This window comes from Lissotriton helveticus, chromosome 4_1 (assembly GCF_964261635.1).
Source record: "Lissotriton helveticus chromosome 4_1, aLisHel1.1, whole genome shotgun sequence".
NCBI lineage: Eukaryota > Metazoa > Chordata > Amphibia > Caudata > Salamandridae > Lissotriton > Lissotriton helveticus.
In genome coordinates this window covers 1,626,260,232-1,626,332,320 of record NC_136063.1, presented here as the reverse complement: position 1 = coordinate 1,626,332,320, position 72,089 = coordinate 1,626,260,232, and positions in this window count along the sequence as shown.

Sequence of the window (72,089 nt, the reverse complement as noted above, 5' to 3'; positions counted from 1 at the left end):
CCCTCAGACTCGGCCTTTGTAGGGGCCCAGCAGGAGTCTGAAATAAGAGAGCCCTGTCCCTGCCTGCACGTTGTTGCCGATCGAAAGCAGATAACAACGTGCAGGGGCTGCTGGATGTGTTTTGGTGTTTGGAAATTACACCTGGGCGAATTCAGCATCTTTATCAGTGAGGCCCAACTTCTTAGCAGGGTGGACAACGTCCACCCTGTGAAAAAAGTGGGTGGACTCCATCGACCCGCGTTTACTCCCGACTCAAGGCCTGTAAGCAGCTATCTTTTATTGTGAAAAAATGTGTAATGTGGCGCAGATAGTGCCATATTTATGGCCAAGTACGCAGGGCAGCACAGAAAGTCACCTTGCTGCGCTGCATGAGGGAAAAGGCAGGGATGCATTGTATTTAAGTCAGTGAGGCGCATTCCTGTATTTAAGTCAGTGAGGCGCATTCCTGTATTTAAGTCAGTGAGGCACATTCCTGCCTTTTCCACTGCGCTAGCACCCTTTTGGCTGCTTGAGGCTAACGCAGGTACCCTTGCACCACAGTTAAAGAGTTCCTGTGTTGTAAGGATGATTTGTTTTCAAACACAATCCATGGAGGCTTTTTCCTCTTTCTCTGTGTGCTGCAGAAGGCAGAACACATCGAAAGAGGAAAAAAATGAGGAGAAATAAAGGTATTTCTCCTTGTCATGCCTCACCTGGGAAGGCAGAGGATTTTTGCACATTCCCAGGTCCACCACTTCTAGTACATCTGGGAATGAGTCAAAATCAATGGATGCATGAGAACACCCACGCAACACCCATGGAAATACCTCCCTGGAACATAGCAATGTTGCGCTAAGTTGCAATACTCAGGATTTATGAAGCCACTCAGGGCCACACAAAGTTGCCTTGTGTCGCTTCATAAATCTAATTTTGAAATTGTGTCACTCTTACAACACACTACATGGTGTAAGAGTGGCGCAAAGGAGCTTGTAAATATGCACCACAGTTTCTGCACTGCACAAAAGAAAGAGAGCAGAATAGTGGCATATTTATTAAGATAAGGTGCTGTTTTCCTCTCTCCCTGAGATGGCTCACTGTAAGCTGCCATGAGCCAACCCTCACACCCTTGCAGAGACATTTTTAAGATTCATTTTTAAAGGTAGCACATATTGAGCCACAAATGGAACTGGTGGGGCCACCTTCAAAAGGCAATTGTGAAAAGTGTGCATGTGTGCAAATGCACATTTGTATATGTAGGCATAAATATATAAATATTACCCCTCCAGTGTAGCAGAAATGTCAGAAAGCTTGTAAATAGAAGCAGTGACTGGTCATTCCAAGGTCTGGTGTCCTGGTTACCGAACATTTACTTTTCTCTTCGCATTTCTGAAAAAGTTGCCAACACACTCCCACATTTTGAATCGTTTTCCAATTATGCCAAAGAAAGCTTGACACTTTTCAAATACACTGTAGTTTTGTTCACAGCCTCTTTTCAAACTTCTGGGAAGGAAAGTGAATATACATCTATATCTATACTACTATTATAAAGGAAGAACTTTGCACCTTTGAGGCGGGTAAACTCGGGAACCACAGCGCCAATCCACACAACCGATACATCATTGTAATCGTCAGGGTGTGCAGATGGACACAGGCTATATAAAGTATAAAAATATGCGTTATTTAAAAAATTAACATTAAAAAAAAGTTGTCCCTTCGAAGTAGCGCCGGCCGCGACCTGCGTGCTGACGTCCGGAGCGCGGGGAGGAGCGGCGTCCAGGAACGTGAGGAGGAACGGTGGACATGGCGCGGGGGAGGAGCGGTGACGAATGGCAGAATAGCCGTGAGGACCGGCGGACAGGCGGGAGGAGCGGTAAGTGGCGAGGAGCGGCGGAAGGGTGAAATGAGGAGCGCAGGGGAGGAGCGGCGGCTGATGTAAGGCTCTGGGCAGGCAGGGGTCGGGGCAGGCGGGGGTCGGGGCAGGCGGGGACGGGGCGGGCGGGGGCCCGGGCTGCTTGACAATGTCAGGGCGGGCGGGGGGGCGGGCTGCTGCACAATGTGCGGTGAAATGAGGAGCGCGGGGGAGGAGCGGCGGCTGATGTAAGGCTCCAGGCAGGCGGGGACGGGGCGGGCGGGGGCCCGGGCTGTTTGACAATGTCGGGGCGTGCGGGGGGCTGGGCTGCTGCACAATGTCGGGGCGGGCGGGGGTCGGGGAAGCCTGATTGCTCCCAGACAAGGTCGGGACGGGCTGCTAGAAAATATATACACATGTTTGACTCAAGTCTTTAGCCTGTCTCAACGCAGCCGCAAGACTGCTAATAGGATCTAGAAAATTTGACCATATTACGCCACACCTGAAAGCGCTCAACTGGCTACCCTACGAAGCTAGAATTTACCTAAAGATAGCCTGCATCACACATAAAGCTTTACACCACAAAACTCCCCTATATCTCGCCCAGAAACATACTATATCTGGAGGTAACAGACACTCTGAGTTCTGACAATCTACTCCTGAAACCTTCATGCTTCAACAACAAAAAAAGCTTTTGACAGAGCATTCTCCGGAGCTGCACCAAGAATATGGAACTCACTCCCTCCGCGCATCAGAAAAATACTTCAGGGCCATTATTTAAAAGGGAAGCTAAAACAATCCAGATGAGCAAATTCCTCCCTTAACTCCTTACAATCCTCACCATCCAGGGCCCAATAAAATGCAACAGCTAACTCTCTGACTTGCCCCTTTCCGACTCCGACTGAAGCTCTACTCTCGATATCACTCCTGCTTGCATTGAACCAAATGACAACATATTAACTTGTATCTATACTGCTCATGATGACACCCTCGCTAATATGATTTGTTTTTAATTTAACTTGTTCCTCCTGCTCCGAACAAATCATCTCTACCTATATGTTCTTTCATGTTGTTCTCGGCCAAACCTCATATTTGCCACATATCTATATCTCGTACCCTACTAAAATGTTCTTGAACTTGTTTGTTCTGTATTGTGAAGCACTCTATACCCTACTCAGGGTCTTGTTCACGCTATAGAAAACACTAAAAATAAAATAAATTTGATTTTGCATTCATGTGTGTGCATATCGTAGACATAAGTTTACGCACACATGGATATGTAGTCTCATGTAGTGCCTCAAAGATTTGCTGCTTTGTAGCAAAAGGCAGTTGGGCATGTAAATGGGTGCTACAATATGTAGTGTTTGTTTTTCTCCCTGAGTAGCTACAAGCATGGGGTAGCAATGAACATCTTTGAAGGTGGGACACAAAGGGAGGTAAAAAAAAATGGAGCTGTGGCATGCCTCCCCTCCTCCCCCCTTTAACCCCTTCCGTGCTCATGACGAGCTGAGCTCGTCATGAGTTGCGCCGCTCGCATGCTCATGACGAGCTCAGCTCGTCATGTAACGCAGCTTTTTTTTAAATGCCGCACAGCGTGGAAATCGGCGCCGCACGGATGCGGTTAAGAGACGGCAGTGCACCCGTGCACTGTAGAGTAAGGGTGTGCACATTCCACCATCATAGGTTTTTTTGTTGGAAGGGTACCCTTCCATTACTAAATAAATGCCTGAATATTTGTCCCACTTTGTGTACGGTACAGTGCAGGACCCATGCAAGGTTGGAACAATTTAGAGAGTTTTGAAAATTATTCCACAGTTCTGCTTACCTCAAGGAGGCATACATTTTTGGAGTAAATTGCTGCCTATCAATGTTACCAGGGATTGTTGTCAAAATCTATGGATGATTGCACTAGAACGTCTCTATAACCCTCTCCCATGGTATGCAGCCATGACACAAAGTAGTGCATAGCACAGCTTTGAGTTACTATGCCCAACTTTTCAACGCAAAATCCCTATTTGTCTTGGAAAGTAAATACCCCAACAGCATTTTGTGCCCGGTTTATTTCACAAAAGTAACACAAAGAGGGCGCAAAGAGTTAGTAATTCTGGGCCATAATCTGGAGCCAGATATACGAAGCCTTTTAGTAGACAGAAAGCCTATATGATTTGCTAAATTACAGGATTTGCAATTCCTAAATGTTCTTTTAAGTATGGTCTGAACCTATTTTGCTATTTAAGTGCTTATCGTATCACAAAACAGGTTTAGAAAGGCACCCCAAATTTCAATTGGGAAGGGCTGTGTTTAGAATGTCCTTTCGATATTGCAATTCGTAATGCTATGTGTTAATGGCTTGCTATCAGAATTTCCGTGGCACATGATTTTGAATACTTTGAGGAGTCAAAGGGTTGGACCATCCCCTTTTTTTTTTCTAATATAAAAATTGGGGTGGAGGAAGTTTCGGTGGGGCGGAGAGGCGGGACGGGGGATGGGCAGGGTGGTGGGGTGCTAAAAACCGGAGTATGGATAATTAAAGGTAAGTAAACAATTTAATAAATAAAACAAATTATCCATACTCCGGTTTTTAGCAACCCCCACCCTGCCCCTCCCCCCCCAATCTGCCCCCCCGCCTCTCTGCCCCACCGAAACACCCTCCACGGGCCCCGGCTGGACAATGGTACCACAGAACACTGCCAACTCTTATACTTTTTTTTGTAATAACTTTTTTTAATGCAATCCCATTTCCTTTCATGGAAATGAACTGCACAAAAAAAACCTTTTTAAATGCAATCATTGGCATGGTGATTTTGCAGACCGAAAAATAGAACAGTCAGTTTGCATAATCAGAACTGATTGTAAAAAATCGGTAACAATTTGTGATCAGTTTTTTTAAATTGATCCTTTGTACATTTGGCCACTAATACTCTCGTAAAGCGCTCTAATGCCCTCGAGCCTGGTTTGTGCTATTCAACAGCTTTTTAAATATCTGCAAATGTTTAAATCTCTTTTGCATGGCTATCACCTTTAGTTTCCCTGAACTAAATTACAGGCAGATTGTCTACAGTACTATGAAGGAGTGGACGAAGCCTTTATTTCTGTGATTGCAAGTGGAAATCCTTGGATTGATTTGCCATTTTCAGTTTCTAAAAATATATCCAGGGACACAGAAAAATACCAGGCAAAGTCCTGCGATGGGAGATGAGCCACTGTCGAACACCTAGTGTCTGCCTGCATTCCACACCTGAACTGATGAGCAATAAGAAATAGCAGATGTAACACGCAAAGAAGGTGCCGCAGCTATACTCTTCCCTAACAGGTTGATGGAGGACAATTGGTAATCTATTTTATATTATAGTGAGAAATTCTTTCGACATTTTTAAGCAATGTGATTTTGTCAAATTCTTTATGCCAAAATTATCTTTTTTTCTCTCTGTTTTTAGTAAAATACTTTACAGGGAGAGTGGGACGTGACATTGCAAACATCTCCCCCACACTTAACACTGCTAATATGTTTATTAAAATAATATTGTCAACAACAGACAATAACAACAGCAACTGTAAAAAAAACATGACGACCTTGCAATACAACTATACCAAAATATTAGAAAACGTTTCTCCTTAAAGCTTGGGTGAGAAGGGTGAAGCATTGAATGAGAAGATTAGAGGCTAAGGTTTGTACAAAAATGAAGTTTGAACAGTACATTTTTCAGAGAATGTCCAGAGTAATCCATCTCAGCTAGATTATTCCACAAACGTGTACGATATGCATGCCAAAAAGTTAGGTACACACATTAAAATATTTCAGGATAACTTGTGTCTTTTTTTTAAGAGACATCTTCTTGCCACATTGTAGAGATAACAATGTTTTTCTATGAGGAAGAAGGCATGAGCAGGAGAGCTCTGAAAGCCTCTGCCTGTTAGGGTACAAAAGATGATTTTAGGGTTTCCTTTTATATTTTTGACTGATTTAATTTGATTGTCCAGGAATTTAGATTGCTATGTGGAAAGGGAAATGGCACAGGATCCTACTTTTCTAATCAGGGGCCATGGCCCACATGCATCATTGTTGGTATTTGCGATTCCTAAATTGCGAAAATTAAGGGATTGCAATTTAGAAATCGCAAATACCTATGCATTAAAAATTCACATATATTTTAGCGATTCCTTATTTTTCCTTATTTGCGATTCTCAATTTTGCGAATCGCAAATAAGGAATCCCTTTACATTGATTCCTATGGGCCTAGAGGCCCATAGAAATCAATGGGAAGGCATTCTCATTTTGCGATTCGCAATTAAGGAATCGCAAAATGAGAATGCAATTTCAAGGGTGCAGGGGGGTCCAAAGGATCCCCCCCTGCACCCCTGAAATGTAACCTACAGTCCATTTTTCACACATACATGCCCAAGGGCATGTGTGAGTGTAAAATGAAAGTGTCAAAAATGCACTTTTGTGCATTTTTGAAACTTTTCTAAAATTAGCATGAAGGTTGACTTCATGCTAATTTTACACTTCTAATGTGCGAATTCGCAATTTTTTTTAAATGATGCATTGCATTTAAGTAATTGCAAAATTGCGATTTCTTAAATGCAATCGCAATTTAAGAAATCGCAAAAAAATGCGATTTCTTAAATTGCGAAAAATAAAAAAACTTGATGCATCTCAAAAATTAGATTTGCATTCACAAACGGCCGAATTTTGTGATTCGCACCGTTTGCGAATGCAAAAACCAATGATGCATGTACCCCCAAATGCCTTACAGGGAATTCTGCTCCCAGAGGTCATGCATTGAGGTGTTCATATTATCTACTAGCCTCTGCTTCTTGAGATTGGCTGACTATCATGACAGGCCAATTGGGCACAAGAGGGTTATTAGAAATTGGGTTACTGGTTGACTGGGATATGAGCCGTGGTCAAGCAGCAACCACAATGCTAGTCAGGGTAACAGGAAGACCCTAAATTAATCTGTGCACACTCTCTGGTGTTTGGCACAGAGCAGTCAGGCTAAACTTACAGGCAATGTGTAAAGTATTTGTGCACCACTTCAAACAGTAAAAACACCACACATGAACATTTTACGCCAAGTTTAGAAAAATAGAGTGTTTTCTAATAAATAAAAGAAGACCAAACAGACAAAAATCCAATCGGGCAAACTGGAGAAATTTAATTTGAAAGTTTTATGTATGTATGCATGTATATTTATTTTTATAAAGCGCACATATCACCGTTCGGTCTCATAGCGCTGACAGAGGGTTTGGGAGATGCAGAAATAGGGGTATTACGCCATTGCCTTAAATAGTAGTGTTTTGAGTTCTCTCCGGAAGATTTTATGATTCTGGTTAGATCTTAAGGCCGTAGGCAGGGAGTTCCATGCCATAGGGCCAACCTTCGAGAAGCTCCTATCTCCATTTCTAACAGTTCGAACTCTTGGTATTCTTAGGAGATTTGTGTTTGAGGAGCGCAGTGTTCTTTCCAGGAAGTATCCCAGAAGTTTTTTTAGATATTTGGGGCCCTGTCCATTTATTGATTTGTGCACTAGGCAGCAGACCTTGAACCTTATGCGTTTTCTGACTGGGAGCCAGAGCAGTTTTTTCAGGCATGGGGCAGACGGAGTGCGTGGGGGCAGGTCGAGAGTCAGTCTAGCTGCTGCATTTTGGAGTGTCTGCAGTTTAGTTAGTATACCTTCATTCGCATCTGCCAAAAGTGCATTGCCATAATCAATGCGGCTGGTGATTAGGCCTTGTATCAGTGGTTTACGGTAAGGCAGGGGTAGCCATTTGAATATTTTCCTTAGGCTTCTCATAAGACCTATGCAGGTGTGGACTACTTTGTCTATGTGGGGTGCCATGGTCAGCTTGTCGTCTAGGGTGATGCCCAAGTTCCGAACTGTGCTTTTCGGAGATGGGCAAGGTCCGAGTTCCTGTGGCCACCACTCCTGAGACCAGATGGATTTAGCTGCGCCGAAAAGCATTATTTCGGATTTGCCTGCATGCAGCATCAGGAAATTATTGGTCATCCAGGCCTTTATCTCTAACATGCAATTCCTAAATCTCACTCTTGTCTCTGATGGCTCAGGGCCAAGGGTTACGAGGATTTGAGTGTCGTTGGCGTACGACACTGTGTCGAAGCCGAAGTCCCTGATTATTTTGGCCAGAGGTGATACGTAAATATTAAATAGAGTCGGGCTTAGAATTGAGCCCTGGGGCACTCCCTTATCGTTATCGATCGCCATTGATGAAAAAGGTCCTGATTTGACCCTGGAGCTTCGCCCCGCAAGATAGCTTTGGATCCAACCTAGGGCTTGGAATTCGACACCCATCCCCGCCAGTCGCTTTAATAGGACTCTGTGGGAAATGGTGTCGAAGGCCGCCTAGAGGTCTAGCAGGATGAGGATAGCCGAGTTTTAGGGTAAAATAGCAGCAAAAAGAACAAAGCTCTAACAAGGGATATCTGATTACACTGGAGCGGAACAAAGTCAAAAGTTCAGGCCGACCACGATGAAGCGCAGGCCAGCTACAGGGAACGTGTTAGGCCCACTAACCAAAGTACCTTAAATTCTGGTTGCAGAGCGTTGCATGAATCCGAGGCGAACAAGCGACGTGCAGCTGTAGCAATCTGTCACTTGTTCTGGGAAGCGGCGAGGCTGCGGTGCAAGGTCCTATTACACCACTGCCGCGTCTCCTATCAATGGGGCTTGTGATGTAAACTACAGGTGCCAAGGATGAGGCGCGCAGTTGGCGATGCGTCAGTTCCAAAAAGCTGCAAAGCGGCTACGAGGAGGCTGGTGTCGTCATCGAGCTTCCATCAAAGAGGCATGCAAGGACCTGAGCTACAGATTCATCAAATTGTTAGTGATGTGTCGGCTCCAAAGACTGCTAGGGCGATGCAGGCCTTATGCACTGGCTCCAATCCATGCAACAACGGCAATGCATTTGTTCTGTCAGGGATGCACTGCTCAGACAAGGAGATGTGTCGGTTCAGCTAGAGATGTGCCACTCAGCAGAGAAGATGCATTGGTTCCACTGGTAAGCACCTTCAGCCACTTCCAATGGTTCAGGACAGAGATGGCACCACATGGAATGGTAGACTCACAGATGGCAGAGTCCTGATGCAGATGCAAGATTGCTGGAAACCTATTATGTCCCAGAGGCTGCAGAGCAGCAAAGTAGCCCTTGGAGTCACTCTGGGTTCTGGGTTCAAAAGATGCAGTTCCAGTCCTTCTCACCCAAGCAAGGAGGGCAGCAGGCAGTAGGACAGCACAGCTGGGCACCAGTTCTTCCAGAGAAGTAGTTAAGCGTAGTGGAAGACCTTCAGCAGCACAGGAGTCCTTCTTCCTGGCAGAGTACCCCCAGGTCCAGAAGTTGTGGTGTCTGAGATACAGTACGTATACACACTAGTGACTTTGAGGGAGAAGAGACTTCAAAGACATGCTTTTGAAGTACACAGAGTCCTCCCTTCCTGCCCTGGCTCCAGGCTCACTACAGTTGTGTATGCATCCCTTTGTGTGTGGACAGGACACAGCCTATTCAGGTGTAAGTAAGACTGTGCCTAGCTCCTCCCTCCCATCCTGCCAGGTTGGCTAATCAAGTCACACCTAAACTCCCATTGTCAGTTGCTGTCTACTTCGAATACACAGGCCCATTGCTAACTTCACACTGTCATGGGATCAGAGACAGGCTGCAGGCACCTAATGGCTAAGGCAAGAAAATGTAACTGTACCACAAATGTCACTGAACACTTAAAACCTAAGTGAACAGCTGATGAATTTATCAAGGATTCTTCATAATGACTTCAAACAATAAAATAATAACCACCTTAACTATTCTTTTTCAATCCGTTATATTTAATTAAACAATTTATCAAATTGGTGACATTTGTTCATTGGTTTTAGAATGCATATCAATATTCTGTGTTTTTAATACATTTGCAGAAAATCTAAAAAATAGCCTATACGACAAACGAAAGTTGCATGTCCAATCACGTCTCTGTTGCCCAATGCATTTCTGGAACACATTCCCTTCTTCAGGGGTCACTGTAAAAAACATGAACACAACAGAGGGGGAAGAAATGTCACAAAACCATTTTGTACTGAGGAAACGAAATAACACTTATTCATGTCTTCTTATTAGTTGATTGGATAAATAGGAGTCTGTGAAGGACCTTAATGGCACTAATAATAGATGAAAACACCTGTGCTTTGGCAATTGAAGCTATAAATTCAAGTAAAGAACTGAGCCCAATGGGTTACCAATACAACTATGTAAACTTACAGCATCTCACACAGTGCCTCAGCTGCACAAGATGTACGGAGAGAGCAGGAGTCGTTGTATGCTACCCAGAGTTGAGAGACTTGCCTCAATTGTTGTAGTACATTAAGAGAGAAGAGCGGCGGACCAATGCACTTTTTACTGACCTATCTAATTGCTGAATGCAGAGGCTAAAATCCTTTCCAAACTGCTGGTCCTCCATCTCATCCTGATCATTTCCAGGCTGGTACATCAGACCAATCTGGATTCATGCTCGGTTCCAGTACTACTCTCAATTTGTGACGTCTCCATGGTGTCTTAGGACATACAAATGGAATCCTCGATGGAGCAGTGGTCTTGTCTCTCTATGCCTGCAAAGGCCTTTGACACGGTCGACTGGCCATATCTCTTTGCTGTACTCACACACCTGGGTTTCGGACCCCAATTACTGACCTGAATTCAACTTCAATATACCGAACCCCTGGCACAAGTGGTGGTGAATGGAAGGGTGTCCTCCTCCAGCGATGTACCAGGCAGGGCTGCCCCCTATCCCACTCCTATTTACATTAATGCTTGAACCGTTGACAGCCAGGATCTGAGGCAACCCACTGATCCTTGGCCTCTGCTAGACAGAGGACTGGGAAGACAGAATATCACTCTATTCTGATGGCATTCTGCTCTAAGTAGGGGCACCCCAATCCTCTGTTCCCAGAATTCTTAACATCTATGCTAACTATGGGAAATACACAATCATTTGGTCCAAATCGGTGGTATTCATCCTTCATGGACAGGCAGTGTGATTGCCAAATGATTGTAAGGGCCCAGATAGTGACGGAAGGATTCTGGTATCTAGGAATCTTTATCACAACCAGTCTTGACCTTTTTACTCTTAAAAAATCTGCAGTCCCCACCAATGTTCCTTCTAATTGTTTTCCTCTGCGTGCGGCAGTGGAGGGTCTCTGTGCGCTGCAACCATGGCTATGTGCGCCAGGAACCGAACCTTGCATGTCTGCGGCGCCAAATGCCACTCGTTTTTGGTGCCCTCCTGCCCTCTGCCCCACTCGTTTTTGGTGCCCTTCTGCCCTCTGCCCCACTCGTTTTTGGTGCCCTTCTGCCCTCTGCCCCACTCGCTTTTGGTGCCCTTCTGCCCTCTGCCCCACTCGCTTTTGGTGCCCTCCTGCCCTCTGTCCCACTCGTTTTTGGTGCCCTCCTCCCTTCTGTCCAACTCGCTTTTGGTGCCCTTCTGCCCTCTGCCCCACTCATTTTTGGTGTCCTTCTGTCCTCTGTCCCACTTGTTTTTGCTGATGTTTTTTTTTAGTTTTTGTGGTTGCTTTTACTCAGTGCGCCACTCAGCACGGGCAGCATTGTTTGGCAGAGCAGCACGCTCTTCACAGGCAGGCCCCTCCCTTTTAGTGCACTTCTTAGAGTTTCTTGTTGCTCAAATGGGTGTCATTTTTGATATTTATATGTTTCTCCATATGTTTCATGGTTGATTTTTGCTTCCGATAAAGTGTCACTCATAGTTGTTGAAATGTCACTCGAAATTACAATGAAATTATGAAAATGTGACACATAGCAATTTGTGGCGCTTGAGGCTATGAGGGAGGGCGGGGTAGACTCTGGCCTTTTGTTTAAGTATTGCTGTTAATCGGTGCCCCTTCACAGGCTCCGATTAACAGTAATACTTAAACAAAAGGCCAGAGTCTTCCCCGCGCTTTCTTAACAAAAGCGTAGGCAGTTTCCAAACACACCCATGCTTTGCCACATGGACATTGTGCTAAGGTCACCTGAAAATAGGAAAGATGTAAAAAAGCACACTGCATCACATGTTGGAACAATCCACAAGCAATAAGTTACCCAGACCAACTCCAACAGAAATCGTGCATGACCATTAAGTGGCTAAAAAGATTAATTGATGAAATATTCTTGATTTGGAAAAACAGTCAAACTAAAGTCTTGAACAGTGGAGTTGCCTTAAATACCAAAAACAAAAAAAAATCAAATTACTCGCAACATTAGTGATCCAAGCTTAGAAGTTCTTGATGTTTGGGCGGACAAGTCAACATTGAAAATCAACCCAAGAGTACACACCAAAACCATGTACCGTAATAATATCTTATTACATAAGAGATTTCATCCACATAAACTTATTGCTAATTTACCATACTTGCAGATGCTCAGAATAAAAGGAATATCTTCTACTACAGAAACACTCTCAGCTTAAGGAAAAAAACTGAAATTCATTGATAGGGAATATTCATTGAAATTATTCCAAGCTACAGAAAAAGGGTGGAAACAGTAAATCAGCAAAATACCAAAATCCACAGGACCAGCTTGTGCTTGTTTCCAAGTTTTCAACTAAATTGGTCACCATTAAGAAAATGATCAACAAACAATGGGAACCTTTGCAGAATGAACCAGAGTTTAGAGTATTGTTCACACATAACCCCTTTTTGCTTATACAAGGAAAAAGAACATCAAGGAATTATTGACCACACTCAAGATGTCAAATCAGAAACAAGGAGAAGGAACCAAAACATGTTACAACTGCATCCATTGCAATAATGTAATAAGTGGCAAAACTATTACACACCCTAGGACAGGCGAGGAAGTTAAATTTATACATTCATCAGATTGTATTTCAGCCAATGTCAATTATTGCATCAGAGGTCCATGTGGGCTCATGCACATTGGTAAAACAGAACATACGACTAATACTAGAATCAGAGCATATAAAAGTATGATCTGCAACAAAAATACTAACTCCAACCTTGTTGTTTATTGGCTAGAAAGCAGACACAACATTGCCCAATTAAGATTCTTAATATTGGAGACATTAACAGTAAGTCCTGACAAAGACAAATCCAAATGATTATCACAGAGAGAAACCTACTGGATTAAAATACTTAATACCATGACCCCATTGGGAATGAATAACAACATTTAAATGAGCTGTTTTATATGACTGTACCACTTTAACATGAAAGTAAATGCTTGGTAGCAGTTGAATCTAGGTCATGCAATTTGACACTTGAATTTTGTTATTTTCAGAAACTTTAGGTTTATTTTCTTAATGTGACCACAAGTATGGTGTTCAAGCTATTCACGTTATTTAATGGTTGACTGGTAGCATGAACAGAAGTTCTCATCAGTACACAACATTATGAACACACGTGGTCCTGGGTTCACACATCCGAGTTGGTCTACTATTCATTCACTTTACATTTATATAATTTTTTTAATTCTAGAAATCACTTGGGTCTTCATCACCTTTCCAATTACACATTGTCACACAAAATTACACAGAAGCTAGGAAAATCAACATGTATTTTGCGTATGGTTTTTCAGAATCGAGGTATTGTTGATGATACTTTGGTAGATAAATGCACGATGATCTGAATATTTGGTATTTAGATATACGATATCAATACCGACCAGCCCATGGCTTCAATCACGCAACCCTGGTCTGGTGGCTCAGTGAACTAATGCATCCATGCAGGGGCCTGTGTTGAACCTCATGGTCACAGGTTCAAATCCTGGAGGGTCCAATCAGCCTTTTATTCATCTGAGGTCGATACAATGAGTACCATTGAGTTGGGTAACAATAAGCATCTGTTATTCAGCGCCAAGATGCCTCCGGGTGAACGTGCCCTTTACCAATACACATGTTATGTTTATGTTATTATATCAGGTAGATCAATACAGCACTCACAAGGATATAATGGAGACCGGGTTAACTCAGGGACAACGTAGAGCACGTTAGTCCTGTTTCCATTTTTATCGCGAATGTCACCAACTGCATGCAGTTATTTGAAAGAGGTCTCAGGAGTGAGAATTATTCTGCGTTTGGATATTTTCGATTGAACGGACAGGGAACAAGTAAGTTCAGCAGATATGAGGTAAGCAAACTTTTGCACCCAGAGAGTTTGAACAGTCATGCAGCATCACTAAGGTTCAGAGTAGCAGTTGTTTTGAAATGGGTACTGTATTTTTGTTTTACAATGAAGTTTAGAATTCAGTTTAAGCTCAATTTATCTGATCTTGATTATCGTACTCTAAGAGTATTGATTGCAGGTATACATATATAAAGGCATGACACACAAGTTTCATTTAAGCATAAACCAGAGTCTTTGTTTCTGGGGGTTTTCTCACGGTTGTCCATTACTTTCAGAGTAAGTCAATATTGGGAGTGAGTTTGACAACGGCATTTAGAGGCAAGGAGTTGCATTTTATAACTAATCTGTGTTGTGAGTATCTATAAATCAAAAAATATTTTATTTCTTCAGCTGACTATTGTGGAAATTGGAAAACCTTTTAGTCACTTATCAGCCATGCACGATTTGTGTTGGAGATGATCGGGTGCCTTATTGCTTGTGGATTGTTTCTACTCATGATGTAGTGTGTCTTTTTATGACTTTCCCATTTTTGGGTAACCTCAGTACAATTTTTATGTTTCAAAGCATGGGTGTTTTCATGTATTATTTGTGCCATTACGGACTTTCAGAGACACCTATTTATCCAGTCAACTATTTAGAAGACATGAATAAATGTTATTCTGTTTCAATACAAAATGGTTTTGTGACATTCGATCCCTCTTTGTTGTGTTCATGTTTTTTACAGTGGCCCTTGAAGAAGGGTTTCTGAAATGCATTTGGCAGCAGACACGTGATTGGATATGCACCTTTTGTTGATCAAATAGGCTATTTTTTAGATTTGCAGCAAATGCATAACAAAAACAGAATATTGATGTGTATTCTGAAACCAGTGAACAAATGTCATCAATTTGATAAATTGTTTAATTAAATATAACAAACTGAAAAAGAATAGTGAGGGTGGTTGTAATGATATTGTTTGAAGTCTTGAGGAAGAATCCTTGATAAATTCATCAGCAGTGCACTCAGGTTTCAAGTGTTCAGTGGCACATCCTTGATCAGCACACCAAAGATTTAAAAAAATTGAGATGAAATTTGAGTATTCCCATAGTGAACTAGGTGTGCACAATACACATATTTCAATTCAATTCAAATTCAAAAAGACCTTTATTCGAATTTGATAAAATTCATAAAAGTACCGAACACAGCAAAACACACATGTACTTATAATACAAAACAATTATATAAATAACATTCCATAATAACAAGAAAGTTCATACAGTAATTAAGCAGTAAATTTCATTATCTAATAAAGTTATTGCAGTAGTATCATTATGACTGATTCTGATTTCAGGGACTTTCCATTGACTTGCGAGCACGTATGGCTGATCTTAAAAAAGAACTGGTACGAAAGGTCAGTTCATCAGTGTCCAGGGTAAGCAGCAACATATAGGATTCCTGAAGTGTGAGAGGTCTGACTTTTCTAAAATATGGGGTTAAAAACCATTTAATATATCTCATATAAAATTTGCAGAAAAACAGAAAATGCAAATCATCTTGAGTACTTATACCATCACAAGGGCAGGGGGTAAGATCTATACAATATTGGTACCCCAAAGGAAAAGACAGCAAAAATTTCACAGTTCCTGCCCTTAGACGAAATAATAAAGATCGCTCCCAGTTTGACATGGGAAGGGAGAGGTAGGGTGGCATAATTTGCATACAGAGACCATTTCCTATGTATTTCTTGACCCTCGATTTCTGAGATTCTCTTCCAAGCCGTTCATTACGATAAAAAGCATAAAGTGCCTTTTGGACCTCGAATTTATCCTTTAGTTCAATAGCCGTTGGGTCAGTGAACAAAATACCTCTACCAATTTCATTTAGTGTTTTAAAAACTTCTTTAAACCAGTTAATCTTCATGCCATTTTCACGATTTAAGCAATCCTTAATGATGTTTTGTGTAAGGACAGCAGCGTCGTTCCTCCAGATTCTGATCCAGAAGAGAACTGGTCTTGCTTTGATAAAATCACTTATGAAGGGGAGGTTAAGTTCATTATGGCAGATAAAATTAGAAGAGGAGATCGGTACACCCAGTAATTTTCTGCAGAAACGGTTTTCCTCTCTTTGGACACTGATACTGCTAACCGATCCCCAAACTTCGGCTCCATACGTGGCAACCGGAGAACATTGTAATTTAAAAATTTTAACAATGGCCTTTGTGGCGCCAATTTTCTTTGGGCGGGGGAGACTCAGGACAGAATTGTTGGCTTTCGAGAACTTGCTCGTGGCGTGGGCCACATGCCCACTCCACGAGCTGTTCGCAGCGAAAACCAACCCCAGATAAGGAAACTTATGGACAGATTCTAATTTATCTGTTCCAATTCGAATTGTGCTGAGTTTCCTTTTGCCCGGCCCACAGGACATAATAAAAGACTTTTTAAAATTTACTTTCAAATCCAGTCCCTCCATAAAATTTACAAAACTATGTACAAGCAGACGTAAAGCATTGGGTGTGCGTGCCATGAGGACAGCATCGTCTGCATATAAAAGCACGGGTAGTGGGTTGCCTAGAATTGTTGGGACATCAAGGGTAGCTTCCTTTAGACAATTGGACAAGCCATTAATATAAATAATAAACAGCAGGGGTGCTAAAACGCACCCTTGTCTCACCCCCCTCCCTATCTCAATGGCTCCTGATACCTCTCCGCCCATCCCGATACGTACCCGGGCTTTCAGGTCAGTATGGAGATAGGCTAAAAATCTAACAAGAGTGGCATCAAGACCGTTCGACAGGAGAATTAACCAAAGCTTAGATCTATTCACAAGATCGAAAGCAGATGAAAGATCCATAAAAGCTAGGTATACAGGGGATGAGCGGGCAATGCAATATTTGTCGATTATCAATTTTAAATTTAAACATTGCTCAACTGTTCCTACCCCGCTCCTGAACCCCATCTGACAAGGATCTAAAAAGTCAGTGTCAGACGCCCATTCCAGTACCCTATTATAAATTATACGTCCTAGTATTTTTAAAGTATTATCCAGGAGGGAAATAGGACGATAATTTGCTGGGTCTGATCTGTCTCCCTTTTTATAAATGGGAACGATGATACTAGTAGCCCAGGTGGCAGGCATGGTTACTTGTGGGAGACTGTTAAAGATGTTAACAAGTATTGGTGTCCAAAGCGCAGCATTATATTTGATAATATCAATAGGGAAGCCGTCCGGTCCAGGCGCCTTATTACCTAGACTTTCTTTTATGGCTTTCCTGACTTCTTGGTCCGAAATCTCTAAACCTTCCGTTTGGCCCATATTAGGGAGAAGTTGCTCGTCAGAGGGGGCGGCATAAATATTAGAAAAATGGGTCTCCCAGGCTGCACTGGTTATGTTGCAGCTAATTTGTATAAGCTCTTTGCCCATTTCCCTCGTTCTCCTAACAGCCGACCAAAAAGAGGCGCTGCTGCCCAGATTGGCACTGATGACCAGCTTATCCCAATGTTCGGAGAGCAAGATTGCCTTCCTTTCCGATATTTTGTCTTTGTAGTTTTTCCTGGCAGCTCGGACTACATCTTTACGTCTGGGTTTAGCAGAAAGGGCCTTTCTTAAGTCTCTATTGGCCACGGAGCAAGATGTATCAAACCACCGTGGCTCTTTGAGTTCAGTAGTGAGTGGGACTGACAGGAAGATTTTTATATTTGAGCATAAAGCTTCAAAGTCTGTGATCAATTTTTCATTGTTTGTGCTTGGGGAAGAGAGGCGTTTCAGCAGATCAGGATGTTCCTCCTGAATCATGTCTATGATGGCCCCACAATCAATTCCCCTCCATTTAAGGCGAAGGCCGTCAATTGAGGGTGTAATGTCCCTTGCCCCGTTTAAATTCATAAAAATTGGACTGGATACAAAATTAAAAATAGCTAACAATGGGTTGTGATCACTGAAAGACGTTTGCACCACAGAAGTTTTAATTAAACAATCTGTTAACAGAGGTGATGTAAATATGTAATCGATAATTGAACCGTTATCCCTGCCCTTAAACGTAGGAGCATAAGGAAAATTCATATCATACCCTACACTCATTACATCAACAAGATCAAAATCAGAAAGTATGCTGGTCAGTTCCAAACTCCTGCGGTCATTACAATGATCAAGGTTAGTAGATCCATAATTCTCTATAAGTTTCACGTTAAAATCACCCCCAATCAGAATGCCAGTCTTGGTATCTACTGACAGGGAACAATCAATCATGTTTAAAACCTTAGATAATGCAACAAAGTTTTTGTTCGGCACACCATAAAAATCATTATTATAAAAATTTATTAAATAAATTGTGGTCTTTGTTTTCAATTTATATTCCAGAATTTGAATATTGGAATTGGCAAGGTTATCCGGCTTCAGATCTCTAATTGTACCACCTGCCAGAATTCTGATCCCCATAAAAAGACCGCCTACTGCTCGGCCAAGGCTAGGTTTTACTGATGTCAAGCTGAAGCAGTGGTAGCCTTCAATATACAGATTTTCAACAGCCCAAGTTTCTTGGAACATAAGTATGTCTGCATCATTAGTTAATTCAATCCAAGCAGGGTCCGAGATCTTAGATTCTAAACCTGCAACATTCCAGCTTAGAATTGATAGGCCATGTTTGGTTCCATGTTTGACAAGAGTACTCCCAATATTCCCATTGTCATGATTGGGTGGTTCGTTGGAAATGGCCAGGATGCTATCCGACAATATAATTTCTGTAACAGCAGTTTTGACGTGGTGCAATACAGCTGGGGTTATGACCCCCTCAGAGTTACAGACTTTTGCATCGTTGCACATTTCTTTGTTGGGGGATATACTCAGTCAATCCTGTTCGTCTAGAGATGAAAAATAATCGAACCGATTATAAGTGGGGATATTATACATTGGCCTAACTTCAGTCGTCTGTGCAAACTGGAGCGGATTAGAGATTGGATAGGGCCTATCTCTATAGTTGCTCTGATGCATAATTGGGGCTTGAAAGAGCTGTGGAGGGTTGGGGGTTAGGATTGGCATTGGGGGTTGTGGGTGCCAGTTGCGGTTGTTGGAATGGGCGACATTAGAGTTCTGAATCTGGGCAAAAAAGGGTGATTTAATCCTTGCTCCAAAATTCGGATCCTGAAAAGAATTAGTGGGGAAATCAGTGGGGAAGTTAACCGTGGCTTGTTCGGGGGGTATCAGATGTCGGTAGAAATATCCTAAGGGAAGGAGTGTGGTGTTGAATTCCCTGGGCGATGGTAATGGGGCGTTGGCAAGGGTTTTCTCTGCCCATTGTGGATTTCTAAAGCTTATAGTGACACAATCGCCCTCAAATTTTTTCCTGAGTGGTCCAATCCAACCCACTCGCTGTGTGTTAATAATCTCCCTTGCACCATCAATAGGGTAATTGCAGTTAGCAATTAACCAGTGCAGGGTTTTATTTTTAAGTGATGTTGGGTTTTCCTCCTGATCCTTTCTTAATTTGGTGACATTTACTAACACTAATACATATGCGCCGCATTCCGGTGGGAGGTTGATTCGGGCAGGAACTTGTCTAGGTGTTTTTGAAATGGGTTGGGCCGAGGTAGGGTTGCTTGTTGAAGTTGCAGGGTGGCCTATGGGGGGTAAAGTATTAATGTTACTATTAGTACTAGGGTCCTTCCTTTTGTCTATGGGTGCGCTATTAGTGTGCGATGTTACAGCTTTTTGTTTAGTAGTTGGACCATTAGCCAATGCGGCAGGTGCAACTTTGTGTGCATTATTTGGGATAGTTGGAAGTGCTTGTGGAATATTTATTTTGGGGCTTGCTGTTTTAGTGATGTTGCTGTAATTTTCACTTTTTGCAGGACCTTCCTTTAGGAAGTTCTTAAGGGGGCTACTCAATTCGGCTAGTTGTTTTTCTATTCGAGTGAGCCTATTTTCGATGGGAGATAAATAGATACTTAGTAGCTCCCCCAATCTTTCCAGCATAGGGTCGTATGCCTTGTCTGGGTTATCATTAGTATCCATTGTTGTACCATGCTGAACCATTTCACTTTCATCCCCCTGAGATATTACCGTAACCCTGGTCGTGTTGGGGTTAGGGACAGAATTGGTATTTCTCACAGATTTCCTTTGTGCCCGGCCATATTTCCTGACCGTGGTGATCCGGGGCTTTGGTGCATGTAATTTCTGTTTTTGAACAGCACCCTCTCGTCTACCTCTCAGTTGTCTGGTGTTGTCAGCAGATTTTACTTTGGGAGAGGGATTTATGGGTAGATCAGGGGTTTTTTCCAAGTCTGTGCTGATATCGGTGACTGAATCTAACAGGGGAATGGAGGCTGAAAGGTTAACCTCGCTAGGGATGGTATGGATGTCAGCACATACGTCGAGTAGGGGTCTTATGTTATTAGGCATAGCATGTGCAGGTGTAGTGGCGGTGGCAATAAGGCCAAGTGAGGAGCGTTTGGCATGTGCCAGGTCTAGTGATACCCTGCGTTCTAAAAGGCTAATGCCCTGATTGATGGCATCATTGGCTTTCGTTATAAAAAGGTCAATGGGGCCGGTCACAGTGGCAGCTGTTTTGCTGCGGGTACCCCTTGGAGACATGCTGACAGTTGTTAGTCCTTAATCGGCGAAATGGGTTACTACACGGAACAACAGACACAATCGACAGTGACAGCTTGGAAAATAGCATTTAGTCCCAACAGTGTTTTCTGTGTCCACAGTTCCCAAATGGCAGTTACCCAATGGGTAAAAAGAAAGTACCTTAGATAAATGGCGATGAGTGGTGGCCCCGTCCCGTCCTCCTCGTGCCTCTGAGGGCCACAGAGGGCCCGCCCTTTGCCCGGGCTTCTCCCGGTTGCTCCCGCGCGCGACTCGCGGGGCGAGTCAGCCTTTTACAGGCGCCTCCGGGCGCTCCTCGCACGTCACGGGCGTGCTTCCGCCCCAGGGGCTGTTGGGGAGTGTAGTCTGCTGGTCTGGACTGCCTCCCGGCGTTGCGCTGTTTCTGCCGTTTCCCTCACGGCTCTGGCCCGATGGCGTGCCTCAGGTAAGTTTTCGGTGTTCCCCCCTGGGCTCCCGGGGGGTCAGCCTTTTACAGGCGCCTCCGGGCGCTCCTCGCACGTCACGGGCGTGCTTCCGCCCCAGGGGCTGTTGGGGAGTGTAGTCTGCTGGTCTGGACTGCCTCCCGGCGTTGCGCTGTTTCTGCCGTTTCCCTCACGGCTCTGGCCCGATGGCGTGCCTCAGGTAAGTTTTCGGTGTTCCCCCCTGGGCTCCCGGGGGGTCAGCCTTTTACAGGCGCCTCCGGGCGCTCCTCGCACGTCACGGGCGTGCTTCCGCCCCAGGGGCTGTTGGGGAGTGTAGTCTGCTGGTCTGGACTGCCTCCCGGCGTTGCGCTGTTTCTGCCGTTTCCCTCACGGCTCTGGCCCGATGGCGTGCCTCAGGTAAGTTTTCGGTGTTCCCACATATATTTTGATATGGCAAGAAAATGCCAACTTTCTAAAGTGGCTTTTTTAGAATTGTAATTTAAAAAATTTAACTTCACCATAAGTTAGTATTTAAAATTAGTATTCCACAACAAACATGAACCAGCTGCATCTTCCTATTTGGAAACTACGCCTATAAAATGTAATAAGGTAATCCCAATGTTATCCTAAGCAAGATATATGCCTTCCAATTTTGAAAAACGAATGATAGTTCTACTGCCAGGACATGTAAAATTTAAAAGTGTATGTCCTGCTTTTTAAATACATTGCACCCTGCCCTCTGGCTGTCCAGGGCATACCCTAGGTGTGACTTATCTGTATTAAAAAGGTTCAGGCCTGGCAGGAGATTTAATTTGCCAGGTCACCATTGCAGTTTAAACCTGCATGCTAAGGCAATTCTAAGGCAGGCCTGAGACATAGTTACAGGGCAACTTAAGTCAGTGCACAATCAGTGCTGCAGGGCCAGTAGCATAAAATTTTACAGGTCCCGGGCACCAGTAGTTCACTTTTCTAGGGACTTATAAGTAAATTAAATATGGCAATTGGATATATGAGTTAGTGTTACAATCTTTCAAGGAGAGATCACAAGCGCTTTAGCATTGGTAAAGTGCAGAGTGTTGTAAAGACAACAACAAGAGGGGAGGAGGAAGGCAAAACGTCTGGTGGTGACCCTGCAAAGAGGACCATTTCCAACATGGGTGGCTAGAATCCTGCACTAAAGGGGCATGTGGCGTTTGCAGGTCTTTTTCAAGTAGGGAATGGCTGTGCTACTTCTGGTCTCGTACATGCCCAGGGACTACATTTGTATGCCAACAATGAGTCTGAAGTGTACATGGTGAGGGCAAGACTTCCCAAGGATCATGTGGGCTACTTGCCAGTGCACTTTTTTCAGGCAGAGCAGTCAGGAGTCATCTGTCTTCCCATTCAGCTTCTGCTATCTTTTTATTCTTCCCTTCTATTTGACTTGATATCAAGTATCAAGATTTGCAGTGGATTATATTTGTTTGCCGTCATCTGCAAACATTTGTATTGAAAGAAACGTTTCATACAACATTATTATTAAATAAATCTGTTTCCCTGTGCACAGTTTCAACTGAACATCTGTTAAAAATACTGTACTCAGTCTTAAAGGGGAAAAAGATAGCAGGAGAGATGCATTATGTTGACACTGTGCCACGTGGAGTTGTACAGAATCCCTGTGATCATATTCCACTTTTCAACCAACCAGCTGAGTACGCCTCACTCTGGAGGAAACTACGTAGGCGCAGGAGTTTGAGGTGCTGCATAGATGTATACCATCAGCGGTCCATGTTCATCACAGAATCATCTATAGAACATTTAAGATAGCTGTCCCATATCCCTCTGATCAACCCCCACCAATAGAAAGCTCGCAGGTAGGACAGGTGATTCAGTGACTATTTCCATATTTTGAAGTAGACATCCTGGAATCCAATCATGGCTTCCTCATTTCGCCATATCATGTTAACCTGAGCAAGTGGCTTCTTCATTTTATCTGGTAAATAGGGTCATATAAGAAAGGTTATTATGACTAGACTAGATGGAGGGAGCAGTGCGAATTCCCATTTCATCTGAATAGGTACCCATTATGTTAGTGTGCAAAGCATTGAGATGAGCCAACCATTGTCCACATTAGGATCCTTCCTAACATTTAGACCATCAGTCTACAATTTACTGAGAGTGACTTCAAAGATAGCTGTGGGGGAGAGTAGGGGAGCACAAAGTTGTTGACTGTGGAGTTAAGGGGCATGAGTTCTAAGGAAGACACCTACACCTTGTCAAACTGTGTGATCCATTATAGATTTCCGTAGTATCACACCACCATGATTGCATTACTGAATATCAGTAACAGAAATATTGATGTATAGAAATGTCGAACACAAAATATCAAAACCCAAAATATCATCAACTGTTGACAGACTTATGGTGGTCTTCCCCCAAACGTTTTACCTTCGCCCACTTATTTCTAATGATCTCGTTTTTGCCAGCCTTAGCAGACTGTGTAGTTTACCACTGCTACGCAGTGCTGAAGTGCTTGTGCCCTCTCCCTAAAACATGGTAGAATTGGCTTATCCCCTATTGGCATATTTAATTTACTTGTAAATCTCTAAGAAAGGGGTACTAAATGTACCCAGGGCCTGAAAACTAAATGCTACTAGTGGCCTGCAGCATTTATTGTGACACCCACATAAGTAGCTCTTCATTGTCTTTAAATATGAAATGCTAATAAAAAATTATAACACAAATATGTCTCAGGGTCTAAGGGTTGCAGCATGTGTGTGCATTCTTAGACTTTGATTTTGCAATGTTCAACACTCCGTCCATCATTCCCTTTGGTTTTGCTTTGTTCACCCTAAGTTGGCAGGGTATGCCCAGATATGCCCTTGCTCACTTTGCCACTGGATTCAAGCTAGCCTGGCTGATGACGGCTGATTAGCCAGAAACCGGTCCCAGGATGCTTGTTTCCGGTCCAGGGAAGACATGGCTTGGCAGTTTGGGCTGGACTGTTCTCATGAGGCACAGGGTCAGACTGATTTGCATATGGCCATGTCGGAACTGGGGTGGCGGAGTGAGCTAAAGAATGATGATGGATTAAACACAGATCAGTTGACTGGGGGTGAGTGCTTGCAATGTTCAACACACCGTCCATCATCCCCTTTGGTTTTGCAGCATATTTAGACTGTCATTTCATCCTGGCAAAATGAACCTTTTGCCAGACCTAAACCTTCATTTTTAATACATGTATGTCACCCCTAGGGTAGCTTTGGACAGTCCAGAGAGCAGTGTGTAGTATATTTTCAAAAATGGAATACATACTTTTTTTTGTTTTACATCTCCTGGTAGTGAAAACTCTTAAATTCGTAGTTTTACTATTGCAAGGCCTACCTCTCCTATTGGGTAACATTGGCGTTCTCTTATCACATTTAAGAAGCTCTAACTTCCAAATGGGAACAGGTGACCAAGTCATGCTTGATGTCTTTAGAGTTGTATTGAAAAGTCCTTTCTTATGGTAAAGTCCGATTTTAAAATTGCAATTTTGAAAATGCTACTTTCAGAAAGTTGGCATTTTCCTGCCTTAGCCATTTAGTGCCTGAAGCCTGTCTCGGGGTCACATGATTGTGTGTAGGTGATTGTTGGGCTTTGTATTTCCCTCCAAGATAGCCATAAACAATAGAGCTTAAGTATACCTGGATGGGCCATCACTGGAAGCATGGGAGGGTGGAGCTGGGCACAGACCTACTTACACATGTATAGGCTGTGTCCTGCCTCCACACATAGGGCTGCATACCCCCTGTTGATTGTCTGGAGCCAGGACACAGAAGGCAAGATGCCTGAGGACTTCAAAGGGAAAACTCTAGAAGCTTCTCCCACTTCAAAGAAAGACCCAGGTATAAATATTAAACCCTAGACAGCTACTCTTTGGTACACTTCTGGACCTATGGATACTCTGCCACAAAGAACGATTACTGTGCTTCTGAAAGTCCTGCCACTCTGCTGAACTGCTGCTCTGAAGGAACTGCTGCCCTGTTGTGCTGCCCTGTTGCCTGCTGCCCTCGTGGCTGGGTTAGAAGGACTGGACTGGACCTGCATCTGTTGAGACCCAGGCCCCCAAATTGACTCTAAGAGCTAGTTGGCTGGCCTCCTGACTAGAGCCTCAGGGACAGAAGGCTCCGACAACCTCAACCCAGCCCCTGAATTCTGCCATCGGAACTAGCAGAAACAACACATCTCTGCTGGGAAACGCAATCCCGAACAGAGCTGACGCATCACCTCTGCTGCGAATGTTCTCCTGACTCAAAGACACGGCATCAACCCTGCCACCCACATCAGGCATGCCAACTGTTCGAAGCTTTCCCAACACAAGCCCACGCATCTCAAATCTCTAATGGATGGCAGCCTCGATGGCAACGCAGGTTCTTGTATTGCAGCCTCACAGCTCCTCTGAACTAATGCATCGACTCAACTTTGCACCGCATCCTCGATGCCGGACTTCACAATGCAAGCCCTCGTCACCGGGATCCTCGAGAATGATGCTGGATCTTGCATTGCAGTTCACAGCACCTTTGAAACAACACATCACCTCAGCTGACCTACACATCCTTCGGCCAGACCTCACAAAGCTATGGAACCAGGATTTAAGGTACTCTTGTTCCACGGGCCTAACTGAGTCCTTTTGGACGGCCCGTGCTCCATGGGGCTTGAACTTGTGACTTTCTCCCAGGCCGGAGCTTCCAGAGTTTCATAGTTAGAGCCAAAAAAGCACAAAGTGCCATTTTCATTTAAATCTTTAAAATTGCATATCTTTGAGTCTACTGACTGGATTTTTGCTGTTTTGGTCTTGTTTTACTTATTATAACCTACTCTATTCTGCTAGTCTGTGTGGAATTACTTTTGTGGTTTGTTTTAATTTGTATTACTGTTTGAACTGTTGCACATATACTTTACACATTGCCCCTAATTTAAGCCTGACTGCTCTATGCCAACCTACCAAAGGGATGAGAACGGGTTAATTTGGGATTTGCCTGTGCCTCACCCTGACAAGGACTGTGATTGCTGCTTGAGTAGGATTACATTCCCCTCAACCAGTATCCCAATTTCCTACACTGGTGGTTAGTGGTGAGGATTTGGACGTATGTTTGTGTAGTGCTACACAGCAATTTTGTGTTACACTACCATCCCATATAAATAATTCAAGATCAATAAGAGCCTTATAGTAAGTTCTCCCCAAGTTTGCAATTGACTATTTGACCTTTTTTCTAAACTTAAGTCCCCTACCACTTTGTCTTATACCCTGGAAGTGGAGAGGCTCAATGTGGATAACCTAAGCAGGGCTGAGCTGCAGAAACTCTGCAAGGTGAGGGAGCAAGGAAAGAAAGCTTCAGAGCTGGATCTTCAGATAGCCCTGTTTGCCTATGAGGAAGCCTAAGAATGAAGATAATAATGCAAAGGATTCTGATGAGGGGGAACTTGATTTGGGAATGGAGGATACCTGGCTATATGCCCTGAGGAGGAGCTGCCAGAGGAGGGTTTTCCTCTACCAACTGAGAGAGAGCCCAATGTCAGGGCAGGCAGCAGTGTCATCATAATTCAAGAGGGGAGACAGAAGCAGAAAAGGAGGTCACTTGGCTCCCAAAAAACATACAACGCAAACCAAAATAAGTAACCACACTGATCTTGATACCAGAGTCTCACAAGTGTTGTCCCCCAAACCCTCAACCACTAACTACCACCAGCGGTATATTTAATCTCCACTGGAGTGACATTGAAGCTAACGTCATTATTGGGCTCCGTACCTGGGTACTGGCTTCTCCAGGTGAGTAAGGCTTCCATTAGGAGGGAGAGTGTCTGGAAGAAGATAGTGGTGGGATCTGTGGAAAAGAGTAAAATGACCTCCTATACCTGTGAAAAGTGATTTCAGTGTGAAAAGCTGGATGGGGTAAGATTAATAATGAATGAAGTGATATTATTTGGACGTATTACCAATCCATAGCATCAAATAAATTGGTCAACATGTTTTGGCCATATGGGTCCGTTGGCCTTCATCAGGATCTTGTGTATCAGATCCCTGTTATCATTGTTTATCGGAGGTCTGCTCAGGTAAGTACATTAATTTACGGGTCTTTGTTATATGTGTATACCAGATCTTTGTTACAAGCAAGACTGTTGCCTGTGGGATACAAGAGGTCAGTCAATGGAAATGTTTACATGCAGTTTTCTTTAGCTTGTGGCAACCTTCATCATATTCCAATATGTGACTGAAATTGCTTGCGATTACACCCAGTACATGCAGGACATGTGTAAACTGCACTCCAAGCTTGTCTTTTCTTGGGAAAAATGTCAATCCCTTATTTAGAAACAGTTCAGCACAGTAGCTGAGACAACTGTGTGGTGGTTCTTGCAAATAGTAAGGTTTTGGAGAAATTAAAAACCTCTAACTTAAAAAGAGAGAGGGGCAGGAGGAAAATATTGTCTGTCTAAGAGGTCTTTTGTATAACCAGCAGATGTGTGGTGAAAAACAGCTTCTTACCGCTGTGTCGGCTCCAATTCTATCCCATCGTGTGCATGTAGATGGTTACTGTTCTAGCGTCTGATGAGTATTGTTTTTATTCACGTCTGCCCTGAAGATGTATTGTTGGTGGGAGTTGGTGATTTCGCTAGGAGATCGAGCTTCAGAGACTGTGGGTAGCTGTAGATTGTTAATGATGGGTTGTTGCATTTTCATTTGTCTCATGCTCCACAGAGGGTCATCTTTTATGGACCATATATACCTTTGCTTCTCGCAGTCATGAGGGTACACGAGATGCAGTTTGTGGCGCTGCTAGTAATTGCATCTTGTGACCAACAATACCATTGTGACCACAGGATATCATTCATAACTGGCTAACCGCGTCAGCGGATACTCTTACCCCGTTAACGAAGAATAAATCGAAGAACTATTGTTTTCCAGCCCCATGGTTCTCTGAGAAACTTCAAGCAGAAAAAACTAGATGTAAGGTGCTAGAGAGGCAATGGAGGAAACATTACGCACCGGCGGAAAGACTGTCTTACAAACAAGCTATTTAAGCCTACCAGTCATTATGTAAGGCGGCGCGGGCGGAATATACAAAAAATAATATTCTGGCTGCCCAGAATAACCCTAACCTTCTTTTTAAGGTGGTACAAGAATTATCGGGTGCAGCACACCAATCAGAACCCCCAAAATTATCGTAAACACAATGTGAACAACTAGCGAACTATTTTAATGATAAAATTGAGAAACTTTATGCCGAATTTAGTGCAAATGGAGAACAGTGCCCTGAAACTATGTGTCAGACTATCAAGAACTTCGGCTTACTACACAGGAACAGAGATGCCAGCTCCCAAATCCCTCCAAGCAGCAACCCAGAGCTTGAACCAACAAGTCTCCCAGTATGCTACTACGGGGGGAAGGGGGAAAGTGGATAAAATAACAAAAGAGAGAAGAGAGAGTTCTGGTGGGTTCCTCTCGTAGTCCGTCCCGCAGACTTCCATTGAAGAATTTCCTGAAATAATGCAATTATTTAATGACACTCCTACATTCTTCCTATACTACTTATCACTTAATCTATTCTCTTTCCCTACCATTGCTTTTTCCAGAACTCTGCTTCTCTTCTGATTATTTCTTTCTTCGCTAGATGGTTCTATGTTTATTGGCTCCAACTAGTTATTCTCTCTCCAAAACACAAACGCTCTTAGTATTGTACATCTTCTCTGACCCTGATCTCCCCCTGTTTAATATACTCTACTTACACTACTATTTCTTCTGTATGTTCTTAATCTCTTTGATGTCTGCGGTGTTCTTTTCTTTGCTGTTGCGTGTTTCCTTTTGACCTAAAATTAGACAGTCCTAAGGTTAGTCCTACCTTTCCTTCGACTAACTCCTAAATTAAAGTATGTGTCTCTTCGTAACTCACTCGATAAGGTGTCTGCTTGGTCGTGTATCTTTTCCTATGTTTTATATTGTCTTGCTGTCTTCACCTCTTCTTTTATATTTATTTTTCAGATGACAAGCACTTGATGAAGTCTCTCCTGCATCCTATGCACTAGCTCTATGCATAAGGTGAGTTCATTATCTGTTTCTTTATTTAGTTCAGTTTTTTGACATTGTACCTCAGAATTGTAATACAGTAATTGAACTTAGCTCTTTTGACGTGTTCTTTTCTCAGCTAGGTTCGTGTGGTGAACCGGTTCACTGGGTCTCTGGAAACTCTGACTGATAACTGCCTTCAGAGACGTCTTCTCCGACCGCCACTAGGATCACAAGAATGCCGTCTGACTGAAACGGCGAGAATTGTTACTAAACTCGGGAATTCGCTGCCTTACTAAAACTCGGGGGGAAACGGGGGAAGAGGGAGAAAGGAAATACTTCAAGGGAAGATACTAAAAGGGAATTAAGCGTGGAATAACTGAAAACTCGGGCCTAATTCACTCCGGTGACAAGAACGCTCTTCCTTCGGCTATGGCTCACGTGAAGTGCGCAGTTCTCCGTGCTTGCGCGCTTCACCAGCATTCTGCGATTACTGTAGCAATAAACTAGACCGCTGACCCCGCAGAGCGTCGACGGCCATTTTTAGGTTCCATTGACGTACTAGCTTAGTCCATAGGTTTCCCTGGGTATGGTTTTGGCTGCAGTTTCTACCAGACCGCATTAACACACCAGTCTGGAGTCTTGGGGTTCTGACAGTACCCTCCAACAAGGTAGATTCTCTCCTCCCTGGTTTTGTGGGGAAACGTTGGTGAAAAACCTTAACCAATCTTGCGGCGTGAACATCTTCACGCTCCCACGATCTTTCCTCTGGTCCATAACCTTTCCAATCCACTAGATAGTATAATAGACCCCTTTGCTCTTTTGAGTCTAATATCTCTTTGACCTCAAATTCGGTTCCTGTCTCTAGTTGAAGTAGTTTGGGGGGTAGTTTCACTCGTAATTTTTTGAGGGCCTTCTTCAACAAGGAGATATGAAAAACTGGGTGGACCTTCAGTTTGGGTGGCAGAGTAATTCGATAAGTTACTGGGTTGATATTTATCTTCCACTGGATATGGACCTATGAACCTTGGTTGAAACTTCAGATTGCCTTTTAATATCAAGTTCTTTGTGCTTAACCAGACATGATCTCCTATCTCCAAAAGGGGGCCTGCTCTTCTTTTTTTGTCTGCATACTTCTTGTACTTTTCCTTAGGTAATTCTAAGTTTTCTATTGCGCTTTGGTGTACCTGATCTAAATGGGAAAATATCTCCTCAACAGCTGGGACGGAAAGATCAGTTTGTCTAATGGTCGAGTTTGGATGTCTACCATAGTTCATGTAGAAGGGTGAAAACCCTGTGGAGACATTTTTGGCGTTATTGTGTGCAAACTCTGCTGCCCATAAGTAATCTGACCAATTCCCTTCCTGTTTGAGAAGAAACAATCTCAAATATTGTTCTAGCTCTTGGTTCACCCTCTCGGTTTGACCATCAGTTTCTGGGTGGTAGCTAGTGGAAAACCGAGCTTCGCTCCCCAACCCCTCCATAAAGGACTTCCAGAAATGAGAAATGAACTGTGGACCCCTATTGGATATTACTATTTTAGGGATTCCGTGCAACTTCACTATTTGACTGCTAAAATGAGCGGCCAACCGCTTTGCCGTCGGCACCCCCTTTAGCACCAAAAAGTGTGCCATTTTACTAAGGGAAGCAACCATCACCAGTACGGTGTTGTAAACCTGGCTTAGTGGCAAGTCAGTAATAAGATCTAAGATAACGGTGTGCCATGGGTACGGTGGAGTTGGTAAGGGCATGAGTAATCCCTTTGGTGCCTGCCGTTCTGATTTTCCCTGAGCGCAAATCTCACAGGTTTTCACATAGGCCTCAATGTCCTTAGACATATTTGGCCACTGTTAGACCTGTCCACCCTTTGAGTAGCCCTTCTGTTAATTATTTATTTTGTCCCCTTTTTGCCCCTCATATCCCTTAATTTTTATGTCCACTGGATTTTTGTGGTGTTGGCAGGGGTTAGATGCTCTTTTGCCCTCATAGTTTTTACCTGAGGCCTAGGTGCCTTTTCTGACATAACTGTCACCCCTGAGACCTGACCCATAGGATAGTATAGGGCATTCCAGAACCTTCTGGTCCCTTCTGGACCTCTGGGGGTCAGCCTATATAAGGCGGAAGGCTGGGCAGCCATTTTGAAGGGTGCCAGGTAGTGGGCATCTGTGAGAAGCTGTCTGGAGCACAGACTGCAGTGAATAGGGAAGGGAGATCTTGTCAGGGTTGATGGTCCACTTAGGTCTACTGCTCGTACAGAGAATCTGCCTCCCTTGCTGCTGATCTGACCCAGCTGAGAGAAACTTTCTGGTGGCAGATTCCATGGTTTTGAGCCAAGTGTGGACGGTAATGGTGGGAGCGTCATAGGAGCACTGCCTGATTGAGCGCCAGGAGAAGTAGCTGAGGTGACTTCCTCTACCGCCCCCACCACGTCTGAATTGTGAGGGAGACTGGAACACAGCAACCCTTCGCTTCACTTACCCACGTTCCCGGGTTCTGTTGAAGACCGGGAGGTTGACCCGACATTGAGCTGGGGAGCATTCGACTCCGGTGTCCCAGTTCCTCGAGAAGAATCGAATTGAAGAGATTTGGCCGGCTGCTGAGGTGTCCGGAGGAGTGAGCGCTGCCGAGGGAAGTGTTCCGTCGGCCGCGCATGACAGGAAGCGAGTGAGGCCTCTTTCCTGAAGAGGGCGGCGCGCTGCAGTGTACTGGCTGCCGCGCACACTCCGTGAGGCGGGGGCTGGTGAGAAGTGTCTCCTCGACGGCGCAGTACCGGAAGGGAACAGAGGCTCGGCTTTATTCAGCGGGAGTCACCCCCGGATCGAGGATCGCCGACCAGCATAAAGGATTACCCCCTCTCAGCTGAGCTCTCTGGAATTCCAGCGGAGGGGAGGGCTCATCGCTCCGGAAGCTGAACAAAGGCCTGTACCTTCCACAGGGGGGAAAAGTCTGTGGTAATATCGAGGACCACCCGGCGGCAAAAAGAGGTCATTGACAGTAGCCACACACCACAAGTAAGCTGGGGAAGTGGGGCTCGGGAGGGACACCACTGCAGCAAGGTGGTTGCCAAGTCAGCTGAGTAACCCAGGTGAAGAGGGAAGGACTGCCAGGGGTTCGTGGAGAGACCAAGACACTCTTTCTTAGAGGCAGGAGTCTGGCCAAGAGTAAGTCGGTCCTGGGAAGTTCAAATTAGCAACCAGGGAACCGCGTACTATTAGTATAGGGTCAGAGTCCTGGTAAAGACTAACCATCCTTTTGCTCCTCTAGCAGACCCTGGAATCCACTCTGACAGTAAAACTGCCTGAATATCACCTGCCAAAGAGGGCGTGTGAGTGTGAATTGTAAAGTTGAGCCCAAATACTAACTGGGTTCTATAGACAGGAGAAGGTTGAAGAATGCTGTAGAAAACTACAGGGTGTCTTTCCAGAAACGTTAGCACTGAGTGAGGTTGTTAGGATCAGTGCTAAGAAGTGGGAACCTATTATCCAGTACAATGCAATGCAATGTCAAGTGCTGAATTATTGATGTGATTAAACCAATGGAATAACCTAAGATGTAAAGAAAAAGAATTGACAAAAGATGTGTGAAAAAGTATTAAAGCTAACAAAGTATTTTTATAAAACAGCTCATATTTTTCCCAATTGGTGTAGTGTCCTTATTTTTGAGTGGTGGGTGTTTTGTTACTAAAGGGTGTGACGCAAACTTAACACATGTACCTTTGAGTTAGGCCTTCCCATTTAGTGCCAAGCTACCTTATGTGACTTGGAGGGCCCAGGTCCAACATAATTGGTATCCAGCGGTGGGATAAAAACTGTGTTTGCGTCTACTCTGAAGTAACAAAGCATACCCCACAGGCCTACACCTGGAGTTTTCTCCTGGCGGACTTCCTAATTACTGCTTTTGTTTTTTCTAAATTTATTCCTGGTGGTGGGTGGAGGTGACCCTCAGAGTTTCCTATCCTTGTAACCTACTTCGGGGTGGTTGTCCACACTTTTCACTGACAAGATGGGATTCGAAATGTCAGAGCTGGAGATCTATACTGTGGCACAGCTCAAGGATTTCTGTCAGGAAAGTGGAGTGTTCGTTAGGCGAGGGGCCAAAAGAGAGGAGCTCCGTACTAGTCTGCGAGCCTGGGTGGAAGCGCACACGGAGGGAACGGTAGAGGAGGAGGAGTCAGACAGAAGTACTGTCATCGAGAGGCTTGCAGAATGTCCCCCGGGGATGGGTGAAATGTCAATCAGCCCCAAGGTAGTCTCACGGGAGGGCAGCAGTCTGTCATCGAGAGGGTTGTCAGAGACCGAGTTAGCCGACAGGAGAGAGGAAAGACAGTTAAGGTGGGAGATGGCCAAACTGGAGATGGAAGGGAGGAGGATGGAACACGAGCTCAAGCTACGAGAGCTCGACCTCAAAGCCCTTAACATCACTCCAAATGGTGGCAGCGAAATCAAAGAATTAACCAGGGAATCCAGACCCTACCTACCTAAGACATAGTTGCCAGCTACAGCCAAGGGGATGACATAGCCAAGTGGTTGGCTGCCTATGAGGTCTCCTTAAGAGCCCATGGTATCCAGGAAAAACACTGGGGGGGTGGGTTGTACAAGTACATGCCTCCTACTGGGCGGGATACCTTGTTAGCCCTGAAACAGGAGGAGCAGACCCACTACCCCACCATGAAGGTAGCGTCAATCAAAAAGTTTGGGCTAACCCCGGAAAAGTATCGCCAAAAGTTCAGGGGAAGCCACAAGTTAAGCACCCAAAACTGGGTGGATTTCCTGGACTATGCGAGGAAGGCATTGGAGGGCTGGGTACAGGGCAGCGAGGTGAAGGACTATGAGGGGTTATATGACCTTTTTCTTAAAGAGCATCTACTCGAGAAATGTTTTCCCGAGCTGCGCCAACACCTGGTGGATAGCAAGCTGACCAACCCCCGGAAGCTTGCAGAGGAGGCGGACATCTCGGCAAGTACCCGGGTGTCCTCAAAGGGGACTGGAGGGGTTCCCAGAGGGCCGGACAGGGCGCCCCTCAGAAGAAGGAGGGGGGAGATAAAAAGCGGGAGTTCTCTAAAGGTCCCCAAAACAGTTTCCAGGGAAAGGGAACAGGTTTCACCCCTAAGGCTAACCCGCCCAGAAACCCTCATCCTGGCCAAAGCCAGCAGCCAAGGGTTGTCCACTGCTTTGAGTGTGGTGGTGTTGGTCATTATAAGGGAGATGTCAAATGCCCAAAGAGACCACCCCCTCCCACTGGAGGAAAAGCCCCAGGAGTAGCTAGTGTAGCGCTCGGGGAGGAGTTGCCCTTAGATAAGGGGGGTGAGTGGGCGGGTGTCACCTTAGTGTCCCTGGGAGATCGGGAGATGGTTCCTAAGATCCAGGTGCCCCCAAATACTACCAAGTATGGGCAATGGATCACCATCAATGGCCAGAGAGGGGAGGCTCTGAGAGACACAGGAGCCAGTATGACTATGGTAAGGAGTCAACTGGTGTCTCCAGAGCAGGTGATTCCCAATGTACTCCACCCTGCCGCGATGGCTGATGGCAGAATGGGACACTACCCTGTGGCCGAGGTTCCCTTTGAGTGGGAAGGGGTTGCAGGTTCACTTCGAGTTGCCAAATGAGTCTACGAAACGGTTTTTTTAGTGTTCAGAAATTTGGCGCACAACTAGTTACTGTATGGTGTTGGTTAATAGGTAAGTAAGTTCTGATAGGTGCTTCTTGGTCAGAGGACAAACCTTAACCTCTGTTGTTGAAAAGGAGATCAGAGACCCCCTTTTTTTTTTAAATTAGGCAATATGTTCCAGAGCACACAATAGTAATAATATATCAGTTTGTCTTTTACTGATGGTGGTAGGGATAGATCGGACACGTTGTTTGTTTTTTCAAGTTTTTATTCATTAGTAGTTTCCCTTTCTGGGAATCACTGCGAATATCACTTAATCACTTAATCCCGCATCCGGTAACTGATTGATCTCGTGGCGAGTACTTATGGCCTGACACGGCCTATGCTCCCCAGAATTTTGTAGATAGAACAAAATTTTTGAACATTTGGTTTCGGCAACGCGACTTTGTGCCTGCCATTCTTATAGTAACTAACCACCCGATAAGGACCGGGTTGGAATTATCACCGGCTCACCGACCACGCCATTTGATTATTTAAATCAGCCCTGAAGAGTCACAGCCACATGTTGTGACGAAACACGTGTCGGCTTAAGTGATATTCGCAGTGATTCCCAGAAAGGGAAACTACTAATGAATAAAAACTTGAAAAAACAAACAACGTGTCCGATCTATCCCTACCACCATCAGTGAAAGACAAACTGATATATTATTACTATTGTGTTCTCTGGAACATATTGCCTCACTTCGAGTTGCCGTAAGCCCTGCCGTGCCAGTCGATTGTCTGCTGGGGAATGACATGGAGCACAATGCTTGGAGAGAGGTGGAATACCGGACTCATTCGGAGATGCTGGGTACACCTGACTGGACCTGTGTAAGCACAAGGTCTGCGACTGCCCAGAGAGGGAGTTCGCCTGGGTTGGAGCCTGGAACAATGGCCCAGCCCGCTGCCAAAAAGGGACAGACCTGAAGACAGGAGAAGCCTGCTTCGGCTTCCGAGCCCCATGTGACAGATCGGCAACCTGCGGTGGTGAGCCAGGAGTCCGTGGAGGGGGAAGTAGTCTCCCTGGAGGACCTACCCATCCCTGCTGAGTGGCATGTGGAGGGAGGGCCTACTAGGGAGGAGTTTTGTAAGGGCCAGAAGGAGTGCCCTACCCTTGAGGGACTGAGGCAACAGGCTGAAGCCCAGGCAGCAGGGAACGTTGCAGGACACTACCATATTTACTGGGAGGATGGACTCCTCTACAGTGAACCCAAAGTACCTTTACCCGGTTCATCCCGGGCCTTGGTAGTCCCTCAATGATACCGAGCCTTTCTGTTAGAATTGGCTCATGAAATACCCTTGGCAGGACACTTAGGTCAGGACAAGACCTTTGCTCGGCTTGTCCCCCACTTTTACTGGCCTCAGATGAAAGTGGCATCTGACACCTACTGTCGGACATGAGTATCCTGTCAAGCCAGTGGGAAGACAGGGGTGAAGCTGAAAGCTCTCCTGGAACCACTTCCTGTAGTTAGCACCCCCTTTGAAAGGGTGGGCATCGACATTGTGGGGCCATTGGATCCACCAACTACAGCTGGTCACAGGTTTATCCTGGTTCTGGTGGATCACGCCACGCGGTACCCAGAGGCCATTCCTCTGAGGACTGTCACTGCACCTGTTGTGGCTAGGGCCCTGATGGGGATCTTTATCCGAGTGGGTTTCCCCAAGGAAGTTGTGTCCGACAGGGGAACCAACTTCATGTCAGCGTACATGCGGACAATGTGGAAGGAGTGTGGAGTGACCTACCGGTTCACCACTCCCTATCACCCCCAGTCAAATGGACTGGTAGAAAGGTTCAACAAGACCTTGAAGGGCATGATCAGAAGTCTGCCTGAAAGCCTGCGGAGGAAATGGGACGTCCTCCTACCCTGTTTGCTATTTTCCTACAGGGAAGTGCCACAGAAGGGAGTGGGCTTCAGCCCCTTTGAGCTTCTGTATGGGCACCCTGTACGCGGTCCTCTCAGCCTGGTGAAGGATGGATGGGAAAAGTCTCCCAGGAAGCCTCCCCAGGATGTGGTGAGCTACATGCTGGCCTTCAGGAGCCAAATGGCAAAGTTGTGGAAGCAAGCTTCTGACAACCTGGAGGCCAGCCAAGCAGTAATGAAGGAGTGGTATGACCACAATGCTCACCCGGTGGATTTGGAGCCTGGACAGAAAGTGTGGGTGATGGAGCCTGGAGAGCTAAGTGCCCTACAGGACCACTGGACAGGCCCCTTTGAGGTGTTAGAGAAGAAGGGTAAAGCCACATACCTGGTGGACCTTAAGACCCCTCGACAGCCCCTACGGGTGCTACATGCTAATCGCCTCAAACCCCACCATGAGAGGCCAGAGGTCATCTTAATGAAGGTGACTGATGGAGGAGAGGAAGCGGAAAGCGAACCTCTCCCGGACTTGTTTTCGTCTCAGGAAAAGGATGGGTCGGTGGAGGGAGTGATTCTCTCCCCATCCCTAACTCCTGAACAGCGGGAGGACTGCCGCCAGATACTGGAGCAGTACTCTACGTTGTTCTCCCTTGTCCCGGGAAGGACCCACCTGTGTACCCATGATGTGGACACAGGAGACAGCCCACCAGTGAAGTCAAAGACCTACCGGCTGTCAGACAAGGTGAAGGCCAGCATCCACGGTGAGGTTACCAAGATGCTGGAGCTAGGAGTTATAGAACCTTCCAGTAGCCCCTGGTCCAGTCCGGTGGTTCTAGTGCCAAAAGCAGTTCCACCAGGCACCACTCCAGAACTGAGGTTCTGTGTGGATTACCGGGGCCTGAACTCAGTTACCAAAACTGATGCTCATCCGATCCCTAGGGCGGATGAATTAATTGACCGGCTAGGAGATGCCCAATACTTGAGTACCTTTGACCTCACTTCAGGGTACTGGCAGATCTCCCTTACAGACGGAGCAAAGGAAAGGTCAGCTTTCTCCACGCCTGAGGGACACTTCCAATTCTGCGTGATGCCCTTTGGGCTCAAGAATGCCCCTGCCACATTTCAGCGGCTGGTGAACCAGGTCCTCTCCGGAATGGAGGCTTTCTCCGCTGCTTACCTGGATGACATTGCCGTCTTCAGCAGCAGTTGGGAGGACCCTTTGCATCACTTGCAAGCAGTTCTCCAGGCCCTGAAACAAGCTGGCTTGACAATAAAGGCCAGCAAATGTCAGATTGGGCAGGGGTCAGTGGTGTACCTAGGTCACTTGGTGGGTAGGGGAACAGTGCAGCCCCTCCAGGCAAAGATTGAGGCAATCATGGCCTGGGAACCCCCCAAGACCCAGACTGAGGTCCGAGCTTTCCTGGTCCTCATAGGATACTACCGTCGCTTTGTGAAGGGGTATGGCACTATTGTAGCGCCCCTCACAGAGCTTACCTCAAAGAAACAACCTCGACGGGTAGTCTGGACAGAGGCTTGTCAGCAAGCCTTTGAGAAATTGAAGCAGGCAATGTGTGCAGCACCGGTCCTGAGGGCCCCAGACTTCTCTAAAGAGTTCATTGTCCAGACAGACGCATCCAAACATGGCATTGGGGCAGTGTTATCGCAACTCAATGAAGAGGGTCTGGATCAGCCTGTGGTTTTCCTATCCAGGAGACTGCTTCCCTGGGAACAGAAGTGGAGTGCAATTGAGCGGGAAGCTTTTGCGGTGGTGTGGGCTCTGAAGAAGTTGCGGCCATACCTGTTTGGCTCGCACTTCCTGGTTCAGACTAACCACCGACCCCTTCGTTGGCTGATGCAAATGAAGGGGGAAAATCCCAAGTTGTTGAGATGGTCCATCTCCCTACAGGGAATGGACTTCTGGGTGGAACATCGGCCTGGAGTGGACCATGCCAATGCAGACGGTCTCTCTAGGTATTTCCGCCTTCGTGATGAGGACTCCCAAGGGGTTATGTAGCTCTCCCCACTTTCAGCTGGGGGGGACGCGTGTTAGACCTGTCCGCCCTTTGAGTAGCCCTTCTGTTAATTATTTATTTTGTCCCCTTTTTGTCCCTCATATCCCTTAATTTTTATGTCCACTGGATTTTTGTGGTGTTGGCAGGGGTTAGATGCTCTTTTGCCCTCATAGTTTTTACCTGAGGCCTAGGTGCCTTTTCTGACTAGAGAGTATGGGACCCACAAAATGGTCACCCTTAACTGCCATAACTGTCACCCCTGAGACCTGACCCATAGGATAGTATAGGGCATTCCAGAACCTTCTGGTCCCTTCTGGACCTCTGGGGGTCAGCCTATATAAGGCGGAAGGCTGGGCAGCCATTTTGAAGGGTGCCAGGTAGTGGGCATTTGTGAGAAGCTGTCTGGAGCACAGACTGCAGTGAATAGGGAAGGGAGATCTTGTCAGGGTTGATGGTCCACTTAGGTCTACTGCTCGTACAGAGAATCTGCCTCCCTTGCTGCTGATCTGACCCAGCTGAGAGAAACTTTCTGGTGGCAGATTCCATGGATTTGAGCCAAGTGTGGACGGTAATGGTGGGAGCGTCATAGGAGAACTGCCTGATTGAGCGCCAGGAGAAGGAGCTGAGGTGACTTCCTCTACCGCCCCCACCACGTCTGAATTGTGAGGGAGACTGGAACACAGAAACCCTTCGCTTCACTTACCCACGTTCCCGGGTTCTGTTGAAGCCTGGGAGGTTGACCCGACATTGAGCTGGGGAGCATTCGACTCCGGTGTCCCAGTTCCTCGAGAAGAATCGAATTGAAGAGATTTGGCCGGCTGCTGAGGTGTCCGGAGGAGTGAGCGCTGCCGAGGGAAGTGTTCCGTCGGCCGCGCATGACAGGAAGCGAGTGAGGCCTCTTTCCTGAAGAGGGCGGTGACGTGCTGCAGTGTACTGGCTGCCGCGCACACTCCGTGAGGCGGGGGCTGGTGAGAAGTGTCTCCTCGACGGCGCAGTACCGGAAGGGAACAGAGGCTCGGCTTTATTCAGCGGGAGTCACCCCCGGATCGAGGATCGCCGACCAGCATAAAGGATTACCCCCTCTCAGCTGAGCTCTCCGGAATTCCAGCGGAGGGGAGGGCTCATCGCTCCGGAAGCTGAACAAAGGCCTGTACCTTCCACCGGGGGGAAAAGTCTGTGGTAATATCGAGGACCACCCGGCGGCAAAAAGAGGTCATTGACAGTAGCCACACACCACAAGTAAGCTGGGGAAGTGGGGCTCGGGAGGGACACCACTGCAGCAAGGTGGTTGTCAAGTCAGCTGAGTAACCCAGGTGAAGAGGGAAGGACTGCCAGGGGTTCGTGGAGAGACCAAGACACTCTTTCTTAGAGGCAGGAGTCTGGCCAAGAGTAAGTCGGTCCTGGGAAGTTCAAATCAGCAACCAGGGAACCGCGTACTATTAGTATAGGGTCAGAGTCCTGGTAAAGACTAACCATCCTTTTGCTCCTCTAGCAGACCCTGGAATCCACTCTGACAGTAAAACTGCCTGAATCTCACCTGCCAAAGAGGGCGTGTGAGTGTGAATTGTAAAGTTGAGCCCAAATACTAACTGGGTTCTATAGACAGGAGAAGGTTGAAGAATGCTGTAGAAAACTACAGGGTGTCTTTCCAGAAACGTTAGCACTGAGTGAGGTTGTTAGGATCAGTGCTAAGAAGTGGGAACCTATTAACCAGTACAATGCAATGCAATGTCAAGTGCTGAATTATTGATGTGATTAAACTAATGGAACAACCTAAGATGTAAAGAAAAAGAATTGACAAAAGATGTGTGAAAAAGTATTACAGCTAACAAAGTATTTTTATAAAACAGCTCATATTTTTCCCAATTGGTGTAGTGTCCTTATTTTTGAGTGGTGGATGTTTTGTTACTAAAGGGTGTGACGCAAACTTAACACATGTACCTTTGAGTTAGGCCTTCCCACTTAGTGCCAAGCTACCTTATGTGACTTGGAGGGCCCAGGTCCAACAGCCACCAATAATGTTGTTTGATCAGCTATTTGGTCTTTACCTCTCCTTTATGACCTGCTAACTTTGCATCATGGCATTCTCCAATAACCTGTTGTTGCAATTCCTTGGTGGGAATGTATAGCTTTTCTTGAAAATAGGGCAACTGATGACGAATCTTTCTGCCTTCTCCCTCTAATGCCCAATTTTGCATAGCCTCTGAATTCATTGCATCCAAAATACCTTGTTCGAGGTGAATGGAAGTGGTCTCTCCAATTATTCTCTCACTTGGAATAATTAACTGATTTTCCAAGGGAGTCTTCTGATTATCTGTGTCTAACCTGGATAAGGCATCCGCTTTTCCGTTTTGTGTTCCAGGTCGATATGCAATGACGAAGTCGTATTCAGCAAAATACAATGACCAACGTAATTGCCTAGGGGTGAGTGTTCTGGCCGTTTTCAAGAACTTCAGGTTACGATGGTCGGTGAAGACTGTTACTTGATGTTGCGCTCCCATCAGGTGATGTCGCCATTCCTTAAAAGCGTCTTTTATAGCCAATAGTTCTTTCTCGGTGATTGTGTATTTGACCTCAGCCGAGGTTAATTTTCTTGATCTATAGGCTACCCGGTGCAACTGACCAGTTAACTTATTTCGCTGAGACAAAACTCCTCCAACAGCCTGATCCGAGGCGTCTGTTTCCACATAAAAGGGTTCAGCTGGATCTGCGTGTTGTAGGATCGGGCCGTTGTAAAACTTTTCTTTAATGACTGGAAGGCAAATTCCGCATCTTCAGTCCACTCGAATTTGAATCCTTTTTTCAACAATCGAGTAAGAGGCAGAATCTTATGCGAGAATTCACTGATGAACCTCCGATAAAAATTGGCGAATCCAATAAAACTTTGGACCACTTTTACACTCTCTGAAGGCTTCCAATCCATTACCGCTTCAATTTTCTTCTTGTCCATGTGAATTCCTGCTGGTGAGATGATGAAACCCAGGAACTCTACCTGGGAGACGTTGAATGCACATTTCTCTAGTTTTACAAACAATCTGTCTTCTCTCAACTTTTGTAAAACTCCTCGGACTTGGTCTTGATGTTTTCCTTCATCCTCCGAGTAAATTAGTATGTCATTTATGTACACAATTGCACACTGATCAATACATTCTTTCAGAACTTCATTAATGAAATACTGGAAGGCCGCCGGGGCGTTGCAGAGGCCATAGGGCATGACTTGATATTCGAACAATCCGAAATTAGTTCTAAACGCCGTCTTCCACTCGTCGCCCTCCTTCATTCTCACTAGATGGTACGCCCCTCTCAGATCTAATTTCGTGTAGATCTTGGCCCCTTTTAATTGATCTAATAGTACCGATATAAGTGACAACGGATAACGGTTCTTTTTGGTGATCTTAATAATGGCTCTGTAGTCAATACAGATTCTCAAATTCCCCTCCTCCTTCGGCACGAAGAACAAAGGCGATGATACCGGGGATTGAGAGGGTCGGATGAACCCATTGGCTAAGTACTTGTCGAGATATTCCTGAAGATGGTGATGTTCCTTCTCAGTAAGGGCGTAAACTCGACTGCAGGGCAAATTCGAGCCTGGTTCAAACTCGATCTTACAGTCGTAGACTCGATGTGGTGGAAGTTGCTCAGCCTCTACTTCATTGAACACCTCCTTATAGTCCTGATACTCTTCCGGGATTTCCTCGACGTGAATCACACATATCGATCCTCCGGCTTGACACAATGAGTGTGCAGGATTAGTTTCTTGGTCCTTCTCCTGTTCTCCAAAACAATTTTCCCGGCAATAACTGGACTCCATTCTAATTGTTCTTGCACTCCAGTTAATCGTTGGGTTATGCTCCGTGAGCCAGGGAAGCCCAAGTATCAGCTGAAACAGGGGAGCATCGATTAAATTAAACTGGATCCACTCCTCATGCCCATCATTGGAGATTAAATGGATCGATTCCGTATGACTCACTATGGGACCTGATGACAAATTAGTTCCATCTACGGCTCTGACTGGTTCACTTTTGGATTTTTTGATTGATTGGATTCCCATTTTACTTGCGAACCTTAAATCACAAAAGTTTCCAGTTGCCCCAGAGTCTATCATCACCGAAACTCCAGCTAATGCGATGTCTCGAAACCTCACCTCCATAGTTAGGATCAAATGGGGGTCTGCCGACTGCAAGGTATTAGCCACTCTAGTTCTTCGGGAGTTTTCTCTTGTGTAGCATCCACCCGTTCAACTCCGACAACGGGTGGTGCTTCTAGTTTTCCTTCGGCTTGAAGGTTGTCTTGGGTTTCTTGGGACGGTTTCTAACGAAATGGCCGCCCGATCCACAATACATACACAGGTTGCTGGTTCTTCTCTTCTCCTTCTCTTCCTTAGTGAGAGGACCACGTATGGTTCCTATTTGCATGGGTTCTGTACCCTGTTGACCTTCATAGCTTCTGCCTCCTACTGATCTGACCCTATCAAATCGAGGGACCGCCGGTCTAAAATCCTTCCTTTTTTCGCCTTATCTCTCACCTTGTCGAAAATCTATCTCCAAGACCAAATTCACCAATGCAGAGATTTCGGTGGGTCTATTAGGTATTCCAGCCAACACATCCTTTAGCTCATCCTTCAATCCGCGATAGAAAACCGCCGCTCTCTTGCTCTCCGGCCAGTTGGTTTCTACCACTAGCTTGTTGAACTGGGCCAGATATGGGACCACATCTCGATTTCCTTGTTTCAGTTCAAGTAATTCATTGTCCACAGCTTGAGATATTCGGCGTCTGTCAAAGATTCGGAGGAACTCTTCCTTAAAGTTTTCATAATTTCTTAATATCGGGTCATCTTTGGTGATTAACGGCAAAGACCAAGACGCTGCGTCCCCACTCAGATACGACAGTACAAAGGCGACCCTAGATTGCGCATCTGGAAAAATCGAAGGGCGGCACATAAAGTGTAGTGAGCATTGGGTGATAAATATTTGCGCCTTCTTTGGGTCTCCACTAAAACGCTGTGGTGCAGCTAAAGGAATAACTGGCGATAAAGAGTGAATTACTTGTGTGGTCATTCTATTTGCGCCTTCTGAAACTGAGGCTTGCCCATCTTGCCCAGAACTAAATGGTTGCCTTAGTCGGTGGGCTAACTCCGCAGTCTCTTTTCTTGAGTTTACAACTTCTAGTCTAAGGTTTTCATTCTCCTCCCTGACTGCGCTCAGCTCCTTCTGTATTGTGTCTAATATGGTTCCTAGGCTTTGTACATCTATTCCCTCGGCCATCTCTGTTCGGGTGTAAAATGCAACTTGGGCACTTCACTCTGTCAGACTATCAAGAACTTCGGCTTACTGCACAGGAACAGAGATGCCAGCTCCCAAATCCCTCCAAGCAGCAACCCGGAGCTTGAAACAACAAGTCTCCCAGTATGCTACTATGGGGGGAAGGGGGAAAGTGGATAAAATAACAAAAGAGAAAAGAGAGAGTTCTGGTGGGTTCCTCTCGTAGTCCGTCCCGCAGACTTCCGTTGAAGAATTTCCTGAAAGAATGCAATTATTTAATGACACTCCTACATTCTTCCTATACTACTTATCACAAAGGGCCATATGCATCAACACATTTTCCCATAGACACAGAATGGGTGAAACCCTTTGATACATCTGGCCCTTAATCTATTCTCTTTTCCTACCATTGCTTTTTCCAGAACTCTTCTTCTCTTCTGATTCTTTTTTTCTTCACTAAATGGTTCTATGTTTATTGGCTCCAACTAGTTATTCTCTCTGCAAAACACAAACGCTCTTAGTATTGTATATCTTCTCTGACCCTGATCTCTCCCTGTTTAATTAACTCTACTTACTCTACTATTTCTTCTGTATGTTCTTAATCTCTGTGATGTCTGCGGTGTTCATTTCTTTGCTGTTGCGTGTTTCCTTTTGACCTAAAATTAGACAGTCCTAAGGTTAGTCCTACCTTTCCTTCGACTTCTTAACTCACTTGATAAGGTGTCTGCTTGGTCGTGTATCTTTTCCTATGTTTTATATTGTCTTTCTGTCTTTAACTCTTCTTTTATATTTATTTTTCAGATGACAAGCACTAATGAAGTCTCTCCTGCATCCTATGCACTAACGCTATGCATAAGGTGAGTTCATTATCTGTTTCTTTATTTAGTTCAGTTTTTTGACATTGTACCTCAGAATTGTAATACAGTAATTGAACTTAGCTCTTTTGACGTGTTCTTTTCTCTGCTATGTTCGTGTGGTGAACCGGTTCACTGGGTCTCTGGAAACTCTGACTGATAACTGTTTTCGAAGACGTCTTCTCCGACCGCCACTAGGATCACAAGAATGCCGTCTGACTGAAACGGCGAGAATTGTTACTAAACTCTGCCTTACTAAAACTCGGGGGAAAACGGGGGAAGAGGGAGAAAGGAAATACTTCAAGGGAAGATACTAAAAGGGAATTAAGCGTGGAATAACTGAAAACTCGGGCCTAATTCACTCCGGTGACAAGAACGCTCTTCCTTCGGCTATGGCTCAGGTGAAGTGCGCAGTTCTCCGTGCTCACGCGCTTCACCAGCATTCTGCGATTACTGAAGCAATAAACTAGACCGCTGACCCCGCAGAGCGTCGACGGCCATTTTTAGGTTCCATTGGCGTACTAGCTTAGTCCATAGGTTTCCCTGGGTATGGTTTTGGCTGCAGTTTCTACCAGACTGCGTTAACAATCCAATCTGGAGTGTTGGGGTTCTGACACTATGTTAGCAATTCTCACTCCTTTAAGCGAGCAGTAAGAATCTTCTGAGAACACACTTACCAGGTGGCACCCTCTAGATACAACATCTTTTAGGGACACATTAAATAGCATTAAGTCAGGATCCCCGAAGGACCCTTTCCCTGTACATGTTCTAAAAAAAACTGGACCCCCTGATCTTAAATAGGATTATGGAACTTCTTAATGCTTTAATTGAGGAAGTAGTAGTGCCTGATACTTGGAAATACGCACTGGTTCTTCCTTTGCTGAAGAAGGCGAACGCTGATCCGGAAGTCTTTTCCAACTTTCGCCCCGTCTCCCTTCTACCCGTATTTTCCAAAATATTGGAAAAACATGTCAACAACCAACTGACTCAATTTGTGAACTCTCAGAATCTCCTGCACCCGTCTCAAACTGGCTTCAGAGCAGGCTTTTCAATGGATTCGACACTCCTGGGAGTGACAAAAATGATCCGACAAAGGCTGGACAAGGGTAACACAGTGGCACTCATATTTTTAGATTTGAGTGTCGCCTTTGACACCATATCCCATGAGTCTAAGCAGGCCAAATTTGTGATCCCAAGATTCAAACTCGGATGGGTGGTCGTTCTTTTGCTCAGCTGGCTCCTGCATTGTGGAACTCTCTACCACTTCTACTTTGCCATGAACCAAACTATGTCAAATTCTGCAAAGGCATTAAGACATGGCAATTTAATCAATAAGCTCCTAAGATTATTCTTTTTCTTAGCTTGTGCACATAGGCGCCGGGAAACCTCCGTGTAGCTGTTGCGCCATATAAGTTTAAAAATAATAATAATAATAAAACAACGGGTCCTGTTAACTGGACCTACTGCACATGAGTATTGACACAATACAGTCTATGTCTATCACATTTTGGAGTCTTGAGACATGTTAGTGGTAGGCTAGTATGCCAGTGTAAACAGTCATTGGAGGTCTATTAGTGTGCTATTACGGTTTTTAACAGAATTAGTAAAAGTTTGCAGGTTAACTGTTGCATCATAGTTTGCGGGTAGAGGCAAAGGGTCTTGTTCTGACCTACTGGAAAAAGGATTGGTTCCAGCATAGATTACAAAAAGCTGAATATAACCGGATAAAGCATGTCCTCAATGCTCCCTCACCTACTTAGTCTCTCGAAATGTAGCAATCTCATGTACATAGATTGAAATATTACCTACTGGCGGTCGCCAGTAGGTAATTATAGTTAGGACCTATTTTCCATAGGAAATCCGCAACATTCTATATCCAATAATTTTGGCGCCGGTCGACGAATCTTCCTGAAATTTTTTAAACATATGGCCCGCTCTGGTCCGCTCCTATCCTAAAAGTCTCAGGGTGATTCGTCAAGTGGGGGATGAGAAAAAAGGGGGTTCCCAAAACGCGTTTTCCCCATGCAATTTCCCGTAGGAACCTTTAGATGCAGCTACAGCCCGAACTGCTGAACGGAATTACACCAAATTTGGCAAAAAGGTAGCCCTGGTTCAGAGTCGTGCGTTTTTGTTAAATAGTGTAAATTTGTTTAGTAGTTCCTGAGAAAATCAAAAGTAAAATCATATACATATATCCATGGCTGCTGAGGATCCGCGGACCCTCCGCGCACCCTCGCAATCACGAGCTGAATGCTAATTGGCTCGGTAGAACCGAAGCACAAGAAAGCAGAGAAAAAAAAGCGCAAAACGCAAAAAGGCGGGCAGGGTAGAAACACCCTGACCCCCTAGGCCTTCTTAGGGGGCCTCACAAGGACCCCCAGGGCCCAGAAGTTTTTTTTTAAAAAACAAAAATCGACAAAATCCGCGTAGTGTGCGTGGATACTGCTGGGCTCCCGCGCTTCATTGGTAATTAGCCCCTGGGGGGGTCAAGTCTCAGGGGCAATATTTTTTATGTGACGGGGGCCCCCTCTAGGCCCCCCATCCCCGGGGACCACCATGCCCCAGAGTTAAAAAAAATTATGTGTGTGAGGGGGGCTCACAGCCCCCCAGCCCCGGGGACCGCCACCCCCGGGGCTTCAATATAAGTGGGTGAGGGGCTCAAAGGCCCCCCTAAGCCCCGGGGACCACCACCCCGGGGCTTCATTAGAATATATGCGGGGGCTCACGGCCCCCCAGCAGCCCCAGGGACCGCCACCTCCCCGGGCATTAAGAGTTTAAATTTGGAGATCCACTATGGACCCCCAAGCCCAGGGGACCAACACCCTCCGGGGCTTTGAAAAGGTTGGGAGTGGGGCCACGCAGCCCCCCTCCTGGATCCTTGTTGTGGCTCTGGGGACCGCCACCCCCCGGGGCCGGCTCCTGCAGTGCCCCGGGGTGCCCCCCCCCCCCCGGGACACTGTAGTTTACTATGGCCGGGCGAGAGTCTCGCGGCTCCCGCCCTGTCATAGCAAACTTGGTTTGCATTTTGAAAGGAAGAGCAGAGAAACCTGCTCTCTCTTTCAAAATGCAAACCAAAAGCAATGCCGGCTCCTGCAGGAGGTGGGGAGCCGGCTGGGACTGTGGGGGGATTGGGGACCCCCCACGGTCCCCAAGGAGAGGCCAGGACCTGGGTGATGGGGTCCCCGGTTCCATAGGTAGCCCGGGAGGGGGGCCATGTGCCCCCATCCAGAAAATATATAGATTTTTAAAGGCCGGCCCTGGGGGATGGGGCCCCGGGCCATAAGTGGCCTGAGGAGGGGGGCAACGCAGCCCCCCTCCAAAAGGTTTAAAAAATAAATAAAGGCCATGCCCCGGGGGATGGCGTCCCCGGGCCACAGAAATAGGAAAAGAAGGGGGGCCTACTGGAGGTACCTGGTGGGTTAGTTGGCCCCTAAGGACTCTCAGGATTAAGGAGGAGTTAATTTTCCAACTTAAAATGCGCCACAGGGCGTGTTTGCAGACATGTCAACGCAGGCCCGCCCCCTTAGTTCACCATTGTGCAAACGCACCCTGTGGTGCGTTTTAAGTTGAGGAATTAATTCCTCTTCAATCCTGAGGGTCCCTGGGGGCCAACTAGCCCACCAGGTACTTCCAATATGCGCCAGGGAGCTGCATTGCAGAGAGGTGTTCAGAGGCCATGCCCCTTTTTACACCTCTCTCCAACGCAGCTCTGTGGCACTTACTGGAGGTACCTAGTGGGCTAGTTTGACCCTAGGGACCCTCAGGATTCAAGGGGACTTAATCTCCCAACTTAAAACAGACACAGGGCAGGTTCACACAGGGGCGAAGGTAGGGGACGGGGCCAGAGGTGACGTGTGCAAACACGCCCTGTGGTGTGTTTTAAGTTGAGGAAATAATTCCCCTTCAATCCTGGGAGCCCCTGGGGGCCAACTAGCCCACCAGGTGTTTCCAGTAAGTGCCACTGCGCTGCGGTGTAGAGAAGTGGTCCAGGCCGTGCCCCTTTTTACACCTCTCTGCAGTGCAGCTCTGTGGCACCAACTGGAGATACCTGGTGGGCTACTTGTACCCAAGGGACACTCAGGATTCAAGGGGACTTTATCCACCAAATTAAAACGGCCACAGGGCGTGTTTGCACATGTCAGCTCAGCCCCCCCCGCTTCACCAGTGTGCAAATGCACCCTGTAGCGCGTTTTAAGGGGTAGTTTTAATCCCCCTGCCCTATTATATACTAGGGGCATACAGAGGAGGTCATGCTAATAACAGGGGTACCCCAACTCATAGTGTTCCCTAGTGAATGCAGGTGTTTTAACTGTCTTCTAAGTGTCTTTTAGCATAGCACTGGCTCTAGGAGTGGTTAGTCAGAGTCAGTTACCACCAGTACCCATCTAAAAGTTGAGGGTACAGGATGATTTTGCAACAAGGCCTCTTTCTGCTCCTCTGTTTGTTCTTTCTGCATGTCTTGCTTCTTCATGCACTTTTCTCCGTCTTTGAGGACTGCTGTTGCTTCTTTCTGCATTTCTTTTTCTTCTTTCTGTGTGTTTTTTCTTCTTTCTTTACATGTCCTGCCTCTGTAGGCATAGTTAGAAACTAGCATTTAAAAAAACCTTAGAAATTTACTGAAAAAAACATAGGTTTCAGGGACTTTATAATTAGATGGGCATTTCACTCGTACAAAACCATAGAAATTCCCCTGTTATAGTTAGTTCAGCTAACCCGCAATGCACTGCTGATGACGTCACATATTACATCACTCATGACATGGTCAGTGACATCACTCATGACATCACTGATGACGTCTCAAATTACATCACTGCTGACATCACTCATGACATCATCTTTGTGATAGAGTGGCAGACCTCCTCTCACTCTAATATAACCTTTGATATACACACACTCAAAAATAGAAAATAACATTTTCAAAAAAATTAAGATACCAATACCAGTTACAACACACCTATTCAGTAATTCCAAGATCAACACACACATCCACTCAATGACCAATAGTTCTATACAGTCACTCATACATGTACTCACTCATCATATGTACTCATACATCTATACATCCTGTTACACACTGACACTCATCCATAGAGTTGCTCACACACATAGTCACACATGCAAACAAAGTATCAAACATCCATTTAGTTATGTATACAGTTATACACAGACCACCACACTTACTTCTACAGAAACTTACACATACTTATTCTCTTAAACAATCACTTATAGAAACAAATACTTACTTATACAGGAATTCTTCCAATCTCTCACTGTCACATATACACACTTATATACACCAATACTCACATATACTAGTTTAAAACATATGTAGTTACTCATAAAGACACTATTGAGACAGTCATTCACTCACTAACACACCCATGCACACACTCATCCACCCATACAGTCCTGCACAGATGCTGTCTTCAACACATACAAACAGTGAGTCACTCATTCATGCATCTACGCACTAAGGTATACCCTCCACTGAACCATACAGACACTCAGACACTCATACTGATACTCAAAAAAACAACTAATAACCCATATAGACACTCATGTAGCTACTAACCAACCCATGCAGCCACTTATACACAAAGTGAGACACTGATACAGATATTTACATATTTAAACATTACTCACTAACCCATGTATCTACTAAGATACACTTAATCAGTCATACAATCAATTTTACAAAAAAATCATCCATTTAGACACTTATATACCCATTTATTCTTCCATCGACCTTGAGGTATACATATATAAAACATATTTATTTTTCAGAAAAACACACATTCACTGGATGATGTCATCAGTGATGTAATTTGAGATGTCATGAGTGGTCATGAGTGATGTCACTGACCATGTCATGAGTGATGTAATATGTGACGTCATCAGCAGTGCATTGCGGGCGCGCAAGTTATAGTTAGCTGAACTAACTATAATGGGGGAATTTGTATGGTTTTGTACGAGTGAAATGTCCAACTAACTATCAACGATGGGCTAACAAAGAATCACGAACCACTGGATATTTTTGGCATGTAGATCTTTATTTGCTCCTCAGAACGACGCGTTCGGGCAGCACTTGCCCTTGATCATGTTACAGAGAAAACTGTTCGCTATCTTAATTTAAATATGCTGTGCTTTACCCCACGTGGCCTGTAGACATAGAAAACACACTTGCAGTTCATATTGATACACAGTTAGTCTGTTTTCTTTTTCCCTTTTTAAATCTTTTTCTTCCTTTCTCTTTTTTCCACTTTTATCCGCTTTTGTCACAGAATGTTAATTTGCAATCTAACTTACACAAATGCTGTTTACATTTCATCATATTTCATGGCTAAATGCACTTTTGAATTAATACCATGAATTAAACACCAAAGCATACATAGAAAAATGCATTTTAAAATTAGTTTTAAAATTCATCATTAAAGCGATAGTGAAACCCGTTATTGCTGCATAATGCTGGTTTAGCACGCTAAAACATATATGTACAACTGATTCACTTGAAAATTGTCCTGCAATAAATTGCACCACCAATTAACAACTAATTCATATATTAGAGTAGACGAGCTACTAATCACGTTGTAAACATAATGTTATTTAGAACTGTGCAAACAATCGCCTATGCTACTACTTTCTAAAGTGCAAATTATTGGTCAACAATTGAACTTGGTAAAAATGTAAAACCTCACTACTTCAATGCATACCCACACAGGTTGATTTGCATCCTCATTGCAAACTTATTTACACAATTCACTGCTGTGCAAAATAAGCTGTTTCAATTAAAGTGCTATGTACTGTGCAAAATATGCAGTATGGACTTAAAGTGCTGAATGTGCAAAAGTGCTACCTTTGGCCAACTTGCCCCCTTAACCCCTTCCATGCTGATGACGGCCCCCAGCCGTCATGGCACACAGTGCTCGTGTGCTGATGACGGCTAGGGGCCGTCATGACCACGCCCGCGATCGAAATGTCCAGCACAGAAGCGGAATTCCGGCCGCGGGCAATGGGTTAAAAGTGCATGTGACAAAACATTATCAAAATACCATCATAAAACATTTTCTCAATCAGTGAATTAACATAGTGCAGACCCTGATGGAACCCGGGGCAGGCCACTGCAGAAATGAATATTCAAATATTAAATCAATTTCTACCACTGTCCCTCAATGCTAACCGCAGAATACCATATGGGGACAAAAATACTGTGGTTATTGCCTATTTGATTTTTCTTATCATGGATGTGGTCTTTTAAAAAGTAATGCAAGTCCTCAGTATTATTAAGTCCATTAGGGAACTTGCTATCTAGCTCCAAAACCATGCGAGAGTCCATCTGCCTTAACTTCCTCTCCCTGTCGCCTCCTCTGCGCAGTTTTGAATCCGCGGCCACCACAAAATATTTCAAACAGTTGAGATTGTTGTCATGCATCTGCTTGAAATGCCGTGCTACCAGATAAGCTGTGTCATTATTCCTGATGGCCCGTAGGTGCTGCAAAATTCGGACATGCACCTGCAGCTTAGTGCTTCCCACATTCGTTAAGCCGCAGGTGCATTTTATTTTATTTTATTTATTTTTAAGATTTCTAGAGCGCGCAAATACCTTCCGGTGTCTCGGCGCTGATGTGTACAGATTGCAGGGGTTGTGAGAAGATGTTACTGGTTAAAAAGCCATGTCTTAAGATGTTTTCGAAAGGAAAACAGCGAGGTATGTTCCTTGATCTGGGAAGGAATCTGATTCCACAGTTTGGATGCAGCCACTACAAACCGTCTGTCTCCCCAAGTTGCCTTTTTTGTTGGGGGAATTTGGAGCTGTTGGGCCGTGGATGAACGCAGGGTTCGACTGGGTTTGTAAATTTTAAAGGCACTTTTAAAGAAGTCGGGACCATTATTATTCAAGGCTTTATAAGTAATACACATGGCCTTGAACTTTATCCTGCTTCTTATGGGTAGCCAGTGAAGCTCTCTAATTATAGGAGAGATAGAGGCGTATTTTGGTATCCCCAAGAGGACCCTTGCAGCAGCATTTTGAACAAGCTGTAGCTTATTCACCACTCGTTCCTGTGCATTAAGCAGAAGGCCATTGCAGTAGTCCACCTTGGATAATACCAAGGAGGACATTAAAGTTTTACCAGCAGTGGGAGGAAGAAACGGGAGCAGTTTCTTCACCATTCTCAAGGTGAAAAAGGAGGCCGAGACCACGGCGTTAGCGTGACCAAGGAACGTAAGCTTACTGTCGAAAAGCACGCCCAAGTTTTTCACCTTGGCAACTGGCAGTGGAGGCATACCCAGTTCCGAAGGCCACCAGACCGGAGACCAAGACGGAGTTAGTTCGCCAAAAACCAATACCTCCGTCTTGTCGGAATTTAGCTTTAAGCAATTCCGATTCATCCATGTACTGATAGCCTTCATGCCTGCCTGAAAATTGGCTGCCACAGCTTCTCCGTTTTTATGTATCTCCAGGATCAGCTGTGTGTCATCGGCGTACGATGTAAGCCCTATGCCGAATGACTTTATTACCCTCGCCAAGTCCGACACATAGATGTTGAAAAGTGTCGGACTTAGCGAGGAGCCTTGGGGGACACCGCAAGGAAGAGAGAAGTCGGGGGAACTGAAGTTTCCCATCTTCACGGACTGTATCCTGTTGGCCAGGAAGGATGCAAGCGTTGCTCTGGCCCTGCCCTGGATGCCAAGGGCAGCGACACGGTCGATCAGAATAGAATGATCGACCGTGTCGAAGGCGGCGGATAAATCCAGTAGTATTAAGATAGCAGTGCCACCCCTGTCCATGATAATCCTAACCTCCTCGGCCGCTTTAATCAGGGCCGTCTCCGTCCCATGGCCCTTCCGGAACCCGAACTGCGTGTTGTCCAGCAGGTCATTCTGGTCAATAAAGGTTGACAGCTGTTGGTTCATCACCTTTTCAATAATTTTTGAAGGGTAGGGGAGAGAGGCAATTGGACGGTAATTTTTGGGCTCTAAGGGATTTAGTGCGGGTTTTTTCAAGAGGGGTGTTACAGTTGACTTTTTCCAAATTACGGGAAATACACCTGTCTGAAATATGGCTTTACAGATGTTGGTGAGTACTGGGGCTATTAGGTCAGGGACTGTTTTAATGATGCGTGGGGGGCAGGGGTCCAGAGGGGATCCTGACTTAACAGTATTTATGAGCTCCATCATGGATACCGGTGGTATGAAAGCCTCTAGGATTAGTTTTGGTGAGCAAAGGGGAGTCTCCAGAGGGACTATATTTGTAGTCGATGTTGTGGTAAATTTATTGAAAGTGTCAATGACCTTGGCCTGAAAGAAATCTGCCACCTTGTTGCAGAATGATTGAGATGGTTCAGCGCGGACCCAGCGCGGACTGGCGCAGACTGGCACCCCTTTGGCACGGCTTCGGCGCGGAGACGGCGCTCCCGCTGCGCTCTACCGCTGCGCTTCCGGCCGGCCATTTTAAATCCTGAGCCCCGCCCCCAGCTGAGACACTAGCTCCCTTGTGATTGGAGAGCCAGCGCTGAGGCGCGATGGAGCTGACCCTGCCCTCCACGCAAACGGCACAGAGCCGCGATGGAACGGGGCTAAGGGTGGGCACAATAATACAACACAAGGTGAGTTTGAGCGAGTGGTTTTAAAAGAATACAATTATTAAATCAATTGCATGGGTGACAGAACGTTTTTTAAAAAGCTAATGCATTCAAGCGTTTTTACAATGGCCGATCACATACAGAGGAGGATCCCCTCGCAATCTGTAGTAGCACAACAGACCAGACAGAGAGCTGCCACCACCCTGCTAGTTAGTCGAGCGGCTCGATGTTGCTTCGACTTAAATCCTGAGCCCCGCCCCCAGCTGAGACACTAGCTCCCTTGTGATTGGAGAGCCAGCGCTGAGGCGCGATGGAGCTGACCCTGCCCTCCACGCAAACGGCACAGAGCCGCGATGGAACGGGGCTAAGGGTGGGCACAATAATACAACACAAGGTGAGTTTGAGCGAGTGGTTTTAAAAGAATACAATTATTAAATCATGCATGCATGACAGAATATACACCGCAAACTCCATTCTGCAGTTGAATTTACCCTGATTAGCAATCCTATCTGGGCTGAACGGGGTAATATAGTGAGTTGTGTTCTCCCCGAATCTGCAAGCTCTACAGGAAGAGCATTTTATAAAACGCTGCTTGGATTGCAGCCACATTTTAGCCTTAGACAATTCTGGGCAGCTCTTCACAATCTGTGTGCGCATAGAGGGGTCTTTTCTACAGGTAATGACAGGTTGAGCAGGGAACCTCGGAGCCAATACACCATCAGTCAACACAATAGGCCAATTGTGCCGGATTATTGATCGAATCTTCCTTTCTTGTTTGTTGTAGGTGGTGATAAGTCTGGGGGCATTGTTTTGATCAGCGACAGTGTCTTTAGTGCTGTAGCTTAAAAAAAGAGATTCCCTCGTTCTTTCCCTCATTTTGCTTACTGCCTCATTCAGGATCTTATCGCTGTAACCTCTTTTTCTGAATCTGCATAGGGCCTCTTCAGTGCACACATTGAGGACTTCGTCTGTGCTGCAGATCCTTTTTAGGCGTAAAAGTTCCCCATAAGGAATATTTTTGATTAAATGCTTAGGATGTGCACTGCTGGCATGGAGTGTTACATTTCCAACCGTGGCTTTCCTGTGTAAGGTGGTGCTATCATTCCCTCTCATGTAAACTGTTACATCTAAAACTCAATAGTTTCCTTATTAATGTGCAAAGTAAATTTCAAATTGGAGTATTGTCATTATTACGATCAATAAAATTAGAAGTACATTGTTCATCCCCTCTCCAAACAATAAAAACATCATCGAAATATCTCAACCAGTATAAAACATGGTTGGTATATTCATCCAAAAGTATGGTTTTGAGGACCTGCTCCTCCAACCAGCCAACATGCAAGCATGCATAGCTGGGGGAGAAGCATGCTTCCATTGATACGCCTCTTTTTAGCAAATAGATTTAGTTTCCAAAGGTGAAATAGTTATTGTGCAAACACCATGAAATCAACTTTAAAAGCATTTTATTATGGTTATAGCATTCAATCGGTCTCATATTTAAAAAAAGAATGTACTGCATTTAGTCCTGTGTGGTGCTCTATACTTGTGTACAGTGATTCAATGTCCAGTGTGATGAAAATCAAATCCTCTGCCTATTGAATGTCTTGTAATTTCTTCAAAAAATCCCCTGTGTCCTTCACGTATGTGGGAAGCTGTTTTACAAAATCTTGCAGAAAGTAATTTATATACTGCGTTGCTTTCTCCCCCACACTGTTGATAGCTGATATAATGGGTACCCCGGAATGGGAGTAACGTTCTTATGGACTTTGGGGATAAAATAAAGGCCTGGCAAGACTGGATGTTCCACATGCAGAAATTTGTATTCTTCTAAGGAAATACTTCCTTCTCGTTTCCATTCCAGAAATATCTTTTTCAAATTATCTTTGGCCAGATTGTACTGCTTGTTTTCTATTTTTTCATAACACGTTGAGTCATCTAGGTGTCTGCGAGGTTCCAACATGTCATCTTTTTGTGGCCAAATCACTATATTGCCACCTTCATCAGATTTGGCAACAATGAGTTCATGATTGCTACTCAACCTTTTCACCAACTTGGAATATTGTATTTCATCATTGCTCTTGTAGCGTTTCCTATGTTTAATTTGATGATGTAGTTTCTTAATATCTTCCATCACCACCTCATGGAAGATATCGATCGCATCCTTTGGCATGTTGGGAATTAAGTTAGACTTTAATTTGAAGGGGCTCATGCCAGCCCCTAATTGCTTGATGTTGGCAGCTGTTACCTGTCTTGAGTTGATTGTAAATCTGTCAAGTCTTGACCGCTATTGTGGCTTCATTACTCAGTTCATATAAGGCAAGTAACGTGGGTACATCCAATGCCAAAATATCAGTGCTTGAATCTGTCCCATTGGTATTGCTTGCTTGTGCCTCTTTCAAGCCATCCTTTATGGCAAAGAACTTTCTTAGTTTCAACTTCTGAATAAAACAGAAAATCCCTAATAGGACAGAAAGACAACCTCAGTGATAATAGTTGTTTTTCGGCGTCAGATAGAGCCATAGGGTAAAGGTTAATAACGGTACTGTCATCAACTATTGTTTTTGCGCCAGTATGTTCTTTTCGGTTTTGTGTTTCCGTTTTTTGCGCCTTTCCCTTCTTCCTGCATTCTTTCTGGCTCTGTTTTCCTCTTTTGATGCCGTGGTCTTAATGTTTGGCGACGGTCGAACGATAAAAAAATCAACCTCTTCCCCCCAGTCTAAAATACGTGTATGCCCAGATTCACTCATACTGCTCAAGCTCCCATTGTCCGAGGACAAATCACTTGTAAGGGGATCGCTGTCTAATGTATCCGAGGTTTCATTTTCACTGGCACTTGCCTGCTGTGCCCGAGCTGCTGCTGTTTTCACTGGTTGGATATTAAATTTTGCTTTTTTTAGTATTTTCGTACTTGCGGGCGAAGGTAAACATTGCCCTTGCTCGCAGTCCGCTTTGTCTCAGGAAAATTTGTGTGCCTTACGAGTCTTAATCTGGTCTTCCTGTTTTGGTAATCTTTCCTGTATATACTTTCTCATTCAGGGTATAAAATCACTCGGTCCTAATTTAAGAAGTTGCTCATTTATCAGTTCTATTTCCAATATTAGAGCTTGACGGTCAATCTCTGCATACTTTACAAGTATCTTGACTAAATTCATCGATGCTGCCAAGTTACTTTCACACAATTCCTTCAACATGTTGGAATTTGGACACTCAAAACTTGGATCTAGTAGATCCTTAGACCACGTGGGATGCGTCCCACTTCCACATACTTGGTTAGCAATTCATGCTCCCACCATTTTGTAACCTCTGCTCTCATGCATTACTCTTTTTCAGGAGAGTTTTCGCATCTCCTTCCTTTATTGTGGCCGTGCTGGTGGAAGCTGCCCCATCTGATGTGATTTTTGGCAAACTACTATACAGTTCTTCTACAGCAGCCTTGTGCTCACAAACTGCCTCCGCTGACATACTGAGGGCAAAGTATAATTTGTATTGTGCTCTGATCTTGCTTGTGGGAGCAACTCGGGTCGTGCCTTTCACTCCTCCCCACCTATGCTCCTCGCCGGTTCACTCACCGCCTTTACAATTCAACGCTCGACTGGTTCTTTGACCACATCAGTGAATTTTCGGCCTTTTCGAGACTTTCCAGCTGCAATCGGGGGCTTCCGCCAACACTCCTTTCCCGGATCCTGGCACTCTGGATGAGAGCGGCAGCCTGTTTCATGGGGAGTGGATTCGTCACGGAAGCAACCACCTTCCGTAATTGACATCAACGAGCAAACGAATTATCAGCACTTCCTCCTCAACGATGGGCGAACAGAGAATCACGAACCACTGGAAATTTTTGCCATGTAGATCTTTATTTGCTCCTCAGAATGATGCGTTTCGGGCAACACTTGCCACTGATCACGTTACAGAGAAAGCCGTTCGCCATCTTAATTTAAACATGCTGTGCTTTACCCCACGTAGTATGTAGACATAGAAAACACACTAGCAGTTCATACTGATACACAGTTAGTCTGTTTTCATTTCTCCTTTATATCTTTTTTCTCTTTTTTATCCGCTTTTGTCACAGAATGTAAATTTGCAATCTAACTTACACAAATGATCTACAAAATGCTGTTTAAATTTCAACATATTTCATGGCTAAATGCACTTTCGATTTAAAAATTAATACCTTAACGTAAACACCAAAGTATACATAGAAAAATGCATTTTAAAATTAGTTTTAAAATTCATCATTAAAGCGATAGTGAAACACATTATTGCTGCATATATATATATATATATATATATATATATATATATATATATATATATATAAGAGCGCCAACACTCACCCGACTATGGACCACAACTTTTGCCTCGGAAACTAACTTAAGGGTGAACGGCAGCCGCCAAGCACCAGAGTTTGGTAAGGGTCCAAACAGTCCTTAAATACGGTCTGTCACCGGAACAACACCGCAGGAAATCCTCAGGTTTCCTTAGTAACAGAGTCCAAACGGCACCGTCAGCAAATCAAACCGGGACTCAGTGAAACTTCAACAACCAGCATGCCAGGTTATCACCACCAAAGGTGTCCACCAGAGGGCCGGCTACGCGATAAAAAGACTTTGAAGTTTCCCACTGACACACCCCTAACTACCTGAGCCAACCTTTGAAAAAGTTCGCAGCAGGCGAACGAAACGCGTCAGGACATTACAGCTGCCCATCTGTACTACTTACGTGTCACAAGCAAGGTGTTGGATGTGCTACTCCCCCTTCTTTTCCCTTCCAGGAGAAGAAAAACGCATGCATACAAAGCGGAGGGTTCTTCCGCAGAGTCACGCACTACCTACGAAGAGCGCCGACACTCACCCGACTATGGACCACAACTTTTGCCTCGGAAACGAACTGAAGCGTGAACGGCAGCCGCCAAGCACCAGAGTTTGGTAAGGGTCCAAACAGTCCTTAAATACGGTCTGTCACCGGAACAACAACGCAGGAAATCCTCAGGTTTCCTTAGTAACAGAGTCCAAACGGCACCTTCAGCAAATCAATCCGGGACTCAGTGAAACTTCAACAACCAGCATGCCAGGTTATCACCACCAAAGGTGTCCACCAGAGGGCCGGCTACGCGATAAAAAGACTTTGAAGTTTCCCACTGACACACCCCTACCTACCTGGGCCAACCTTTGAAAAAGTTCGCAGCAGGCAAACGAAACGCGTCTGTCAGGGTCACCACGCTCTCCAGGATCCAGGTGATGCTCTAGAGGGATCCACCTCCAGCCCTCCCCAAGCTTGGTTCTGATATGCACCCAAGCTTAGAGGTGATCAGGCGAGGGAAAAAAGGAGGGGGCCGGGATGATGCTGCGCGGGCGTCAGGCGACCTGAAAAGACAAGGACACCTTATTAACAATGTATCCAACTCCCTACCTGCTAACGCTCTATGCTCGGTTATATCGTGCACATACCTTGCTTAACACCCCATAAGGAAATGATGGAAGTGGTCACTGTATGGCCGTCTCTAGTGCAGTATTATAGTGGTGGAACCTATAAAACACAAGCACAGGTTACCCACTCCACTCTACTGTCATATGTTCATTCTCTTGCTAAACATGCGAACAGACACATACCACATTTCACACTAGGGTCTCTAAAGCGGAAAGGCCAGCCTCTGTTAAGTCACAGATACGAAAAACCACCTCCAAAGGCAAACAGCATCAGAGCTCAAAAGAAAATAAAGGTATTAGTCCAGGCACTAGCAACAGTACCCCGAGTTCCCACAGGTCCTACACACAAAGACGTCTCAGTAATAGGAGTCAACAAAGTACTGGGCTCCGAGAGTCTCACTGGCTTCGCGTAGGAAAAGAAAACGGCGGGAACTTCAGCAAAGGAAAAAGAAACAAACCAAGTCTCGAGGTTAGGACAGCCGTCCTTGGAATCCTCAGAGCAAGCATTACTCCGACACTAGCAGAATAGGCAATAAGTCAAAGTATCGCCGTTCTTACCGCCACTGGCTGCGCCCACCTGTTTACGAGTGTCTGTGTCTTCGCAGTCACAGCGCGAAGCACCACAGAACACTCCTCCGTTACTGCAGACTTTTCACCTGGGCACTCCGCTCTGGTTCCGAGTCTTCAGCCGCCTGCGTTCGTGTCTTCGCGAACTTTTCAGCGAAGCACCACGACGCGGTCGGAATGCGTCAGCCGACACACCCCCATCAGGAACGCTCCCAGTAAAACGCCAGTTCACCAGCAACCAAAAGTCTGTGTCTTCGCTTAGGATCTCCACGAAGCGAAGCACCACGGAACACCAATAGCACCAACGGGAAGCCGAGCCGCAAAAGTCATGTGAATAAAATCCAATACAACCCGTTTCCGTGTATGCGAACGTATTTGTAATCTCCGCCTCTTTACCCGGAATTCTGGGTGTTGTAGTCATTCTCTAGGTAGGCGCGAACTCCACCGGCTTCACTTCCTGACAGAGCGTCCTCATTCCCAAGCGCCTCCTAGAACCGGGCTTCCCGGGAAAGCGGACATGAAACAGACGCACAGCCCTCGGTGCATGTACCCCCGTACTGGGTTCCCATGAATCTTCTTCAGCTGTATACCCGTTCCAGGACACGAGATACCAAAGACGACCCCGTCGGAAACGGGAATCCAGGATCTTCCGTACCTCATACTCCCGCTGTCCATCCTTCAGCACCGGAGGAGCCGCCACACGCCGCCCTCCCACCGCTGGTTTCAACAGACTACAATGGAAAACCGGATGTATCCGAAGAGAAGCGGGCAGTTTCAATTTGTATGCCACAGGAATCACCCGACGGACAACGGGATACGGGACAATGAAACGGGGATGAAAAATGCTGCGATATCGGAACCTGATGTTCTTGGTGGACAACCACACGCGATCCCCCACAGCATACTGAGGACCTGCTCGCCTATGCACATCCGCCCACCTCTTGTAAGTCAGTTTGGCCCGCACAAGCTCCGTATGTATACGCTTGTGCACTTCCAGCAGGTCAGCCACCTGGGCAGGCACAGACGGATGGTTCCTCACCTCACTGGGTACGACCAAAGACAAGGTGTTAGCATGGTAACCGGTGTTGGCTCTAAAAGGTGTTTCTTTAATGGAACTGTGCCATGAGTTATTGTACGTCAGCTCCGCCAACCACAACAGGGAAACCCAGGATTCCGAAGCCTCCTTAGCATAACACCTCAGAAATTTCTTAAGGGTCTGGTTTAGTCTCTCCGTCTGTCCGTAGGTTTGCGGGTGGAAACTCGTAGACAGGGCCACCTCCACCTGCAAAGCCCTACACCAAGCCTTCCAGAATTTGGCAACGAACTGGGTCCCCGATCAGATATTATAACCCTGGGAAGACCGTGCAACCTAACCACTTGTTGTAGCAGCATTTGGGCGGTCTGGGCAGCCGTAGGCAAATTCTTGCATTGGAGGAATTGTCCTGCTTTGGTCACACTGTCCACCACCACCAGAATCGCATTACACCCTTGATCCAGGGGTAAACCAACTACAAAATCAAGGCTGATGGTCTGCCACGGACTGGAAGGGGTAGGTAGTGGCATCAACACTCCCTTGACTCTACAGGTCTCTCCCTTGGCCCGGGCACAAGTGTTGCATTGGGAAACCCATGTTTTAACGTCCTTCGCCATGGTCTCCCACCAAAAGGTCCTCTGCAAGGCCAAAAGCGTTTTCCGACATCCAGGGTGTCCTGCTAAGACCGCGTTGTGACACCAGTTGAACACCTTCTGTCGTATCTCATGTTGAGGCAGGTATAAATGGTTGCAATGAAATGGGATTCCATGCTGAAGAGTGCGCTGTTTATCCTTAGTGGCCCATTCCTGCCACTGAACCAAGGAACGATGATTTTTTACCTGACCTAAGAAACGATCCACAGTGACCACACACAAAACCTTCTCAGGTGAGACGATGGCCTCAGGAGCAGCCACTTGGGGAGTCCCTTCATCGCCCTGCCTTGACAACGAGTCGGCCTTCCTGTTGTCCGAGCCGGGGCGGAAAGTGATAACAAAGTTGTATTCTGTGAAAAACAATGTCCATCGCATCTGCCTCTGCGTTAAATGTCTTGCGGTTTTCATGAACTGCAGATTACGGTGGTCTGTGTACACCGTGACGGGATGTTGCACCCCCCATAGGTAGTGTCTCCACTCCTGGAAGGCCTTCTTTATTGCCAGGAGTTCCTTCTCCGCTACGGTGTAATTGGTTTCGGCCTGATTCAACTTTCTGGACAGGAATGCTACTGGGTGTAGCTGTCCGGTCTCCCGATCCCTTTGAGACAGGACTGCACCTATGGCTGTGTCCGATGCATCGGCTTCAACTATGAAAGGGACATCGACCTGGGGATGGTGTAAAATCAGTGCAGAGCAAAAAGCCTCCTTGAGTTGCGTAAAGGTTTCCGTAGCCTCAGGGGTCCACATATAGGGAACGCCTTTTCTCAACAACCTGGTGATAGGGGTTGCCAACTGTGAGAAATGTGCGATAAACCACCGGTAATAATTGGCGAATCCAAGGAAGCACTGGACTTCTCGCACATTCCTAGGGACCGGCAACTCCTGCACAGCTGCCACCTTCCTTTCCGCCATGCTGAACCCCTGGGGACTCAGTATCACACCCAGGAATTCCACCTGTTGTACACCAAATTCACATTTATTCAGCTCGCAATATGAGTTGTTCTCTTGCAGTCGTTGCAATATCATGCATACGTGTTTGGTATGTTGTGCAGGGGAAGCTGAATAAATAAGAATATCGTCTATGTACACGACCTCTATGCGGTCCAGATATTCCTTTAGAACGTCATTTAGGAAGTACTGGAATGCCGCCGGGGCATTGCATAGACCGAACGGCATGACCAGATATTCATAGAGGCCGTATCGCGTCTTGAACGCCGTCTTCCACTCATCCCCACTGCGTATACGGACCAGATGATAGGCCCCTTTAAGATCGAGGCAAGTATAGATGTTAGCTTCTCTCACCTGGTCCAACAGTACCGGGATGAGTGGCAACGGATACCGGTTCCTCATGGTGTTCTTGTTCAAGACGCAATAGTCTATGCACCTTCGTAGATCCCCATTGGCCTTCGCAACAAAGAAAAGGGGCGAGGCTGCAGGCGAACGAGAGGGACGAATAAACCCTATGGCGCAATAATGATCTAAGTATGCGCGAAGATGACTATTCTCTGGCTCAGACAGGGCATATATTATGCAGGATGGGATAACTGCCCCATCCACCAAATCAATCCGGCAATCGTATTCACGATGTGGCGGTAATGTTTCTGCCTTGACCTCACTAAACACATCTTGATATGCCGCATACTCCAGCGGTAACACCACCTCCTTCTCGGCAGCGGTGGCGATATGGTGTACCAGGGCAAGTGACAAGGCAATAGACTGATGTTCTCTCATGCACTGCGACAAACATTCTTGTGACTGGAACCGAATGGTTTTCTGTCTCCAATCCAGAGAAGGACAATGTCGCCACAACCCCAGCATTCCCAGTATAAGTTCATACTGAGGAGCCTCAATGATGTTAAGAACTATACTCTCCACGTGGTCCTGTGGTTCACCCGGAAGCGTTAACTCCAACGTATCGGTGTGTTCAATTATAGGGCCTGACTTCAGTGGAGTGCCATCCACTGCCAGAACCGGCTCAGGTTTCTCAATTCGTATTCGAGTCAACCCTATTCGCTGTACCAGACCTAGATCTATGAAATTCCCCGTGGCACCGGAGTCTATCATGGATTTAACAGGGTAAGTCTTATGTTGATCTGTCAACAACATGTTTACCACCACATGCGATTCGGTGTTTTTCTGTTCTGGGGTGGCCAAGGATGGTATCTGCCATTCCTGACCCTGTACCTCTCTTCCTGCTTCTACAGAAGATGACGGGGCCTTTGCTGTTTCACCCACCGCGCTCACAGCCAACTTCTTCCCAGGAAAATAGGTGTTCCTTTTCTTGGGCTTGGCCGGGCACTCACGGACGTAGTTGCCCTTTTTCCCACAATACATACAAAGCCCCTGAACCCGGTGGGTCTCTCTTTCCGACCGAGTCAGGGGTGATCTAATGGCCCCTACGTCCATAGGCTCTGATCCTGCATCCTTAGGGCTCGCCAGAGTCCTATGTTCTAGTTCTTTGATCGGAGCCTGGCGATCCCCCCGTTGACTACCACAATGTCTTTCGGTCATGCGATGATCCAATCTCATGGTAAGATTGATCAAATCGATACAGGAACGTGGTTGTGGGTCTATCTGTGCCAATACGTCCTTCATGTCCTCACTCAGGCCTTGATAATAAAGAGACATCCTCTTTTCCTCCGGCCAGGCGGTCTCTGCTATTAAGCGGTTGAATGCCGTCATGTAAGACATCAAATCCCTTTTTCCCTGTTTAAGTGCCAACAGCTCCCTGTCTGCACTAAATGTGGTAGCCCGACGGTCGTTCAAACTCCTTCCTGAACTCCTCCCAGTCAGACAATAAAGGATCATCATTCCGAACCAACGGAACCGCCCAATCGGCCGCATCCCCCGTAAGGTAGGATATCGCAAATGCGACCCTTGATAAATGATTCGGGAAGGACGCAGGCCGACAAGAGAAGTGCAAGGCGATCTGGGTAAGGAACGTCTGAATCTTATGCGGATCCCCCGAATATCGTTCCGGAGGAGCCAAAGGAACAGGTGGGGGCACCGTAACATGTATCTGTGGACTGGCAGATGAAGAGGAATCAAATGGGTTACGAGCCTGCCTTTCCATTTTCTCTATAAGGGCCGCAGTTTCGGCCTTCGAATCAGCCAACTCCTGCTGAACCAGAACTAAGGCCTGTATAACATCATCCATGGTAGCCATCTTGGTGAATCACCCAGACCGGGAAAAGCAGTGATTTCTTGGGTATTGGATTCTATCAGGGTCACCGCGCTCTGCAGGATCCGGGTGATGCTCAAGAGGGATCCACCTCCAGACCTCTCCAAGCTTGGTTCTGATATGCACCCAAGCTTAGAGGTGATCAGGCGAGGGAAAAAAGGAGGGGGCCGGGATGATGCTGCACGGGCGTCAAGCGACCTGAAAAGACAAGGACACCTTATTAACAATGTATCCAACTCCCTACCTGCTAACGCTCTATGCTCGGTTATATCGTGCACATACCTTGCTTAACACCCCATAAGGAAATGATGGATGTGGTCACTGTATGGCCGTCTCTAGTGCAGTATTATAGTGGTGGAACCTATAAAACACAAGCACAGGTTACCCACTCCGCTCTACTGTCATATGTTCATTCTCTTGCTAAACATGCGAAGAGACACATACCACAATTCACACTAGGGTCTCTAAAGCGGAAAGGCCAGCCTCTGTTAAGTCACAGATACGAAAAACCACCTCCAAAGGCAAACAGCATCAGATCCCAAAAGAAAATAAAGGTATTAGTCCAGGCACTAGCAACAGTACCCCGAGTTCCCACAGGTCCTACACACAAAGCCGCCTCAGTAATAGGAGTCAACAAAGTACTTGGCTCCGCGAGTCTAACTGGCTTCGCGTAGGAAAAGAAAACGGCAGGAACTTCAGCAAAGGAAAAACAAACAAACCAAGTCTCGAGGTTAGGACAGCCGTACTTGGAATCCTCAGAGCAAGCGTTACTCCCACACGAGCAGAATAGGCAATAAGTCAAAGTATCGCCGTTCTTACCTCCACTGGCTGCGCCCACCTGTTTACGAGTGTCTGTGTCTTTGCAGTCACAATGCGAAGCACCACAGAACACTCCTCCGTTACTGCAGACTTTTCGCCTGGGCACTCCGCTCCGGTTCCGAGTCTTCAGCCGCCTGCGTTCATGTCTTCGTGAACTTTTCAGCGAAGCACCACGACGCGGTCGGGATGCGTCAGCCAACACACCCCATCAGGAACGCTCCCAGTAAAACGCCAGTTCACCAGCAACCAAAAGTCCGTGTCTTCGCTTAGGATCTCCACGAAGCGAAGCACCACGGAACACCAATAGCACCAACGAGAAACCGAGCCGCAAAAGTCATGTGAACAAAATCCAATACAACCCGTTTCCGGGTATGCGAACGTATTTGTTATCTCCGCCTCTTTACCCGGAATTCTGGGTGTTGTAGTCATTCTCTAGGTAGGCGCGAACACCACCGGCTTCACTTCCTGACAGCGTCAGGACATTACAGCTGCCCATCTGTACTACTTACGTGCCACAAGCAAGGTGTTGGATGTGCGACTCCCCCTTCTTTTCCCTTCCAGGAGAAGAAAAACGCATATATATATATATATATATATATATATCTATATATATATATATATATATATATATATATATAGATATATATATATATATATATATATATATATATTCACTGAAAAAACCATAGGTTAGAGACCATATATAGTTAGGAATTAGCATTTACAAAACCTTGAAAATTCACTGAAAAAACCATGGGTTATAGACCATATATAGTTAGGAATTAGCTTTTAAAAAACCTTATTTTACTCACACAAAACCATTGAAATTCCATATATAGTTAGTTGCACTAACTATATATCGCGCACCCGCAATCCACTGCTGATGATGTCACATATTACATCATTCATGACATGGTCAGTGATATCACTGATGACATCACTGATGACATCTCAAATGACATCACTGATGACATCTCAAATGACATCACTGATAACATCACTGATGACATCTCAAATGACATCACTGATAACATCTCAAATGACATCACTGATGACATCACTGATGACATCACTGATGACATCTCAAATGACATCACTGATGACATCACTGATGACATCTCATTTGACATCAATGGCCACATCACTGATGATATCATTCATGTGACAATACAATGCATCTCCTCACACTTTAATATAACCTCTGTTACACCCAGTGTTAAATACAGAATATAATTTTTTAAACCATTGACACACCAATACTAGTTACTACATACGCACTCACTGATTCCTATGTCTACACACACATTCACTCATTCACCCATACAATCATTCATACATACAATCACTCATCTTTACAACACTATCATATGCACTCATACACCTATACAGACACTCACACTCTGCCACTCATCCATGGAGTTACTCACACACCTAGTCAGTCCTGTAAAGAATCAATCACACTTCCATTTTCTAATCTATACAGTTAAACATAGAGTACCTTACATTTTCAAACATATACTAACACATACTTACTCTCTTATACAATCATTGATACAAGAACACATTGATCTGCACAGAGTCACACATCTCCCAGCCAGCCACATACACACTCAGTCTCCCATACAAATACTTGGACAATCAATCAATAACCCATATAGTTACTCATATAGCTACTGATCAACACATGCAGCAGTTTACAGAACAACAGACATAATGATGCACAAATTAAGACAGTTTAGTCACTAACCCATGCACTCAGTGAGACACATTTAATCACTCACTCATACAGTCAGTCACGCACCTACTAAATCCTTCATCCAGACACTTATACATCTACTCATTCTTCAATATGTAAAACATATTTAAACTTTACAGAAACACACAGTCAATGGATGATGTCATCAGTGATGTCATCAGTGATGTCATTTGAGATGTCATCAGTGATGTCATCAGTGATGTCACTGACCATGTCATGAATGATGTAATATGTGACATCATCAGCAGTGGATTGCGGGTGCGCGATATATAGTTAGTGCAACTAACTATATATGGAATTTCAATGGTTTTGTGTGAGTAAAATAAGGTTTTTTAAATGCGAATTCCTAACTATATATGGTCTATAACCCATGGTTTTTTCAGTGAATTTTCAAGGTTTTGTAAATGCTAATTCCTAACTATATATGGTCTCTAACCTATGGTTTTTTCAGTGAATTTCAATGGTTTTTTAATAGCAAATATCATAAGCTGTCGAATGTCAAGTACGTGGTAAGTAAAAAAAATTTTGTGTTTATGCACACTGATCTGCTTTGAATGCTGCCCCCCCCCCCTCATTTCTATTAGGAGTACTCTCTCTTTGCAGATAGTGAAGGGTAGTTAACGCAGGCCTTTGCCCCCGTTGTAATCCGTCATGCCTGCTTCTCTCTCCATTTGATTGATTGTTATCCAAGCATTTACTGTTTTAGAATTGGTTCTCTTTGGTTCATTCTCTATTTACAAACAAGCACAGAGTCGCAATACTCTGTTTAGTCTTTGCAGATAGTGAAAAATCGTGTAAAAAAACAAAAGGAATCGAGCAAAATCAGTAGGCCACTAATGGGATCTCTTTTTGACCTCGCTAAAATAGAAACATTAGGAACAACCCCTCATGAGAAATACGAAACTAGTGAGATGAACTGAGCTCCACACCATGATGGCTGCAAGACAGCTCGGCTCCGCCACCCACCCCGCCCAAAATAACGATAAACTCTATGCAAATATTACAAATATATACAACACACCAGCAAAGTAACAGGGTAAAACATTTTATTAAATAACTATTTACATAACTATTTTATACTTTTTGTTGCCCGATCCGGCTAGCTCAATCGATCGAGCATGAAACTCATGCACTCTGATAGTTCAAAGTTTTGAGGAGTGCTTGTTAGACTGTCTGAAGCTTATTTGCACCTGCTACAGCTTCACTATTCTCAATGTAAGTGGGGGCTGTTTGAGGACGTGACTGCATTTTAAAACAATGTGATGCGGTGCCTCCCTGAACCGCTTGACGGAGGCCCCCGAGGGACGGTGTGATGGAGCGGACTCGGAGGGGGCGCTTGGCTCCGGCCCCCTCCCCAAGTCGTGTTGCCCTGGTGTGGCCTGAGATCGCCCCCGACATAGGTGGCCGGCTCCCGGGGTCAAGCGGAACTTTTTGCCTTTTGGTGACTCTTCCATTCTTGACCTTGTCCCACAATCCGTTTGACCTAAAGACACGCTGTAGTGGGGCGCCCCTTTACCGTTTCAGTTGCCATTCCGCCCGCTTTTGCTACACTGTGCCTCTTCCGCTATTCAGCTGTTTACCGCCCGCTCTTGCGACTACAGCGTCTCGCTCACCATGTAGTTGAGTTGCTCCCGCTCTTGCGGTGCAGCGATAGGCGGCTGCCACAGGACTCTCAAAATGGCGACCGGCTCTTCAGATTTGGGCGTGGTCCACTAAAATGGCCCTGCGACACCTTGGAACTCGGACGCTTGTCTGCTAGGGCTTGGGCTCCATTCTCGAAAGCGTCCCCTCAGCCTTGAAGATTCTATAAAAGTCTTGGGGGCCCCCGACTCCCGCAGGCTTCTGGTGGGGAGCGGCTGCCATGATTGCTCGTGGAATGGCCACGACGGAGCTACGAGATGGTGGTGCTCTCATGCTGACGCCAGCTTCAGTCTGAAACATCCAGAAACACTGTAGACTACCAATTCGATCAGTTCCGGTAGCGCCCCAACGTGACCCGGTAGAGAAGAACTTGCCCTCCCCTCTTTGACTTATGGTTCTTGTTGCCTGTCCCTTCTGTTGTCATTTAACAGAACTGAAAGGGGTTGTGTTCCGACCGCTGGTTGGTGGAGACATTTTGACTATATTCTGGACCTGCGTTGTCGCGTAATGCGTCATATGACGCGCCGCGTTAGCGCATCCGGAAGTGCTCCGGTGCGCGAAGCGCAGCTTCCCGGAAGCGATCCGGGGCGCGGCGCGCAGCGCGTAACGTAAGCATAACAGGTCATGTGACTTGTTAATAAAACTTTTCATTGGTTCATTTTACTTTTCTTATTCTAATGATGAAAGGCTTGGTCATATGACCTAAAAATGACACTTTTTATTACTTTCGAACATTATTTTTTCTTAAACATATATGTTATAATGTTCCAGGCTAATGTACTTTCCCGGAAAATTTACAACTGTCCTGCAAGTAAAATATATTCCTTTTTCGAGAAAAAGGGCGTTTCTTCGTCCCATGACGGAGCCGTTGAGCAAAAGAGGCTCGGCCTGCTGTCTTAGTCGCCGATACGCCTGAATATCAGATTCTTATCGATCACTTTATGTTGCAGGAGTAGAAAACACAACAGCCCTTGACCATTTATCTTTACTGCGTTCCTGCGTATTATACCTTTTACCCTTCATGTAATTGGACTGCTTTATTTCACTTGCCTTTTACTGATTCGAAAACAGTGACTATTATTAAAAACTTTACCAATGTAAATACTACTACCATGTTTTCTTTTAAAAACCTTTATTGTGAAAATGTCAGTATACAAATACGGGCCTATAACCACGTGGGCCGGCCACGGAGCAAACTGTAATCGTATATGATGAGGAGACATTTACACTGTAGAGGAACGTAACGGGCGGGCCATTAGGTTGCAAGAACTAAGGTGTCTAACAGTTGCGGAATCGGTGGACGTACATTTTATAATTAAAATACGACAGGGCCGGTTACAATAAAATTATCTAGATATACATTTGCGGGCAAGTACCATGGGTGACGTTAATTCGAACTTTCAATAGTACAGTAATCAATAACACATCAGAACTTAATATCAATAGGGATGTCGAAATATTCAATCAATTCTCTTCCCTGCCCGCCATGTGCTTCAAAACTGCATACGTATCTCGTGATATCAAGGTTGTGCAACCAGTACACAACAAGGAGTTACGAGTCCCATTTATTCCGGCGCCATTTTGGGCGAGGACGGGCAGGTCCAGGATATAGTCAAAATGTCTCCACCAACCATCGACTATGATGATGTTCATATGCTGTATTTATTAGAGTAACACTCATCTGTCCACATGAAATTAATTTGCCACAATCTAAACATGTCATTTTAATCTTTCCAAAGTTCTTCTGAATATTTGGGACCGTTTCCCTTGCCTCTGATGCTGTCAGTGCCACTTCTTTGGTGAATGTACTGGCAGGTCGGGGGTTGTCCTCCAAATCTCTCTTTTGTGCAGCACTATAATTAATCGGTGCCACCTCTCCATATGACGATGCATGGTATAATTACCATAACTATATTTTTTTTCGGTTCCTCTGGAGAGTACATCGTGGCAGATGAGGCAGGTAACGTACCGGGCATTTACCTTTTTTGCATGTAGAGGAAAGGAAAAAAATTCGAGCGTCCAAGTTCTAAGGTGTCCCAGGGCCATTTTAGTGGACCAGGCCCAAATCCAAAGAACAGGCCGCCATTTTGAGAGTCCTGTTGCAGCCGCCTGTCGCTGTAGCAGCAAGAGCGGGCGAAACTCAGCTAGACGGCGCTCCACTGCAGATGAAGTGCCTCAACCTGGAGAGGCGGGAGAGGCTCGTTTGCGCCGCCTCCCCCCCACCCCCCTTCGGGCACCCCACGCCGTCTTTCGGCGCAGCATTGTAGGATGGCCACACCAGTGCGGCAACTTGCTAGACACCACCTCGGTGCCATCCGGATCTCGGCGCTCCACTGCAGATGAAGTGCCTCCACATGGAGAAGCGGGAGAGGCTCGTTTGCGCCGCCTCCCGCCCCTTCGGGCACCCCACGCCGACTTTTGGCGCATCATTGTAGGATGGCCACACCAGTGCGGCAACTTGCTGGACACCACCTCGTTGCCAACCGAGTCTCAGCGCCTTGTGGTGTCTTCCATTCCGAAAATATTGTTGGCAGCATTTTGAAAGGAAAGATAAACAGCCCTTTGTGGCCCTCACTACACCGTTCTCCTAGTGAGTCTCACATTGTTACATTTAGGAAGAATGTTGAAGAGTAGTATGTTGAAAATCTGAAGCCATTGTTCTACAAACTCTCAACCAGCCTTGGATGGAAAAATCCTGAAGAATGTACAAACTGAAAACCAGTTTTTGTCTGTATAGCATCAGCAGCAACGCTTGAGTCAGCTTTGTGTGAAGCCGCCATTTTGATTCAATCAATAGCGTCCCCCTGCACACATTCAGGGACCTGG